The following is a 72,089-nucleotide window of genomic DNA, read 5'->3' as shown; positions in this document are numbered from 1 at the left end:
GATTAGTTAAGAAATTATTATTGTGATGCTTTTTTGTTAGTTCACGGTTCATTTCCATATGATTAACACGTCTTACATTCTCTTTCAGCTTAACACAACACATCGACCATACCCGTTGACTACTCTCCACGGATAGGGTCTACTTCTTGTACGTTAATATTTAGGATTTCCTCGTTCTACAGGATGCTACATTGACATTCTTTCTGCTGTCCGTTATTGAGAGTCACCATTTGGGTGATGTCTGTTATTGAGAGCCACCATTAGTATGATGTCTGATATTGAGTGTCAGCTTTAGGGTGATGTCTGATATATTAGGGTGATTTCTATTTCGGTAACTTTGTTAGGGAGACTCTAGGTGAGTCTATATGTTGATTTATTGTCTGTTTAGTTAGTAGGGTATTTATAAGTTTGGTACACTTTGTCACCTGAAAGCAGTGGAGTAGTTTCTCCTACGTTACAGAATGGGGTCTGATGCAATTGATAAAAAAAATTATGATTTGTATGTTTTTTATTAATGAACTCAATATGTTTCCTTTTACATTGGGACTAGGAATATATGTTTGAGGTGAATGTTTTGGTAATATGAACAAAAAGTTAAATTTCATATGAGCCTGGTACATTTTTTTAAGACCAGGACTTGCCCATGGATTAGAAAAACACACAGGGATAGTTTTATCATTGGACAGAGTTATACACCAAAATTGCACACAAGATAGTTAATGATCCCATTTCCCATGAACTGTATGATGACCCATACTGCAGCTAATCCTCACTAAAGGAATCATGTATAATACAACTGTTGATGTATCACCATCCTCCCTTCCTGGGGCAGCGGGAGGAAGACAGATCCCTGATAAAACTAGGGTTAAAACATGATAAAAATAAAATACATTTAACTTAAGGGTATGAAATTAAGAAGTGGTACAATACTTACTCCCCATTTCAGTAGTTTCATCTTCTTGGGATGGAAGAAGGCTTGCCACTAATATATTTCTGATTTAATGTGTTCTTTTAAATTGTGAAAGTGGAAATAAATTTGTTGAAGGGCATTTGCTGAGGTTTAAATCTCTTGTGACCACAATTGTAGAACGGTAGAATCTACATTTGTATGGCCCTTGGACACTCAACTTGACCGGTCAACCCAAAGGTTTGCCAGACCATTTTACGTCATAGCATAAATATGTTGAATCTCTGAGAGTCCTAAAAAATGCAGATGACACCAGTTCTGTGTCACCTGGTCCAAATATTTTCTCAATGTCTATATGTAGCATCATCTGAGAGAAACAAAATAATTGACAGGGTGCAGACCTTCTGTGGCCAGAACGGCCAGCATATATGCAATTGATAAATAAAAGTTGAAAGTAAAAATCTAAGAAAAAGCACGCTATATAAGTGGACCCCATCTTTCTAAAAACATACTAAGGTGCTTTAAGTGTAATAAGGTGATTAAGAGAATACAAGTAAAAGCAAGTAGAAACTTGGATATAAAATATTGATATAATGGTATACCTTACAATAATATATTATAAATACTATAGCTATTAAAAGTTTATTCTGTGTGGATACCGTGACTATATGTTAATATGTGATTTGGATGCCCATTGCTAACGCAGAAAATATGCATATATAGAGTGTGCAACTTAACTGACAATTAGAACATTTAAATATTCCGGTTACTGTGTTTTTAAAATATTTTTTAATCAGTTTGTCCCAATCTATGGATGTAAATAGAAATTCCTGCCTAATAGCTTATTGAATAACTGTTTTATGGACTGTTGAATACTATAGCCATTGTTGCCGCGCACAGCTTCATTTTATCTGTAATAACACACATTGTGTCAGGGAGTTAAATTTCTCGGTTTCATGCTGTACAGATATGTCATGTTTTGGATTCAGTCCTTATCTGTTTTCTTTAATTGTGCGGAATAAAGAATGCAATTAGAAAATAGTAAGTAGGAGAATATGTTTAAGGCTTGGTTTATAAAAGATTAAGTTTTAAAGTTGCTAGAAGAGAAACTAGATGTTTGAGAAGGTTAAAGTATGTTATTTGGAATAGTTGGTGATGGAATACTATGGTTATTATAGTCTGTTTTAACAGAATCTGCATTGTTGTTTACTAAATGGAAAATTATGTTTTGCAGATTTCCATTGTATGGCATTGAGTAACGTATATTGTAAATTTACTATATAATAATTTGTAGTTGTTAAATTGTTTCTTTTGCTGAGTGATGTTATATCTTAAGTATTGACTGTCTCTGTAAAGGTGAAATAGCTGTTTGTAAATCTTAATATGCATACGCTTGTTCAAAAGGATCTCTGTAAATTGTATAAAAGCATAAATCCCACTAATGACTGTGTTTTGCCCAAGATAGAGAATGGAGTATAATATTTAATTGGAGGTGTAAGAGTTTTCTATATTTAGGGAGGCAAGAGGGGACCAGGGGGGATAGATGGTGGTTTTATAACTATAGGGTCCGGAAAACATGTTTGTGTTCCTGACCCTATAGTGTTCCTTTAACTTATTTTGGATTGGTTATGATTTATCGGCGTGTCCATGAATTTGCTTTTTGTATTTGCACCTCTGCTGGTTATCCATTGTGTGTATCTACTACGTCTTTTGTTTTCTGTTATGTTGGATGACAACATGAATCATATTGCAATGATTGCTGAGTATGATTTATATATTTTGAATTGGTGTGTTATGTGTTCATGTCCATTGTCTATGAGTTTACATAGTAATGTAAGGGAATATTTGCATGTCGTTAACGCAAGCCTTTAGTGTTTTTAAAACATGTCTCATGCTGTACCACTAGCAAGAATGCAACCATTGCATCCTATCACTTCTGGAGGTTCCCCAAACACAGATTAGAGGGATTCCCTGCTCTGGTGTGTTTGTCTATGTTCGGGGAAATTTCCTCGAACATAGACTAGCACACCAGAGCAGGGAATCCCTCAACTCCTCACTTACCGACCAATTCGTTCTACGACCGGGTCGTAAGAACGGAATCTGGTCAGTAAGTAAGGAGTACTTGTATTATATTTATATTGGTAAATTGGAAGCATTTTGCTGGAAGACCTTATTAGAAGATATTTTTTTTTTTTTTTTTTTTTGTCAATCTTTGTTTTTATTGAGGCATATGATGGTTCAGTACAGAAAATAAAATGATGGGTTAATGCGTGTAAAACATACAGTTTGCATAAGTGTACACAATAGTTGCATGTATTCCCAAGAGTAGCAGCCTCTTTTTTCTTTTTTTTTAAAGTTTAACAGTAGAGTTGTCCTTACAGGTTAAACAAATTAAGCAAATAAAACAATGAAGGTGTGCTGAACGAAATTGAGTGTGACCTCGTTGGCGGAACAGTAGCACTATTACTAGCAGCAACACTACCAAAAGTGTCATCATTACAGGATAAGCAAGCTAGACAATGACAGTTCGGTGAACTGGTTGGGCTGTGACCTCGCTGGAAGGACAGTAGTATCATTGCTAGTGGTGTCGTCGCCATTAGTATATTTTATATTTTTAAAACAGGTCTAGGCATACTTTAAATTACGGTCCAACATAACAAGTGGTTGTAGCATTGTGTTACCCGCTGGGCTATACAAGTCTAAAAATTGCCTAATGTAATTGCGTTTACAAGTAAATTAAATGTTACGTCACATCTATGGCATTGCAGTTTTAAGGATGGTTAACGGTAACATTTGTATTTTGTTAGCAACTGTGCGAGTCTGCAGTTTAATAAAGAAGTAAGATGAACCTGACAGGTAACCAGTGGTTTACGGTATGCAATTATATGACATTACTAAACAGGCATGGCACTGAGTAGGCTTGGCTTCGACATGTCTAGCATTAAAATAAAAATTTTGGTCAGATGTATATATCAAAAGCTTTGTACGAATCAAAATAAAAATAAAAATAAAATTGAACTGATTTTAACCTTCTACAGTGTAGCTAATGAACTGTTCGTAGCATTAAGGGCCAAATTGGCTATCGAGTTAATTATAAGTCTATCGAGTTAATTATAAAAGGTTAGGTGTTGCACTGGGGTTTCAGTCCTGTATTGCACGGCTAGCGGCCGCAGCGGTGGGCCTGTTTGCCGTCATCCGATGCCACTATTATGTTTCAGTAGGTAGTCTTTAGCGCTTGCCGACCCATTGTCTCCTCTCACCCTGGTGCTGGTCCCCCACAAGCGTTGGTTCTGAATCTGGGCCAGTGCTGTCAGGTGCGGTGTGGGAAGGTTCTGATATCTCTGCTGGTTAAGACCTTGCTGACGGACGTCTGTACTGGCCTGGTATGCTAAGGCTCTCTCTTCCGTAGCGTGTGCCGATATTCGGACTCTGTTGCTGCGGGCCTTGTGGGTGCCAGTCGTTCGTTGTCTCCCTGGTGTGGATCGTACGTCTGGGTGCTGTCCCGGCTGTGTGTTGCCGCGATGCATCGGGGGCGGGGGACCCCTTCTGCCCCGGGGTTGCATGAGGGCTGGTGCGTGTAGGCCACGGGCCTGGAGACCGGTGTGGTCCAGGCTCGACCCTTTCGGGGTGTTGCAGGGAGTTTTGCCTGGTTGCTTGGGTCTTCGCTTTGCTTTTCCCCCCTTGTGTGGCCGGCACCTCTGGGGCTTGCCCCTTGTTGCTCTCAGCCCGGGAGGGCATGTAACTTGAGTGTCGGGAGCTTGGTTGTTTGCGCTGCCCTGAAGTGGGCCCTCACATACCCTTCCGCCATCGGCTCTGGTAATAGTGTGGGAGATTCGGTGCGGCTTTCCCGCCCGCAGGCGTGCTTCCAGCATGACCCAGAAGCGGTCAAAGATAATAGTAATGGGGTCTTTTGCCTGTTCACCTGTGTGTGAGGCACCAGATTGTTTCCGGAGCTTATTAGGTGGCATTGGCTGATAATGCTCCGCCATTTTGGGTGTCCCTGCCGCTGCGTGTCTTCGAGGGGTCTTTGTACCTGTCGCTTGGTGCAGGGTTCGGGACTCTCCCTTTAATGGGGACCGGGATATCCCCCACCGGTCCATAGGGGGGGGGGTGCATGTTCCACGCTCTGGTGTTGCTTTCAGCATCTGGCGGGAAGGCGGCCGTCCTTCCCCCGTGCTGTTGCTAGGCCTCATACCGTTGCCGCGGTTCCCGGACGAGACTGGTGTCGAGTTTGGTATCGGCACCTACAGGAGAGCTTCCTCTAGCCGGTAGACTGATTTGCGGCAGAATTTCAGCGGGTTTTCTCAGGTTTTTCGTCGAGTTTAGGTCTGCTCGGCGGGAGCTCCTGTAAAGTGCGTCCGGTCAGGATGCTTGTCCGGCTCCGCTATTAGAAGATATTTTAGCAAAATGACCTAGAAGAAGATAGATAAAAATAAATAATATAATAATTAGAGGGATCCTATAGTGCCAGGAAAAAAAAAAAAACGATTTCCTGGGACTGTAGGTTTAATAGGCCCCCCCTTCCTCGCGCCCCCCTTCCGTGGGGCTGAAGGGGTTAAAACCCCTTCAGCCACTTGCCTGAATCCAGCGCTGGTGTCCCTCGGTTCTGGGTCAGGCTCCGCCCTCACTCCTTCCCCGCCGACAACAGCCAGTGGGGGAGACCTAGTGCGCATGCACGGTAATGGCGCAATAGACCTACCCATAGGAAAGCTGTATCCTTTTAGGAATTGTTTATGTTGTATTGATCCTTGTGTTGGTATGATTGTATAGACCATCCTGGAGTGTTTGTGCCGCCAGATTCTTGGGAACTGCTAACCAATCTCTGGCTAATCCTCTACTAACTATTTTGCAGTTGCATCTGTTTGGCCAAAACCCATGCAGGTTGAAGAAACTGAGATGCTTACTTATGAGGACATAAATTTTGCACGCAAGTACCTAGAAAGTGCTATAAACAATATACCAACGAGTGGAGCGCTATAATAAATATAAATAATGTGGGGGTATACTCGCCCCTCCAATACAGTGACAAAATATATCCAAATGTACATACAAAATAAAACAGCAAAAAAAGAAAATATAGTGCAGATGGTTTACAGAAATGAAAATGAATAATAGTAGTAATTTGCTTAAACCACTCACGTGGATTGGAGCCTATAAACTATTGGCTCCGTAAATAGCTCCTTTTTGCTTTTAAGGCAGCAACACACCCCTTTGTCCCAAACGATGTTCTCCCGGCGATATAGAGCAAACAGAGAGAAAGAAACCACATAGGTAGGATTGTACGGAGAGTAAATATAATGTGATAAGGTGGTAATAGTTATGCTCCACTTAAACAGAGCCTTGAATTCCTGGCTCTGAGGTTTGTTGGCAGTATGCTAATTTAACAGGGATAGCATTCCCCACATTAAATTCCTGGAGGCTTAATATCAAGCGAAATGGTAACATTTGAACAATTAGTGATGAGAGATATAAATAAAATTAAAGAACCCAATAAACACCAACAGAACCTCACCAGTAAAGAGTGTATGGCTCTGAAGAAATTCCAGAAAGATAATTCAATAATCATAAAACCAGCGGATAAGGGTGTGTGGGGGGCAGGGGGGGGGGGGGGGTGTAGTCCTGATGACACTAGATGACTATAATAAGGAATCATAGGAGCAGATCCCACTAAAAATTTGAAGGAAAAATTCCATAATTATCTAAATGAAGGATTCATAAATGGGATCTTGAATCAAATAGAGTTCAATTATTTAAAAATTGATTTCCCGGGGGCGGGGCCAGGCCGCCAAGCAAGATGGTCGCATGTTAGACCAGCTCCTGGCACTCACAACAAAATAAACATGAAAACCAGACTTTTGGCATGAAGAGCCGGCCAGTGGCAGTGGACCTTATCGGGTGGAGAGCACCGGACCCAGCGTGAGGCTGGCCGGCCCGGTTTCAGTCCCCTGGAGGAAGAATCCTCACTGGCGCAAACGAGGCCTACTCCGGCGGTGAGTGGGGCAGATGGCCGCTGCCCCACTATCCTGCCCATCGGCGCTCAACCATGGCCAGACCCGTCCGGTACTGTCCCCGTTCCCCCCCCTCTGGACCGGGGGGGTTATCCCGGCCCGCAATGGAGGAAAATACCGCCGTCCACAGGCCACCACCCAACCTACAGTGCACAACGCACGTCGACACCAAAATGGCGGCAACACGACCAATACCGCGCAACACAGCTATACCTGCCCGCAGGCAGAAACAACAGCTCGCTGAGAATGGCCCCTACCTGCGAATCACAAGCAGGAACACAAGAGATGACCCGTATGGGAAGTCCCCGACCACCTACCCACGGCTGAGGCTCAGCTGCCGCGAATGCCTCCCTGGGCCTTAAAATCAGCTTGTACAGGACCCCAACTGATGGCCACGAGGAACCAGCAACATGGTACCCTGAACACACAGCACTGAGGGACTTCTGATCGCCGGCGGAGGGCATGAAAGTACCACACAGCGGATCTGCTTGCAGGGATACCCCAGCGACATCAGGCTGCCAGACCAGCTGACCCATCTTGCAGGGCACCGATGGACTTTGTCGGTAACCTTGGCTTACCTAGAGGACTGTATGTCTAATATTGTGTTGCCACCTATTTTTGATTTAACCCTTATCTGCCATGATAGGCACATGCACCCTGTGACACATTATTTTGATGCCGTCTAAAAGATCTCTACAATGTGATTAGCTAATGATGTGCCCACATCTAAACGCACTCAGCAGATTGTGTTTAAAGCAGTACCCTGCATGAACAAACTTAGTGTTACATAGATGGTCAGTCTAGGGAGCCTACTCCTCTTCCCTGTTCCCTTTTCCTCCTCTAAATCCTGAGTGCTACTCAAAATGTCTAACAAAACACACTACGCTCTGCACCGTTTCTACCAGAGTAGACTCTAGCTTGCATCCTTTAAAACAAAAATGTGTTGTCTAGCTGCATGCAACGACTAAAAGTCACTATATCTTCTTCAGCTACTGTTCCTACACGTTTGTGCAATTCATCTTGAATAGCCAGCATGTACCCAACCTGTTTTATTATTCACTGTATAAAAAAAAAAAATGTGCGCACTTACTAATGCTTAACAACTGTCCGAACTCTTGAATGTTTTTATTACTTAAGAATGCTGTTGTGGCATTACAGTCATGCGATTGTTTATACATGCACATCAAAAATAAAGAATTTTTAAAAAAAAATTGATTTCCCAAAAATTCCAGTACTATACCACCTTCCCAAAGTTCACAAGAACCCAACCCAACCTCCAGGGAGGCCTATAGTCTCAGGCATCGGTTCTGTGTCCTGCAGATTATCTGAGTACATAGACCAATGCTTGTAACCAATTGTTCAACGAATACCCAGCTATCTGAAAGATACTGGAGATATATTAAGTCACATAGATAAATTGGTGTGGAACGAAAAAATTATTGCACCAATTATTGCAAAATTATTACACCATTATTGCACATGATAGGGGCTGTATGGCCACTAGGTGCTTCTTAGAGCAATCAGGTAATTTCTCTCCTGATCATGTAGATTTTATTATGCAAGGGATTCTTTTAATTTTAACTAGCAATTATTTTTGGTATGACATTTCTATTTGCAGGCCTGTGGAACGATGATGGGAGCGAGGTTCGCGCCCAGCTACGCCAATCTTTTCATGGCATATTGGGAGCTCCAGTTTATTCATCATGGGGCTGTCTGGGCGACTGGCCTCGTTACCTATCGCCGTTACATAGATGATCTGTTTTTTATTTGGGAGGGCACAGAAGACTCATTAACCAACTTCATTAACACATTGAACAATAATGATTGGGGTATAGCCCTGACTACGGATTTTAGTAAAACGAGAGTGAACTTCTTAGACCTTGATATTTTTATTGAAGATAATAAAATCAAAACTAGTACTCATTTTAAAAAAGTAGATGTGAATAGTTTCATTCACACTACGAGTTGTCATTTCACACCTTGGCTTAAGGGAATTCCCAAATCCCAATTTATCCGGATAAAAAGAAATTGCACTGAGGAGACTAAATTTATTGAACAGTCGCACAAACTAGAAGATAACTTGTTGGAAAAGGGATGTAAACAAGACGATTTAACCAAACATTTAAACAAGGTAATGGCAATTAAGAGAGAAACTCTATTTACAGATAAAGGGATTAATGAGAATAAAATAAGATTTAATGATAACATACCCATTTTCTGTAACTACAGTCATGGTAACCATCAATTTAAAAGAATTATTAATAAACATTGGTCAATTTTAAAGGAGGACCCAGTTTTTCCCACTATTCTACCAGACAAACCCAAGGTGGTTTTCAGAGGAGCACCCAACATGAAAAAGCTACTAGAAAGGAATCACATCAGAAAACCATGCAGTATAAAACCAATTGACACTAGGAAAGGTTTTTTTGGCTGCGGGATGTGCTTGGCGTGCAGGAGCACTGGATGTAAAAAAAGACATATAGGGAAATTCCAGAAAATGAAGAATTCAATATAAATAACCTTATCACTTGTCATTCAACCAATGTAGTGTATCTGTTGGAATGTCCATGCGGCCTCAAGTATGTGGGCCGCACAAAACGAAATTTGCACACCAGAATAGAAGAACACGTAAGGAACATTAAGAAGGGATATGAAGGACACAGTGTATCTAATCATTTTAAGACTCCACATAACAGCAACCCTCAGGGACGTTTATGGGCATACACAAAATTTTAGGTAATTGGAGAGGTGGTGATTTTAATAAAATTTTAGCTCAAAATGAAATGAGGTGGATTTTTAACCTTGGGACTTTACAACCCAAAGGTATAAATATAGATTTCGAACTCTGCCATTTCCTTTAAATTATTTGTAACATATATTTTCTAAAAAAAAATTTTTTTACAATTTACATTTTATCAATATTATATTATATATATAGAAGGCTTGGCCTGTAATTGTGGGAGGCACAAACTTGCCCTATATAACGTACTTCAATCCAGCTACCTCTCAGCGACGAACCCGGAAGTGCTTCGTCGTTCTACTTCCGGTTCACGTAATCCAGACGCGGCGGCAAGCGAGATAGGGGCTTCTGATCGAGGTCGGGCCGGTAAAAGGAAGCCTTTCCGCTGTACAAGGCTGTTCCTTGGGTTAACAGTAAGTTACTACACGGGCGCATCCAACGCCACGAGTAACATTAAGTAGGGAACCCCTTCGTCCCTCAGGCTCCCCGGCAACGTGCTAGGCTCAAAGGGACCCCCCACGTACTCACAGGGGGCACGGCACATAAAGGGTACTTTCTTGCTTTCATGTAGCATACCGGCTTAGTTTTCCATTCAGACGCTGCAATACATTCCCTCCCTATACCTACGTGCGCTCCTTGTTCGAGGTAACATCTTCCTAGTTGGGGCTGCTTTCGGTGAATCCAAAAGTTGTCTCTGAGAACAATGTTTTGTTTATACAGGAAGGTGAATGTTAAAAAGTCTACATTTTATTGATAAATGTGTTTGTAAATGCTGTGTGAATTATTTGCCTTGTTGGTATGTTCAAACACTGTAAACTGTGTTATAACTAAGGGTAACCAGATAAAGTCCAAATTGCAAAGCATGGACAACTAGTCCGATCAGGGTTTAAGGTGTACGGTAGTACAGTGATATGTCTTATGGTGAATAGAATGATGTAGTCAACCATCTACACAATGATAGATTTTGAAACTATTTTCTTTCTTAGCTTTTCCCGGCGTTAGGCTGGTTTTAACTGTCAGAATGTCATTTACTCAGTATGTGAGGCTAAATATCGCCACCTTGTGGCTATGGTCGATATATTTTGGTTTTATTCATTTATATGTTGTATAACTTTCATGGTACCTTTCAAATTGTACACTGTATCTGTCTTTTCTTTTGTTTCCCGCCTGCTCCATCTCACAAGTAATGCGGTTTACTTCCGGTCACGTATTCCTGACGTCATTTTCCCATATGCCGGCAGTGCATTGTGTTTTCGTTTCAGGGTTAATACAGAGTGAGAAATTCACGACTCAAGTTACTGCTGGTGTCGGGTGCCTAGCGGCTCCACAAGGCCATCTCCCCGAGTAAGCCGTGAGTTGACAGTCGGGTGCTTCGGACTCGCCATGGGTTCCATTAACTGGGGAACCTTACGATTTTCTGGGGTCCCCAGCAATGGGTTACATGCATATGAGCCCCCCACGTACTCACAGGGTATGCGGCGTGTAAAGGTTCCTCTTTTATAATTGCCACCTACCGGCCTCGTTTACCCGATTATACGTTTCTTTAGTTTAACCCCTCTACTTACGTACGGGCCATTCCGTGGTCATCTCCCTATTTCGTGCTGCATTCGGCAAATACATCCATAGCAATGCCCTTCGTCACGCTCTGTATACATTAAAAATTAAGTTTCGTGCTATTCTTATGGTTCTGGGTAAATTTAGTTTTTTTTTTTTTTATGGTTTGGCAATTATTTGCAACTGTATTCCCCTGTTTTATTTAGTTATGGTAATAAAAGCATGCACACACGCTCTCCATACTCTTATGTACATGTATACAGCAGCGGCTGTATGTTTTTGATATTATCTTGTAGTATATAATTGTCAAAGATTCTTCATTTAGCCGTCAAGAAGGTTTTGTACTATTGTCATCTTCTGTGTTTTTCTTAGTACAGTTATATGTATATGCCCTTTAATATATACTAATCTGCCTGGGGAGTATGACTATACAGCCAGCAATCGTACGGCTACACCATTATTTATACTCTGTCTTTCCGCACGTTTCCCTGTACTTATCGTCATTTACATCTTCGTCTAAACTTTCCTTCAATACTATCACACTCATGTTAATCGGTCGTCATGTACCACTACAGATTCATGTGGTCTGGCTTTCGGTTAACTGACCTCAGCAGCAGTACCATTTGTGAATGTTTAGTTGTCAGTTTGCCTAAAATTTCTTTGCTTACTGTTCCGATACATATGTGTCTTTCTTTAAAATCAGCCTTCCATTGTATTTATGTCTACATTTATAACGACCAGCAATATCCTAGTCAGGATGTTTTAGGGTGATTAGGGTCATACATTCACGGTGTATTTTCTAAAATCATTGCTAAGGTGTTTTTGTTTGTGTAAGGTTGTTAAATAAGTTTATTTTACGCCCACTTCTGTCTCCTGCATCTCATGTTCCTGATTACACTAGGCTGTATTCAAATTGGATGTCAATTTAAGTTAATTTTTTTTTTTCCCTCTGGTTGAACTTTATTAGAGGTCTCAGTTTCTTTATTGTACTACATTAAGCGCTCAGTTATAGTCCGCTTCTTTTTAAGCGCTGTAATGATTAGGGTGCCAATTTAGCTTGCCGTATTCCCATTTTTACATTTGCCGGGCAGCCAGTCTATCGTTGGCCTTTATAGCATGTTATACTTTTTCGTGAACATTTCTGACTAAACCCTAATGGGGTTACCCCAGCGCACATTTCTAGTTACAGGGAGTACCGGCAGTTACATTCTTTCAACGTCTAGTGTCCGTCCACTTAAAGTCATATAGTTAACCATTTGTGTGCTTACAGCAGTCGGTAATGGAGACACTCTCATACAGTTTTCATTCATTCTATACAAACTGTCGTTTAATTTTATAGTGTACATTCATCGTTATGTTCTTGTGGTATCATATCAAGTAGTACCACGCTGGTTTCCGCTCTGTCATAGCAGTAGTAGTTAGTTCCGCCTAAACAGCGCTGATATATTCCTTCATCATGTTCTTTTCCTGTTCTTTTGTCCTTGGACATACACATATTTAACCTGTACTAGGACAGGGTAATTTATTTACTAAAGTATTTTTCCTTAAAGCAATTGTGTGTTTGTGTACATAAATGTGTTAAACTGTGGTTATGTCATGCTCAGCTTCTGTCTGGGGCATTATTTGTCGCTAACTAAGCTACGCATATATATTTAAGATAACAATTAATTATGTTTTAATTTCTCCTGTTATAAGATATTCCTTCCTTCTTGGTTAAATGCAGACGCAGCAGGTAAGAGTTCTAGTGATCAGGACAAGTCAATTCTGCTAGACATTAGTCTACATATACGGGTCGTGTAGGTTCATTTACAACTACAGTATACGTTGCTCAGGACAATCAGCAGGTGCGGTAACTAAAAAATTCAGGTGGGATCAGAAGTAAGTTTAAACTCTCGCCAAATATTAGGTATGGTCCCATAGGCCTCTCCGCCTATTAGTCAAAGTGGTCCCGCAAGGCATACAGTCAGCCCTTCCGTTCGGAGGTTCGTGCCCAATCGGCCCAACGCATAGTTATAGCCTTGCATCATGTCATAGTTAGGGCCTCACCCGTCACGGCCAATCGATTTTCATTCTGTTTCGGTCACCGAGAGGCCAACACCCCGCCACCCACCTCAGTGGCACAAAGGCCCCACGAGCCAAATCATAGGTAGAGCCTCTCAAAGCCACTTGGCAAGTAGTTAGGGCGTCACCTGTCACCAACCTTAGCTAGCTAATACAATTTCGCCTGTAGGCACTACGTTAGTAAGCTGGGTGTAAAAAAAAAAAAAAAAAAATACAATACAAACACCGTTTAGGCTCAGTTACACACAGAACTGTTTCGAGCACTTTTCTCGGGTCCATAAAACCCAAAATAACGCTCCTGGTACTCTTTCACGCTTATATTTGCAGGAATTTTTCAAGTATCACCCAACAGCAAACCCGCAACCCAGGGCGTGCCCAAGCGTCCCAGAACTAATTATGTTATTACCTCTCTCTTACAGCATAGTAGTTTTCTCGCTCAGGCAGGCCTGTCGACTAACACGAGGTAAGTCTACCCTAGAGCTTACAAATGGTTAAAGATTTTGTTCGCGATTAGCACATAATAAATGTTTTCTGTTGATACTGTTGTTGCTTTCACTTCTTTGGCCTTATTTCTCTTAAATTAGCATACAAACACTATCAAACTCTACTCAACAGGCATACAACACTACATGTTAACCAGCATCCCAACTATATTCCATTTTCTACGTCTTACAAAATTAAAAGCATATTAAGAGGGTTCACAGATTATCAGCACTCAATCCCATCAAAAGACTTCCAATAGACAGTAACTGTTTAAAAGTATCTACGACATTCTCGACACAACCCCCTTTTGTATACACCACAAATGAGTCCTAAAGTTTTCTGGAATAGCAACCATTCTAAGCTTTGCCTCCAATAGTAACTCCTACATCGCCACTATGTCTTATCCATTTCCCTCTACCCAAACAATCCAAACGGGTCCTCCGGTAGGAATTAAATAATGTTCCTACCTTTACCAAATGGGGTCCCATACCACTTTAGATAGTCTGATGATGTCCAAATTCACTTCCAAACCCGCCAGTTCACTGTTGGCCATTTAAGGGAGCCCTAACAACCAAACAATTTGTGTGTTTCATTCGTATTCTGTTTCTCAGGTTCGGACTCAACCCACACACATTCACTGGTCACTCCTTTTCACATTGGTGCAGCTTCAGCTGCCTCAGGTACCCACATACCGACACACATCATTAAAAACACGGGAAGATTGGACGTCACCTGCATACTATAGGTAATTTCCTGAACCTGGAATTGATGTAAGTATGACTTTCCATATATGTCTAAATAACGTTTGTATGTAAATAGGCTTATGTGGGTTATCAGAAATCGCTTCTAATTCATTTTTGCCCTCTTTTACAGGCCTAACCTCACGTCAGTTTCGGCACACCTCAACTGACTTGCTATTACTAATACTGCTTCTTTTATTATCATAGCCTAACGTCCTCGTAATGTGCCGTACACAAATAGAAGGCTTGGCCTGTAATTGTGGGAGGCACAAACTTGCCCTATATAACGTACTTCAATCCAGCTACCTCTCAGCGACGAACCCGGAAGTGCCCCTCCCACCGCACCCTCAATTTATCATTTCTCCTAGGTGGGCCCTCTTTTACAGGCCTAACCTCACGTCAGTTTCGGCACACCTCAACTGACTTGCTATTACTAATACTGCTTCTTTTATTATCATAGCCTAACGTCCTCGTAATGTGCCGTACACAAATATATATATATGTACCATCTTTAATATCTTATGTCATTTGTTTTTATGCCCATTTTCAAAATGGAGTTTTTAATTTCACTGGGAGGAGCTTGCTTTGATTGCATTTCCACATACATAAAGTTTTTTTATTGATCCCCTTTTCTGTAACACCTCTTTATTCTATACTTGAGGTTTACTCGCCTGTTACTGTATTCATTTTATTTTGTTGAAATTCTGATCATTTAGATCAATATTATTACGACGGCGGGGGGCGGACGTGGTGAACGGATCAGTCCGTTACGTCATTTCCGCCAACCTCCGACCGGATGTTTCAGTACTTTGATGGGGACATCTGTAATATCTCTCCCCCGTCCACACCTTCTCTGAATTAAGGTTCTGTTTAAGCCGGCTTGGTTATGGGGACCTCCTAGGTGGCGCACGACGTTCCGTCTGTGACGTCACTGGAGCCCACTCCCCCTGGCCGGCTCTCGGACCCTTATATGGTAACAACTCTAAGAAGCTGTCCCACTAAGCTAAGTTGAAGCCTATGGTATTTCCCCTCAAATAGTGATATCCCTGATCGCTGATTCTAATCAATTAGGTTGTTCTGGGCGGCGATGGAGGGCGGAAGTGGCGGATGTTTCTTTCTAAAACGTGACTTCCGCCAACCACTGCCCTGATTGGGTGCCTTTTATGATAGCCCCATCCAACCACCAATGAAATTCTCTCTAATCAAGCTCTTCATTTGATTGACAGGCAATTCAGCCAATGTGAGCTTTTTTTCCACAGGTGATTAGAACATATGAACCATATTAAAAATTCTGATCTTATGATTGGATTACACATCTAGTGACCCCAAAGGGAGGATCCATATGAATTTTTGAACACTTATAAAGCAGAAGATTCCTGAGGCTACTTTACAGCTACTGAAGAAGCTCATACAAGAGTGAAACGCGTTTAGCTGGATTTTGGACTTTTACACTTGGACTTTTTTCATTTTGTTTATATGCTTTTGAAAAGTCTAGCATTGTTTTTATTATCTTTTATTTTTACAATAAACCGTTACTTTTTATATTGATTTATATTAGTCCATAAAGTCCTTTCTAACCTCCAGGAATTTCATGTGGGGAATGCTATCCCAGTTAAATTAGCATACTGCCAACAAACCTCAGAGCCAGGAATTCAAGGCTCTGTTTAAGGTGAGCATAACTATTACCACCTTGTCACATTATATTTACTCTCCGTACAATCCTACCTATGTGGTTTCTTTCTCTCTGTTTGCTCTATATCCCCGGGAGAACATCGTTTGGGACAAAGGAGTGTGTTGCTGCCTTAAAAGCAAAAATGAGCTATTTACGGAGCCAATAGTTTATAGGCTCCAATCCACGTGAGTGGTTTAAGCCAATTGCTACTATTATTCATTTTCATTTCTGTAAACCATCTGCACTATATTTATTTTTTTTGCTGTTTTATTTTGTATGTACATTTGGATATATTTTGTCACTGTATTGGAGGGGTGAGTATACCCCCACATTATTTATATTTATTATAGCGCTCCACTCGTTGGTATATTGTTTATACCTCTCTTTTTGTATTTTGCACCTTACTGTGGATTAGGGTATTCCACTTTTTGTGTTGAGCTGCTTTTATAATTCAGGCACTTTAGTATACCACTCACTATCTCCATAAGGAGTTTTTACCTAGAAAGTGCTGTCTAATACTGTAAGTTCTGTAATAACCTTTTCAACAATCAGGGTGTTGCGCAGAGCATTGTGGTGAAAATCCAGCAAGTAAGGAAGTACTAAAAACTATGTGAAAGCTGACATTGTCTTGTTGTCAGCCATCTTGCTACTATTAGCCATTCTTATGGAACAATTTATGGTGTCCAAACTGATTTCCTTATATTCCTTAAAAAGAATTGTTTCTCCTTTTTCTGAACTGCGCTGAACTACTGAAGCTGAAGCTGAACTATTGAACTGTTTTTATTATTATTTTTGAAGAGTTAACTGGAGAAAGGAAGTGTTAGACCCAGGGACAGATGTGGAATGGGCGTTTTTGATGTAAGTTGAATGTGTCCAGGATAGATTCCAAACTTGTAAGTACCCTCTTGCATAAAGAAGTGGATTATATTTTTAACTCCCCTGAGTGTAGAAAGAAAACCTTTAATATGTAGTCTCGATTTTGCTTTACCTCCCATCGGATTGTATCTTTTTGATAATTTGATTAGACATTTAGATTAGCTGGTTAAGTTGGGTGAAATAGCAAAGAAAGTACTATGGGAAATTTTTATTATTGTTCTACTTGTTGCCATTTTTTCCTTTTGTACAAACTATTGAAATCCTGCAAGATATGATATTATGTGGCTAGGCAATATTGACAGAAAAAATGTTGCACACTTGTTGATTGATTTTCACTCTGTATTCATGGTATATGTGATCTTTAGTAGTTAAATGCAACTCTTGAAACTTATATCTACATCTGATGCTGGTATCCTAGGTGCGTTTGGTCGTCTCGGTTGTATCCTGATGACCCTATTCCCACTCACCTACCCATAATTCCCAGATTTTACTATTAACATGACGTAAAGTCATGATTTTATTAATGACACGGAGGCGAGTATTATGCTATCTCTTTCTTACTTTATTCCTCAGCAGCAAAGAGAAATATAACTGAAAGAGAAAATATGTAGAATATGAACAGTATATAACAGATAAAACCATATCTGCCTAGTAACAGGGCAGCCAATCAGTCTCTAGGAACAGTCCATAAGTCTCTATCCTTGTACTTCCACTTCCTCTTCTTTGCCTTCTGAAGCGAAGACCCAAACCGAAACATCCACTTCAGTAACTATTAACCGTCAAACTGGTAACTTCCTCAGAACGAAATCAAGCTGTAAAACAAAGAAATAGGTGGTAAACTCCAAACTTAGGATCTGAGTGTAACATATCGTATACACATGACCTGTACATAAAGAGCATCATAGTTAGAATATTATGAACATATGTCACACCCTACAATAACCATGCACTCAATACAAGTAAACCATGTGTACTTACCGTGAGAGAAGAAGATCCCCCCCGATTGAACCATAATTGTAAACTTGCCCCAGAGCCACGGGTGGGTGGGTGGGAATAATACTCGCCTCCGTGTCATTAATAAAATCATGACTTTACGTCATGTTAATAGTAAAATCTGGGAATTTTATTAATGACACGGAGGCTCCTATTATGCTAGTTTAAAGCTGAGCCACAACCAACGAAGAAACATGTTCAATCGGGCGGAAATAAAAATCACGGAACGTAGATTCCTTAGACCAATCCGCCACTTTCAAGATATCGTTCAGGCGGCATCCTATCGTAGAAGCCTTCGATGCCATGGCACCCCTAACCGAGTGAGCCGAAAAAATCGAAGTATCGATTCCTACAGCGGAAAGGAGATTCTTAACCCAGCGGGCTAACGTAGGCGATGAGACCGGTAGAAACGGTGCTCTCAAGGAAATAAAGAGTGGAGGTAAATCAGTTGATCTCAACAGCCGAGTACGATCCAAATAAACCTGGAGACAAGCCACAGGACACAAAGTAGGTCTGACGGAGCATCTAGGGTAGTCCACCGACTTGGCAAGCCGACTTAGTCCTCCTTGAGATATTAAACAATACACCTTCGGGGGTGAACGAGACCGCGTTCCAATCCAGAGCCCTGACGTCCGATACCCTCTTGCACGAAAGTAGACACAGAAGCATGACCAGCTTCCATGATAACTGCTTGAGAGTCAGGTCCTCATTACAGGGCCAGGAGTCCAAGAAACCAAGGACAACGTTAACATCCCAAAACGATGAGTATCTAGACCTCGGAGGCCTAGCAAAACGGATACCCTTTAACAGGCGGCACACAACAGGATGTTGTCCAATCGGAGATCCATCGATCCCTCGATGTCCGGCCGAAATGGCCGATCTATAAACATTAAGGGTACGATAGGCGAAACCAGAATCGAAACGTTCAGTCAGGAAACTGAGCAGCGCATTTAGAGGGGCAGAAAGTGGATCCAGCAATCTTCCCAAGCACCAGCTAGATCACACGCGCCATGCGGACTTGTAAGCCGTTCTGGTTCCTGGTGCCCAGGCATTCTCCAAGAGTCGCGCAGTCGCCTGCGAAACGTCCGTGACACACCAGGGTCCCCTGAGATCAACCAAGCCGTGAGTTGGAGCAAGTTCTGATCCACCAAGTCGTGCGAGTTCCATCCGGATCCAGAAGCACATCCGGCCTCATTTCGATCATCCATGGGAAGTCTATGGCCATCTCCAGGAGACGGGGGAACCACGGTTGAGATTGCCAGAGGGGAACTACCACTACTAACGTGCAATCCTGTCCGGTCGAGTACGCCAGCGTCCGGGAAATCAGGTTGAACGGTGGGAACGCAAAGTGGCTCCCTTGCGGCCACGTCTGTAAGAACGCGTCCACCGCAGTGGCCGCTGGGTCCGGCCTCCAACTGAAGTACTGGGGCAGTTGGGAGTTCAATCTGGACGCGAACAAATCCAGGTGTAGTGGACCCCATAGCCGATCTATCCTTTGAAAGGTCGAGGATAGCAAATGCCAATCTCCTGAATCTTTCAGGTAGCGCGAATTCCAATCCGCCCACTCGTTGTCCAGTCCCGGAATGTGTTCGGCCGTAACCGACACAGCGTTGTGGAGGCAAAACTGCCAGAAATCCCTTGCCAAGTTTGCCAGCTGCTTCGATTTTGTTCCACCTAGGTGGTTTATGTACCTGACCGCAGACACATTGTCCATGCGTAAGAGTACGCAGCAATTCCCCTGAGTCGGAGATAGACTCCGAATGGCGAACGAACCTGCCAGAAGTTCCAGGCAATTTATGTGCAAAGTCGACTCGACTTCGGACCATCTTCCACCGGTGGAGACACTGCCACAGCGAGCGCCCCAACCATGCAGGCTCGCGTCCGACTCTATTATCATGTCCGGCGCGGAGCCGAAGATGGCCCGGCACATGCGGCCGCGAGGGGAGAGGGAGAGGGAAGGGAACCAGGGAGTACAAAACTCCGGTGTAAATCTCCCCTGCTAGCCGCGAACCCTGTCTGGGTGAATGAAAACGCAACACAGACAGGGGAAGCGGCGGAAAACGCTGGGGAGGCAAACAGCAATAAAATACAAATAAAATCAGATGAAATAAAAAACGCAATTATACAGAAACGAAACCGGATAACAACCAACAATAATAGTCATTAAAAAGAGGGTACATAAACCTGGCAAATAAAAATCAATCACAACTATGTAGGAGAGAAAATAATACTTAGCTGGTCTGAGGACAGCAGCAAAGAAAGAGGAAGTGGAAGTACAAGACTTATGGACTATTCCTAGAAACTGATTGGCTGCCCTGTTACTAGGCAGATATGGTTGTATCTGTTATATACTGTTCATATTCTACATATTTTCTCTTTCAGTTATATTTTTCTTTGCTGCTGAGGAATAAAGTAAGAAAGAGAGAGCATAATAGGAGCCTCCGTGTCATTAATAAAATCCATTTTTGCTTACTTTTCTGTTCACGAGTCTGAACAAAGAGGGGGTTGAAAGCATTAAGGTTGGTAGGTCTGAATAAAATTGATATGCAAGTGTTGATATATTTCACCCCGTTTGACGTGTCCTGTTGACCTGTCTTAAGTTGTAACTTACAGTTTAACCACAGCCTCATGTTTTCTGCTTTAAACTGCCAACTTCTCTACTTCACTTCTTCTACAGAAATATTGCAGTTATTTCTGATTTTATGTACGTGTTCATATTGCTATTGGTTGATAATGCTGTTAATGTATACACCCCTAGACAACTGTGCCCTATATCTGTAATGTACCAGGCAATTATTGAATGCTTATTAATACTGCATCTGTGTGGTGTGATCCTTTAAGAATTCCCGGCTGGAGAGGTAAGGGAAAGCAGAAACATCTTCCTTGTTGGTTCATAAGCCCATGGCAGTTAGTTACCTGGGCTCAGATACCCTGGGGTGGTTTCAGCCGAACACCTGACAATTCTCACTATTAGTAAATAACTCTTCTCATTCGGCTCTTTAGTTTTTTTTTGTTTTTCTTATACCCATTTATATCACTAGAGGGCGCCAGCAAAGCGCGAACAACGTGCACGCTTCCCTGCAGTGGATCACCAAGGTGCACCAACATGGCGGCCCGTGCTTTGCTCAATGCAGCCTAGGAGGTGTATCCATGGGTGTATCAGCGGTAACCGGAAGTTGTAGGCAGAAATAGGAAGTGTTCCAGAAAGATGGCGACCTTTGCTTGCTGGGCTGTGTTATGCTTCTTATTAGCGCTGAGTACCGCAGACGACCCGCAAACAGGTGTGAATAAAGGTATAATACTGCTTGTGTGTCGCACAGCCAGGCACCGAGCCCAGTGCTTGTACACAGTGGGCATTTAAAGGGCGGCTTTCATGACTGTGGCGACAACGTCACGCGTGTTGCCACCTGCCCCATAGATAGATAGAGGGTGCTGAGTATTGCAGCTGATTAGAATGTCCCCCTGCCTGGCAGTGGATTCCTGGGCAGCCATGCCCCTGGGCAGAGAACCCAGGCTGGCTGTGTGAGTGGGTGACTGGGTACAACTCCCATCATGATTCCCAGCAGAAGGAAATTAGGGAGATAGCCCAGGGGTAGGATGGATGATTTGGGGGTTTTAAATATGTGTCAGAGATTATTTTATATTAACATAAAAATATATATATATTAAGTCTAGGCTCTCTTTAATGTTTGATCAGCACTGGAAAGTACGTATATACAGGTCTGCCTGAGAGTGGTGGGATTTACAATCTCAGACAGCAACTTATCTTTGTATATCCTGTCCTGCATTCTCACGCCAAGCAACAGGAGAGGGACTGAAACATTAAATCCAGCTGCAAATAGCTCACTTCCCATAAGTGTAACTCCCATTAATCTCAGGCAGTCTGATCTATGTATGTCCAATGTTGCCCTGAAATTAAGGGCTGTACTCTGCACAGCGTAAATTACAACATGCATAATGTTTTTTTTTTTTTTTTTAAATGCACAGTGTGATGTCTTGTACCATACAACCTTTTGAATTGAAAACCTTGATGGGCTGTTTAATAATGTGGAATAATGGGCAACTTAAACTACCGTAAATTACAAAACAACCATGTACATATCTTAGAAATCTACTGAATATATTTTATATGATCAGACCTTATTTTATAGTAAATAAGCGTGGAGCAGTATATCAAGAGAAGTGACTATTTAGGTGATAGACCCTAAATATCAATTTTGTGAGAGTTGAAGTTAATACTTAATTTTCCAGGTGGAAGTCAGTCACTGAAAATTAAGTATTCACTTCAACTCTCACAAAATTGATATTTAGGGTCTATCACCTAAATAGTCATTTCTCTTGATATACTGCTTGTAGCGGAGAGCTGCTATTACACAGGTTATCGCCACTTTAGATCCCAGTAAGGCTCAGGAACAAGTATTATAAATCCATATGGCAATAATTCCAGCAGGCAAAACAATCCAACAATATCCCAACATCAATCCCAATGACTGGACGACATACAGCATCAGGAGCAGAACTGACTTTTAATTCACACAACTTCCTTATAAAGCATTCTCCCATGCAAGGGAGAGGTTTGCAATAATTATTACAGTAGCCAATCATCCACGAGTTGCCACCCTAAACATAGGGGTACCCCTTTAAATGTTACATCCCCTGGTAGCCCTGATCTGGCTGAGACACATATCCAAAAATCACCCAGATCGGACCAGGGGTTCGGAAAATTTATGGAAGTACTAAAATGACCGAACGCGCTGGGCTTAAAGGGAAACTCCAGTGCCAGAAAAACAATCCGTTTTCCTGGCACTGGAGGGTCCCTCTCCCTCCCACCCCCCAATCCCCAGTTACTGAAGGGGTGAAAACCCCTTCAGTCACTTACCTGAGGCCGCTGTCTCCGCGACGCTCCTCCTCTGTATTGCGTCAGCCAGTGGGCGAGACTGATCCCGCCCACCGGCCGAGGAGAACTAATGCGTGTGCGCGCATTAGCGCTCCCCATAGGAAAGCATTGAAAAATAATTTTAATGCTTTCCTATGGGGAAATGAGCGACGCTGGAGGTAGAGTTAACCCTGCAAGGTAATTATTGCAGTTTATAAAAAACTGCAATAATTACAGTTGCAGGGTTAAGTGTAGTGGGAGTTGGCACCCAGACCACTCCAATGGGAAGAAGTGGTCTGGGTGCCTGGAGTTCCCCTTTAACACCTGAAAAGGGTTCCATGTGTTTTGGCCCTGCGGTCGGTCACAGAAAAGGGAATATAATACACAAATGGCTTATGTTAGGAGAGCTGGGAAGGTTTCAGGTAATTTCCCTTGTTCGTGGGTTTCAAACTACCGAACGGGAAGCCGTTTGGTAGTTTGTATACGAATTGGCGGCAGTATGGAGGTCTCAGCGGTGTTTGTCTAACCGAGTGTCCGATTTGGGTTCCAGACACTCAACGGCAAAACACCGCTGTTCGGGAGTTTAAAATGGCCGTCGCCACGTGTTCGTCTCCCGAGTGGCAGCCACCCAGAGAACAAAGAACCCACTACACGAACCACCAATTACCTTTTGCAACATTGTTGCGAACAGTAATTGGAGGCACACTTACTCCTGGGGTGGTCTGATTGTTCGGTAGTTTCCCTCGCATAGTAACTGGAGTGATTTTTTTACCGAACAATCAATCGAATGCTACATACACTTCACATATACAGGTTACAATTCAACCGAACACATAGACATAAATGCAATTTTTAGGACAGTCCAATGCCATCCGCTACACTGCTCCACTCTTATTTACTAATTTCCTTTGTGCATTTTGTTGTGTGTTTAACCCTTTAAGACCGGAGGGCATACTATTACGCCCTATTTTAAGCGGCTCTAAACGCCACCGGGCGTAATAGTACGCCCTCCGTTTTTTGTTTTTTTTAATTCTTTATTTTTGTGTGCAAGTAATAACAATGCATCTTACACTGCCACAACAGCATATGCAAGCATAGAGTTGACATAGTTGTACATTTGTATGACAGTTTGGTCTCTACACATTTTTAAGATATAAAGATAAACTGTTATAACATGTTTGCTACAGGTCTCGACAATTTCTAGCGTTCAACGTTCACAAAGAAGAGAGGTAATAGATGCGACCTGCATAAAGTAATGATTAGCACTCTATTTAAACATTGCTAAAGCATTGACATTACGGGTTAATAGGTCTGCTCACAGGTCTGGATAAAGTTACTCAGTTTCAAGTTAAAGTATTAGAGACACGGGAGCATTAGTCTGGCGTTTAAGCTTAAAATGCAATGACCTGTTTCTATCATATGAGAGAGGGAGCCAAGTTATACCCAAAAGTTAACATTATTCAGGGTCTGTTCCCCAAGATTATATCAGCAAAAGAATGCCAGGGCTGATTAGCTAAACAGTGATATGTCTTGCGTGTCTGCCCAAGCAGTGAGTGTACAACAGAAGGGTAGGCATTGGTAAGCTCACGATCTGGTAGTTAAGGCATAAAAATACAAATACTTGGAAAACAGGCTAGTGCATTCAGACTGTAATATAACATTCTCTAGAAGAACATTCAAGCTGGGGCAAGTTATATCGCTTCAAGAAAGTTGGCACCCTGTTTGATGCCTGCGCTGCTCTGGTGGAAATGAGCCACCGAGACCGCACTGACAGGGGGGAGTCCCATATCTATCCGATACCTGCTCTGCTATTTCTGGGTAGCAGGGGGCGAGCGTCCATCAGAGCAGGTATCAAAGCATAGTCCTTCCATGGTGTACGCTGGGGTCCTTTAGGCTGCTGCTGTGGGTTGCTGAGCTTGCTGCTGTTGTGCCTCTGGAGGTTGGTATCCGCCCTATAAGGGAGCTTGGTGTCGTCCGCCTGGTTTCACAGCCTCCTGAGTCGTCTTGGCGCAGGCTGGATGGGGGGTGAGTGTGAGGTCTGTCTTCCCGCAGGAATATCTTGCTTGATGGCTTGCTTGGTTATAGCTGGCGGTAGCAGTTTTTGCACAGCTTTCCGTCCCCCAGTGCCGCCGTCTTTGTCCGCTTGCGTAGGCAGCCTGTGTAGCTCGCCGTTGGCTTGGGTTGCCGCGGGTGCAGGTGAGGGTTGTTCCGCCTCTCTGTGTTGTCGGGTCGGACGACCGGAGCCGCGTTATGGTCTGTAAGCGCGGGGAGGGAGCAGGCCACATCCTGGCCCCCCATGCACATGGAGTCCGCCATCTTGGGTGCAGTGCTCGGGCCCCCTGCCTCGCTTGCGATGTCTCGGTCCAGGCTGCAGGGTGAGGACGGGGATCACCCCCCCGGTCCATGGGGGGGGGAACGGAGCTGGGACCGTCTGGGTTTGCGTCTCTTGTCGGGGTCTGTGAAGCAGGATAGTGGGGCAGCGGCCGCCTGCCCCACTCACCGCCGGAGAAGGCCTCAGTCAGGGCCACGAGAGTCTCTCCGCCAGGGGACTGCAGCTCGATGAGCCAGCCTCTCCCTGGATCCAACAGTCCCCTTGCTATAATCATCCTCGCTGTCTGTCTGCTTTTGGGTAATAAAAGGCTTTGTTTTAGGAGTTTATTCCTTGATTTGGAGCAGGAGCTGCTCTTGCCTGCGACCGTTCAGCTCGGCGGTCCGGCCCCGCCCCCCCTCCGTTTTTTTTTTTTTAACTTTCCCGGTCGCCGGCGATCGCGGTTGGGGGGACTCCCAGGGAGCCCCCCACGGCACGTCCTTCCTCCTGGGGGCCCCTGGCCATGTGAGAGTGAGGTCCTTGCGAGGACCTCACAATCACATGGCCGGGTTAGCTGGCTCAGGCATTGCAAGCAGGGGGACTGCCTGCACTCAAACACACACGCTGCACTCAAACACACACGCTGCACTCAAACACACACGCTGCACTCAAACACGCACGCTGCACTCAAACACGCACGCTGCACTCAAACACGCACGCTGCACTCAAACACGCACGCTGCACTCAAACACGCACGCTGCACTCAAACACGCACGCTGCACTCAAACACGCACGCTGCACTCAAACACGCACGCTGCACTCAAACACGCACGCTGCACTCAAACACGCACGCTGCACTCAAACACGCACGCTGCACTCAAACACGCACGCTGCACTCAAACACGCACGCTGCACTCAAACACGCACGCTGCACTCAAACACGCACGCTGCACTCAAACACGCACGCTGCACTCAAACACGCACGCTGCACTCAAACACGCACGCTGCACTCAAACACGCACGCTGCACTCAAACACGCACGCTGCACTCAAACACGCACGCTGCACTCAAACACGCACGCTGCACTCAAACACGCACGCTGCACTCAAACACGCACGCTGCACTCAAACACGCACGCTGCACTCAAACACGCACGCTGCACTCAAACACGCACGCTGCACTCAAACACGCACGCTGCACTCAAACACACACGCTGCACTCAAACACACACGCTGCACTCAAACACACACGCTGCACTCAAACACACACGCTGCACTCAAACACACACGCTGCACTCAAACACACACGCTGCACTCAAACACACACGCTGCACTCAAACACACACGCTGCACTCAAACACACACGCTGCACTCAAACACACACGCTGCACTCAAACACACACGCTGCACTCAAACACACACGCTGCACTCAAACACACACGCTGCACTCAAACACACACGCTGCACTCAAACACACACGCTGCACTCAAACACACACGCTGCACTCAAACACACACGCTGCACTCAAACACACACGCTGCACTCAAACACACACGCTGCACTCAAACACACACGCTGCACTCAAACACACACGCTGCACTCAAACACACACGCTGCACTCAAACACACACGCTGCACTCAAACACACACGCTGCACTCAAACACACACGCTGCACTCAAACACACACGCTGCACTCAAACACACACGCTGCACTCAAACACACACGCTGCACTCAAACACACACGCTGCACTCAAACACACACGCTGCACTCAAACACACACGCTGCACTCAAACACACACGCTGCAAATAAATATTCAATTAATATAAATTTTTTAGGATCTAATTTTATTTAGAAATTTACCAGTAGCTGCTGCATTTCCCACCCTAGGCTTATACTCGAGTCAATACGTTTTCCCAGTTTTTGGGGGTAAAATTAGGGGCCTCGGCTTATATTCCAGTCGGCTTATACTCGAGTATATACGGTGTGTGTATGTATATGTATATGTATATATATATATATATATATATATACACACATATACATACACACACATACACTGTCTAGGTGTATTTTACTATTAATATATATATATATATATATATATCAAATTACACGTAGACTGATACTGATTAAATATATATATAATTATTGTTATATATACCGTATTTATCGGCGTATAACACACACTTTTTCTCCCTGAAAATAGGGGGAAAATCGTGGGTGCGTGTTATACGCCGATATCACATAATTACTTACCTGTCTTGGAGCGTGGGCCGGTGTTCAGCGCGCACCGCGGTACTGGAACTTCAATTTCGGGTTCCGGTTTCCGGCGGGACTGAAGGAAGTGTGCACACTTCCTTTCAGTCCCGCCGGAAACCGGAACCTGAAATTGAAGTTCCTTTACCGCGGTGCGCGCTGTGAAGCCGGCCCACGCTTCAAGACAGGTAAGTAATTATGGGACAAGGGAAAGTGCACTAGGGGACACTATGGGGGGGGGGGGGGGGAGAATACTATGGGATGAGGGGGGAGTATACTATGGAAAGGGGGGGGGACACTATGGGATGAAGGGGGGGAATACTATGGGAGGGGGGGAAATTCCCTTCTTAAAATGAGGTGCGTGTTATACGCCGATAAATACGGTATATTTATATATAATATCAAAAAAATATGTAAATACGTAAAAAAATAATAAAAAATAAATAAATATATAGATACCGTATATACTCGAGTATAAGCCGACCCAAATATAAGCCGAGGCCCCTAATTTTACCCAAACAAACTGGGAAAACTTATTGACTTATCGAGTATAAGACTAAACTTATCGAGTATAAGACTAGGGTGGGAAATGCAGCAGCTACTGGTAAATTTCTAAATAAAATTAGATCCTAAAAAAAATATATTGAATATTTATTTACAGTGAGTGTATGAATGCAGTGTGAGTGTATGAGTGCAGTGTGAGTGTATGAGTGCAGCGTGTGTGTTGCAGAGCCCTGGTGGGGGGTGGGCAATTTTTAAAAAAAACATTTTTTTTATTCTTTTAATTTTTTTATTATTATTATTTTATTTAATTTAATTATTATTATTTTTATTATTATTATTTAATTTAATTATTATTATTTTTATTATTATTATTACTATATATTTTTTTTTCGTCCCCCCTCCCTGCTTGATACATGGCAGGGAGGGGGGCTCTCCTTCCCTGGTGGTCCAGTGGCATTGGCAGTTCAGTGGGGGGGTGAGGGGGGGCTGGCAGAGCTGTAACTTACCTGTCCTGCAGCTCCTGTCAGCTCTCTCCTCCTCCGCGCCGTCCGTTCAGCTCTTCTGTCAGCTCACACTGTAAGTCTTACACTGGGAGCTGACGTGGTGCTGAACGGACGGTGCGGAGGAGGAGAGAGCTGACAGGAGCTGCAGGACAGGTAAGTTACAGCTCTGCCAGCCCCCACAGCCCCCTGTCTGTATTATGGCAATGCAAATTGCCATAATACAGACTATTGACTCGAGTATAAGCCGAGTTGGGGTTTTTCAGCACAAAAAATGTGCTGAAAAACTCTGCTTATACTCGAGTATATACGGTATGTGTATATATGTCTATATATATATATCTATATATAAATAAAAATATTTTAAAAAATTATATATATATATATATATATATATATATATATATATATATATATATATATATATATATATATATATATATACACACACACATATATTTATGTAATATTTTTACATAATTAGGTATCTTAATTAATTACAATTAGCGGGACCTGCCTGACAACCCATGCCGAAAGTATAGGGAATTTAATTTGCTAGCACTATATTTAACCCTATAACTTTCCAAGACACCATAAAATCTGTACATGGGGGGTACTGTTTTACTCGGGAGACTTCGCTGAACACAAATATTAGTGTTTCAAAACAGTAAAATGTATTACAACGATGATATCGCCAGTAAAAGTAATGTTTTTTTGCATTTTTCACGCAAAAACAGCACTTACACGGACGATATTATTGCTGTGATACTTTTTACTGTTTTGAAACACAAATATTTGTGTTCAGCGAAGTCTCCCGAGTACAGGTTTTATGGTGTTTTCAAAAGTTACAACGTCAAATATAAGCTTGTTTCATTTTTTTTCACATTAAAATTCGCCAGATTGCTTAAGTTGCCTTTGTGACCCTATGGTAGCCCAAGAATGAAAATTACCCCTTTGATGGCATACCATTTGCAATAGTAGACAACCCAAGGTATTGCAAATGGGGTATGTCCAGTCTTTTTTAGTTGCCACTTAGTCACAAACAGTGGCCAAAATTGGCGTTTTTTTGCATTTTTCACACACAAAAATCACTGTCTCCTTAGACCTTATTTTATGTTAAGTAAAAAATGAAATATAAATTGTATAATTTAGACATATTTTTAACAACCCTGAAAATCAAACATGCAGTGTTATTCCTTGATTAAAAAAAAGCCAATATATTGTCATTTACAGACACATGTAAATAGTTTTGCCTTTTCACTCAGCATCTGTCTAACATTAATAAGGAAGTAGTTTATGAAATGTGGAATACAGGTGAGGGTGTGTAAGGTAGTTTTATTCTGTTTTAGATTTATACAGTAATGGCTCAGGCAAGGATGAATCTGATAGGTGGATGCCAGGATGTTCCCATGCTTCGTCCGTGCAGCTTTGCAATACACGGTCAGTGGACCAAGCCTGTGTTTGAAAACCCTTCACATGTGACTTTGGTAGAGTGTTCCTGACTGCTAAATGTCAATTCTGTGCAAAATGTATGTTTGTCAGGGCACACTGCATGCTCAGACATCATGCCTGCAATGTGAAACTTGCTGTTCCATCATTTCCTCCCTGCGGCACGAATAGGATTGGAGTTTCATTCATTCGAATGAAATTCCGATCCGAGCAAAGTCCTGAATTGCGTTCTAACACGAATTCTGTTAGGATGCAATTCGGCAGTTTTGCTGGCGTTCTGTCTAAATGACAGGATGTTCGGGAATACTGACAGGAAGCATTGCAGGAACAGGGAGGAAAGCTAAGAATTGTGGGAAAATTTCTCTGACCACCGGAAATGAAGCACACTTTGCTCCTTCGCTGGTCAGAGATGGTCAGGCGTAGGAAACCTCCATAAGACAAGTAGTCCCTACTTTGTCTTATGTTTTAAAGAAAACTAGAGCAGACAGGAAGAAATGAAGAACAGATCCTGAGAGAGGGAGAAAAGAGGAAGCGATTAAAGAAATTCGGCATGACAGTGCCGCTTTAAGGACTGAGCCAAATGTACTAGTTGTGATCAAAACAAAACGCAAACAAAACATTTGTTGTTCCTATATTTAACCCCTTAACGCCGTTACGACGTACCATGCCGTCCCGCTTTAAAGCCGTTGCGGCGGCATGGTACGCCGTAACGGCTTTCTATCCCTGGAGGTGAGATTTACTTACCACCGCCGCGATCCTCTTCTGGGGGGCTGCCTGACAGCCCAGGCAGCCCCCCTCCGGCAAATGAGGCCCCCGGGGGCCATGTGATCGCTCTCAAAGAGCGTTCACAAGGCCCCCTATAGCTGGCTATGGATCTGCCAGCAGGGGGACTGTTTGAAATATCAGACAGTCCCCCTGCTGGTAGGAAAGTAAAAAAATATATATTAAACATGTGTAAAAATAAATGTAAAATATTTTTATATATAATATATATACATATTATATATATGTAACGTCATACAAAGTGTATTTTAATATTAATATAAGTATATATATATATTAGTATTAAAATACACTTAGAGTGACGTTACATATATATAATATGTATATATATTATATATATATATATATATAATGTACATATATATAATTAAAATAATAAATAAATAAAATATTGAAACAAAATTTAATATCAATTATATATGCATATGTAATTTCATTCTAACTGTATTTTGTTATTAATATATATATATATCGGTAACAAAATACACTTAGAATGACATTCTATATATATATATATATATATATATATATATATATATATATATATATATATTATTAAATACAATTAACCACAAATATATATATATATATAGATAAATACATATAATTACATAAAAGATTACATTAGTATACACGTAGAATTTAAATACCTATAAATGCATATATATTAAAATTCTACGTGTATATTTAAATAATCTTTTAACGTAATTATGTGATTTGATTAATTAAAATTTGATTGACATGCCTGACAACACAGGGAGAAAGTGCAGAGAATTTTATTCGCAAGCACTATATTTGACCCTGTAACTCTCCAAGACACCATAAAACCTGTACATAGGGGGTACTGTTTTACTCGGGAGACTTCGCTGAACTAAAATATTAGTGTTTCAAACTGGTAAATTGTATTACAACGACGATATTTTAAGTAAAAGTGACGTTTTTCGCATTTTTTTTACAAGCGAACGCCACTTTTATGGTCTATATTATTGTTGTAATATGTTTTACTGTTTTTTTTTTTTTTTTTTAAAGATTCTTTATTTTTCATTTTCAAGGTACACGAAAACAGTTGTACAGAAGGAAGAAAAACAATTGGGTTAGTGCGGGGGTAATAACATAGTGGTAATGTAACAGTTTGGTTAGGTTGGGTTGTGGCATCATAGCAAATGGGGTTGTTTCTTTTGGTTATGCCTTCTGTTTGTGGACCGTGTTTGGTGGAGGTCTTGTGGCTCTGTTAGGTGTTGTGAACGTGGTAGGTTGGGTCTCCCTCCAGGTGGATGGGTCAGGTTGGGGTGTTGTGCCCCATGTAAGGTGTGCGGTCAGCTTGGCTAATTTGTTAGTTTATGGTTGTGGCATAGTTGGCGGGTTTTGTGTGCCAGTGGGGGGGTATGAGGTGGTTTGGTGCTGTTAATTGTTTATAGTGGGTGTGGTGGATTGGGGGATGAGGTTTTCGGGGGGGTTCTTGCTGTCCTCCCGGGGTCTCCCCCGGGTCCCGGTTGGGTGATTTGGGTGGGTGGTGGGGTTCGTGTTGGTTATCTTAACGGTGTTTGCTGATCAGTGGAGAGAGTGTGAATTGTAATGGTTTTTACCATGGTGGGGCGGTGGGGTGATCAAGCCATGGGTCCCAGATTTTGTGGAAGGATTTCGGGGTATCGTGTATTTGTGATGTTAGTTTGTCCATGTCTATGTTGTCCGTTATTTTATGGAGTATTTGGTTGTGGGTAGGTACGTGTGGGGTGGACCATGTTTCCGCTATTGCTCTGCGGGTGGCTAAGGCTATTCTAGCTATTAATTTGTTTTAGTTGCGGGTGAAGGCTTCGATGGGTTTAGAGAGCAAGAGCGCCCATGGATCCAGGGGTACAGGTCTGCAGAGGAGTTTGGTTAGGAGGTTTGTAATGGACGTCCATAGGGGGATGAGCTTGGGGCAGGTCCACCAGCAGTGGAGGAAGGTGCCTGTGTCCCCGCATAGTTTCCAGCAGAGGTTTGAGGGGGATCGTTTCATAGCCTTCAGGCGGTGGGGTGTGAGGTACCACCTGAAGAGCATTTTAGAAGCCTGCTCCTTGTGGGTGACGCAAATTGAAATGGATTTGGTGGTCGCCCATATGTCAGCCCAATCTGTGGGTTCCTCTGGGGGTCCGAAGTCTTTTTCCCATGCAGAGATGTATGGGAGTGTGACCTGGGTGTGGTGAGTTGTTAGTGTTGGGTATAGTTCGGATATTTGGCTTTTACGAGATGGTGTGCGGAGGCTTGTTTTTTCGAATTGCGTGAGGGTCGATGTGGCTGCCCAGTCTGACTTCGTTTGTTGATGCAAAGCTGCGGAGCTGTAGGTAGTGAAAGTAGTCGAATGTCGTCAGGGAGTCGGGGTTGGGTATGTCTGTGAATTGTAGGAGTTTGCCGTCTGGGTAGAGGTGTTTTAGTCTGCTGATGGTCCTCTCTTCAAAATGGGCATAGTGTTGTGGTGTTAGGCCAGGTGGGAACATTTTGTTGCGTAATATAGGGGTGAGGGGGTATATGCCAGTGGATAGATCGAATTTGTCGCTGAGGTGGTCCCAGAGGTCTAATGAGTGGGTGATTGTTGGGGATGTGTGGGGTGGTATTTGTCTATGTTGTCTTGGTAGCCACATGTATTGGGATGGGTGGTCGCGTCCGAAGATGAGGTGTTCGAGGTCTACCCATCGCTTGTGAGTTGGGGGGAGGTGCCAGTGTTGGATTTGCGTTAAATGCGCTGCATGAAGGTAATGTGTGACGTTGGGGAGACCTAGTCCACCTGATGGTGTAGGAACATATAGGGTGGATCGGCGGATCCGAGGTTTCTTTCCGTTCCATATAAAGTGATCTATTGCCGTTTGTAGTTGTTTGAGGTCTGTCTTTTTACATGGGATGGGTAGTGCTTGGAAGGCGTAGAGAAACTTGGGTAGTAGGTTCATCTTTACAGATGTTATTCTACCTAGCCATGAGATGTTCATGGGTTTCCAGCGTTGGAGGTCCGCATGTGCTTTGCGGAAGAGTGGATGGTAGTTAGTGTTGTACAGGGTGGCGGTGTCGTTGGTGATTTGTATGCCTAAGTAGGTTATCGCCGTTGGGCGGATGCGGAAGGGAAATGTATGTTTTAAAGTGTGGAGAGTGTCTGCTGAGAGGTTGAGTGGGAGGATTTCCGATTTGGCGGCATTAAGTTGGTATCCAGAGATTGTGGAATAAGTTTGTAGTGTTGACAGGAGTGCAGCGAGGGACGGGGTGGGGTTGGACAATGTCAGGAGAATGTCATCTGCGTATGCTGCAATGGTGAATGTCTCGTCTCTTATGCGTATTCCCTCGATTTGCTGGTTGTTTCTTATGGTTTCTAGGAGGGGTTCAAGGGATAGGGCAAAAAGGAGGGGGGATAGTGGGCAGCCTTGGCGCGTGCCGTTGAAGATGGGGAAGGAGGGGGGGGGGGGCTATGTTCGGGATCAGGAGTTGTGCCGTTGGGTTGTGGTATATGGCTTGTAGGAATCGAGCAAGCTCGGGTCGGAATCCGAACTTGCTCAAGACCTTGTATAGGTAGGGCCATAAAAGGCGGTTGAAAGCTTTTTCCGCATCCAGTGAGAGTATTGCTGTTGGGATGTGTCTGTGGTTGGCTACCCATATTAGGTCGATGACTCTCCTTGTGTTGTCTTGTGCTTGTCTCTGTGGGATGATGCTGACCTGGTCTGGGTTGATCAGTTTGTTTAAGAGGGGGTTTATCCTGTTTGTCATTACTTTGGTCAGCAGTTTTAGGTCCTGGTTCAGGAGGGAGATGGGGCGGTAGTGACCTGGTTCCTCATGTGGCTTTCCTGGCTTTGGTATTAGGGTGATATTTGCTTGTGTCATGTCTTGAGGTAAGTGTTCACCTGAAAGCATTGCATTGTAGACTTTGCATAGTCTGGGGGTGAGGATGTCTCCGTAGGTCTTATAGTATAGGGCTGTTAGGCCGTCTGGGCCTGGGCTTTTGTTAGGTTTTAATGTTTTTATTGCTGCCGTGAGTTAATCGGGTGTGATTTCCGCTGCTATGGAGGTTCTGGCTTCGTTGGTGAGGGATGGGAGGGAGAGTTTTTGAAGAAAGGTGTCGGTCTGGGAAAGAATTAAGTCGGATGGGGGTGTCCGGGGAGTGGTTGTATAGGGTTGCGAAGTATTTTTGAAAGGTTTCGCCTATCTTGTGTGGGATGTCGGTGGGTATTCCGTCTGGGGTGCGTATTTTGGTGATTCACTTTGTTTCTGTGAGAGTTCTGAGTCTTTTGGCTAGCATAGAGTCTGCCTTGTTTCCCTTCTCATAGAATTTTTGCTTCGTCCAGGCCAGTGCTTTAGTGGTGGCTGTTAGGGAGAGGCTTCTGAGTAGGGCTCTGGCTGCTGTAAGTTGCTCAAGGGTGGAGGGGTTCGGGTCTTGTTTGTGTTGCGTTTCTAGGTGGCCGATCTCTGCCAGGGTATCGACTAATTGTCTATTGTGTTGTTTTTTGCGTGCCGTTGCTATAGCGATCAGTTTGCCTCTTATGACAGGTTTGTGGGCTGCCCAGAGTGTGATCGGGGATGCAACTGAGTGGTCATTTAGTGTGAAGTATTCTGTTATTTCTTTGGCTAGGGTAGTAGTGACCATTTTGTCGTGGAGAAGTTGTGGGTTTAGTTTCCATGTCCATGGTCTGGTCATGTTGGGGATTGTGAATGTGAGTGAGATGCCTGCATGATCAGACCATGTGATGTTGCCAATGGAGGTTTGTGTGATTCGTGGTGTGAGGCCTGGGGAGGTTAGAAAGTAGTCTATACGGGAGTAGGTGTCATGGGGGTGGGAGTAAAATGTGTAGTCATGGGCCGAGGGGTGTTGGGCTCTCCATATGTCAAGGAGGTTGCTTTTGTTCAGGAAATATGAGAAGAGTGCGTCGTTAGGTGATGGGCGCGTTCCACTGGGGTGTTTGGTAGTCCGGTCTAAGATCGGTGTGTGGGCTGCATTACAGTCTCCTCCTATTATTGTGAAGGTGGCATTGTGCATTGCTAAGTGTGCTGAGAACGTAGGCCAGAACGTCGGGTCAGGAGATGTGGGGGCATATAGGGATGAGATGGCGTAGGTTGTAGGGCCGATTTTGCCTGTTATCGTTGCGTATCTGCCTTGCTTGTCTGGGAAGGCTTGTATGTCTGAGAGGGGGCAGGAGGTTTTGAGAACAATTGCTGTGCCCTTGGATTTTGCATCCGGCGAGTTGGCTGTGAAGGATCGGTTGTAGTGTTTGTTTTTGAGGGGGAAGTTTTTGTGAGGGGTGAAGTGGGTTTCTTGGATTAGCAGGATATCTGCATGCTGTGTGTGGGCCCATCGTAGTAGTGAATGTCGTTTTTGGGGATTATTAAGACCTTTAGCGTTAATGGAGATGCATTTTAGTTTGAGGGGCATCACTAAGCGCGGTGTTTCAGTAGGATGTTATTGTGTTTGGGTGGTATTGTTAAGTTCAAGGATTAGGGTCGTAGCTCCGGGAGGAGTCGGGAGGACAGCAAGGGGATGTATCAGGGTTGGTGTGAGGGGTGGTTGCTGGGCTTATCCCTAGTGCCAGCAGGGGTGTTCTGTATTGCCAACGAGCTCTCTTGCTTGAGGTGCCAAGAGAGGGTGGCAAGGGTCAGAGTGTGTGGGGGAAGTGACCTGTGTCTCGAGAGAGGGCGGCAGGCGTGTGGCCTATTTTGGCGTGGTGGGACGCATCCGGTCCCATGGTGGGTGGGGGTTTGTGAGGTGGAGGGGGGGTTGGCCTTCTTTTCCTTTATATCTTAGCTCTTAGGTTAGGATAGTGGGGAAGGCAATTTCAACCTAGGTCCTGGAGGGGTGTTTAAAGTGGGATTGCTGGGATAGTCAACTTATGTATATATGTAGTGGCGTGGCAGGCTGCTTCGAGCTACGGGCTACTCTGGTGGGTTAGATCCCCTGTATATGGTGTGGGTAACTGTGGTTATGGGTGGGGGCGGGGGAGACCATGCCATCCTCGGCTCCGCAGCAGTGGTCGGGTCGGTGCGGTATGCAGTACAAAGCATTCCAGTGTATCACATTATAGTATATTACATTTCAATTCCCATGACGACCCCTGCCCCCCCTCCACATCTAAGCCTGTCGCTCTCCACCGTCCCCCCGACCCCGTCAGGGGGGGGGGAGCGCGAGGGGTCCGCTTCCTGTTCCTTTTTGTCATGAGAATGACAGCCCCGGGGCTGAACATATGTGTGTGCTGTGCTTTGTGCACCTCGTCCGGGGCCGTCATGGCCCCCCAACCCCCGAGTACCCCGATGAGGGGGAGGAGGAGTGCCGCAAGAACCCCGGAACGTCATCCTCCGTCCAATGGACCTTAGGAGCAATGTCGGAGCAGCTGTTCTGTATGGGGTAGTTCCCAATTGTCATATTGTTATCTTTCTCGTCATTCTTCGGTCGGGACAGCGGGGAGTGTAGCTGCGACCCGGGGTTTGGTGGGGTGTCTTAAGCGGGATTGCCAGGACAGTCCACCCACGCACATATACGGTGGTGTGTCAGGCAACGTCGTGCTCCAAGTCATTTTGACGGGTTGGGTCCCCTGCATATGGCGTGGGTGCCCGTGGTCGCGGGCAGGGGGGGAGAGGTCGTGTTGTCCTGGGCCCTGCATCGGTTGTCGGGTCAGTGTGGCGTGTGGAACATGGCATTTTAGTACATTACATTGTAATACATGACATTTCATGTCCAGTGTTGACTTTCGCCCTCCCCTCCAAATTTTGGTCTGTCGCGGTCCGCCGCCCCTCCGGACCCGTTAAGGGGGGGGGGGGGGGAGGGAGCGCAAGGGCACCGCTTCCCGTTCCCTCTTTCGTGATGATGACAGCCCCGGAGCAGGGCATACACCTGTGCCGTACCCAGCACTCCTCCGGGGCCGGTACAGCCCCCCGCCCCCCGAGCCCCTCCATGAGAGGGGGGGGAGGGTTGCGAGGGCCCCGGATTGTCACCCCCCCCACGGGCCCCCGACAGCAATGTTAGGATAGTTATCCTATATGGTGTAGTTCATAAGTGTCTTACTATGAGCTTTTTGGTAGAGCAGTCTCTGTTTGTGGGCCGGAGCCCCCCATCAATGCACTGGTGGTTCTGTCCGTAGGGGATCGGGAAACTGCCCGTCTGTCTGGGGTTTTGCGTGGGTGTTCTCGGGGTTCTGCTCGGGTCTCGTGGCACGGTGTTGTGTGGCGATGGGCCAGCAGCGGTACTTGTGTCTGGTGTCGGTGGGTGAGCCGGGGGTCTGTGCTTCGGGTGTGCTCACAGCGTGCTTGTTCACCTTGTAGGATGGGACGGCTTCAGTTGGACTGTCGGGTCTGCTCTGTGGGCTTTTGGTACAGTCTCTCTTCATTTGGTCCGGGGAGCTGAGGGAGGCTCGAGCCCGGGCAGCCTGGTTGTTTAGTCTTTAGGGGTTGTGTAGCGTGGGTGTCTTTATGGGTCGGGATCGGAGGGTCTCCCGGCCCGACTGTCCTGTTCGATTAGTGCTGTGGGGACTGGGCTGGACGCAGTCCGCGTCTGGGATCTCGGTTTCTCTGGGGCAGTTGGTTTTCGGGTCTTCTTGAGGGTGTAGGTTGATGATCGGCTGTAGCGAGGTCTTGACTGAGATCCCGAAGGCCCAGTTGTTCTGCCAGATTCCGGGCCTCTGATGGTTTGTGCAATAGGTAGGTATGATTTTCATGCCGCACCATTAGTTTGAATGGGTGGCCCCAAGAGTAGCGGATGCGTCTGGCTTGCAGGGCTTGTGTTAAAGGCCTCAATCTGCGCCGTTTGCGGAGGGTGGTCGGTGCGAGATCCTGGAACAGTTGGACCGTGTGGCCTTCAATTTGTAGCGGTGTTTCTCTCGTCGCCCTCATGATTGCTTCTTTTACATGGAAGTAGTGACAGCGAATGATTATATCTCATGGTTGTGTGGGATTCGCTGATGGTGGGCGGAGGGCTCTATGGGCCCTGTCCAGGAGAAGGTCGGATGGCGGGGCGTCAGGGAGTAGGCTGCTGAACGCTTCGTGGAGGATAGTGGTGAGTGCCTCCGGGTTAGATGATTCAGGCAGACCTCTTATGCGTATATTGTTTCGTCTGGACCTGTTGTTTAGGTCCTCTTGTGCGTCTTCCAGATCAGCTATTTGTGCTTTAAGTTCTTTGAGCGCCATTTCTTGAGAGGATGTAGTGGCTGTTATGTCGTCCATTTTGTCTTCTAGCTCACATGTGCGTTTGTTAAGGTCTGATAGGCCTTCTTTGAGTGGGGCCAGTTGTTTGGTGAGCTCAGATGCTACTAGAGATTTCATCTCTAGTAAAAGGTCTTGTAGATCTTTTTTAGTGAGGGGAGCAGGGCCTTTCTTGTGGCTGGTGGTGCTGGCGTCTGATTCTGTGTCAGAGGCCTGCTGCTCCCCTGCAGCTGATGTGTCTCTGTCCGCCCTTATTTTAAAGATCGGGGCCACGGCCGCGCCGGACTTAGATTTTCGTCCCCCTCCCATTCCGGTTGAGTGTTGTGGGGTTCGGGAGTATAGTGCGGGGTTCGTGGTGCTGTGGGTGGGTGTTTGTTTCGCCGCTAGTGTAGGCTGTTATTTTGCCTGCCGCCTCGGAGCCTCTCTAGATCGCGACCATCTTCTTCAGCTGTCAGGCCCAATGGATTCTTTTAAGTTTAAGCTTCATATTTCCACATGAAGCAGCTGTGTGGCAGCCTGGAGTCTTGGTGGGGGCCAATTAGGTATTTGAGACAGTGGTAAGGTGTTCGAGTAAGCAGGGGGAACTAGGTGTGCCTGATGTCCTATGCAGGATTGGGACTCTGCTGTGGTTGTGGGGTTCTGTACCTGGCGCGGTATACACGGCGGGTATCCTTCCACCGCTGATGTCGGGAGCCCTCAGGGGGTCTCTTCTCCGTGCTGGGAGAGAAATCCAGCTGCTGCTGCTCATGTTTTACTGTTTTAAAACACTAATATTTGTGTTTAGTGAAGTCTCCCGAGAATAACAGTACCCCCCCGTGTACAGGTTTTATGGTGTTTTGGAAAGTTAGAGAGTCACATATAAGGCTTGCATTTCATTTTTTTTCACATTGAAATTTGCCAGATTGGTTATGTTGCCTTTGAGAGCGTATGGTAGCCCAGGAATGAGAATTACCCCCATGATGGCATTCCATTTGCAAAAGTAGACAACCCGAGGTATTGCAAGTGGGGTATGTCCAGTCTTTCTTAGTAGCCACTTAGTCACAAACACTGGCCAAATATTAGTTTTTTGCTTTTTTCACACAAAAACAAATTTGAACGCTAACTTTGGCCAGTGTTTGTGACTAAGTGGCTACTAAAAAAGACTAAACATACCCCACTTTCAATACCTTGGCTTGTCTACTTTTTCAAATGCTATGCCATTATGGGGGTAATTCTCATTCCTGGGCTACCACACTGTCTCAAAGGTAACATTACTAATCTGGAAAATTTCAATTTGAAAATGGAATGTTCTATATTTGACCCTGTAACTTTCAAAAACAACATAAAAGGGGGCGGGGCCTGACCGCGGACAGGAGCAGACGCACACTACAGCAGCTCCTGCATATCCACGCTAAATGCACCCAAATTACAGATCACAGAACCAGCAAACCGGTAAAATCGGACCTAATCATCGAAGGGGACTCTCTACGCTCCAAGTAGATACCAAACATGTGGACTTCCGAGCCGGTTCCGAGCACACAAATTCTGCGGCCTAGTAGCATGGTAGGCCCGGGAGAGACGGCCGCTCTCCCGCCGCCACCACAACTCAAGGCTGATCCCGGATTGGGTTCCTGTTCCCCCCCCCCCTATGGACCGGCGGGGGTTATCCCGGTCCCCACCGACCCGGCAAGTATGCCATCAGCGTCTCTCAATCCATACCGCAACGCGGGATCCGACTACACCGGGCCCGGCGTAATGGTGGACACATGCCGTCTATCAGAGCCCACACCTCACCAGCCTATACTCACTCAGCTGGATGCAATATTCACCCGATTTTGGGAGAGACTGCAGCAGCGCTCTACTACCCAATTACCTCAAACACAGAGAGGGAAAGCAGTGGAACCTGAGGCCGTGGAGCGGAGTGGGCCTGTCCCGGGCTCAGCACCCTGCTCAATCCACGCACCACGCGTCCAACGCCCACCCGGGCTGAGAGTCATCCGGAGTTCCCCTCCGAGGCAACACCCGCACCGCCGGAGGGCCACCCGCCGCAGGCGGCGGAGGAGTAAGATCAGGGCCTTTCATGGCGCCCGCACAGGGAGAGACCCGGACCTACGGAATTCCCGGGTCTGCGACCCCACACCAGGCCTGGGGCTGGGGAGAGGCCACGTTCTGCCTGCGGATCACCACTGCTCCCAGAGCACTTCCAGCACCGGTTTCCAGCTCGCCAAGCACCGGGATCGGCTGAAAATGAGGTCGGAAGATGGAGTCCAGCCTCACATTTAAAGAGGATCTCACAGCAGAAGGACTTATCTTACACAAGCGGACTCTGACTCTCAATTATTGCAGCATGTATCCATCACACACATAAGGCATACACCACCTACCACTCCACCTCACTACGACACCATATTACACCACCTTGTTAACATGCTAGGAATGGGGCTGCTCCTCGAAGGCATGGCTCTACACTCACACTAACAGAACCCACTACGTACAAGACGGCACAATCACCACACTAACAACACGGGATGCCGGCAGCACCGATACCTACAACGCGTGCTAAGTCCCAGGCTGCCTCATCTTTCAGCTAACCTGGATAGGAGACACACTACACCCCACGCTTGCCGGTCAGGTGGCTCTAAGCGCCACCAAGAGAGCCTAAACATACTATCACCCCACTTACTACATCTCAGCTTAGGCTTGGCTAATTGCTCAACAACAGTCTCGTTTTACATGTTCTATTACATGCTATTATGCACGCAGCCTACTCATATGTTATTTTTGTTTTGCATGTTCAATCTATCAGAAAGCCTAATATGCGATCGACTCACCTGTATACCTAGCCTATAAGCATGTCTACTAGAATAAGCTGGTATCACATTTAGCATGTAACTTTGCCCGCATTGGCACTCTAATAAGCGTAGTTTAAGTAATATTTTTCTGTTTCAAAGACATAATTAAGCCTAACTCAATGGAATAAGCACCATTTATTTACTTTAATTTACACCACTTTATTTTGACTCTTTTAACTATGCCTAGATCACTATGTTTATTCATGTTTCAAAAAGAAAAATATGGCAGTTTCTCTTGGGAGAGTAATACAAACCATCTTGTTATCATAATCGCATGTTTTCCCGTAATACCTCCCTTTTATATTCTGTACCCCATGACGCATATGCCATAATAAAAGAAAGATTTACAAAAAAAAAAAACAACATAAAACCTGTTAATGGGGGGTACTGTTGTACTTGTGACACATCGCAGATTGCAAATATGTGCATTTTTTTTGCAGTAAAACCTAGCAGTATTATGACATTCACAGTTAAAATGTCAGTCGGAAATGCAAATTTTAAAAACAATCTTATTTTCTCACTTTTTTTTTATTTTATTCATAATAAATTATGTTCCATATATGAACATAATTTTTTGGGACCACTTCTATTTAACATATTTATAAATGATCTTGAAATGGGCATTGAAAGCCATGTATCAGTGTTTGCAGATGACACAAACCTTTGTAAAGTAATAAAATGTGAGCAGGATATTGCTTTGCTGCAGAGGGATTTGGATAAATTGGGGGACTGGGCACTAAAATGGCAGATGAAATTGAACGTAGAGAAATGCAAAGTTATGCACAAGCAATTTACACCCTAAATGGTAGTGAACTAGGGATAACCACACACGAGAAGGATTGTGGAATTGTTATAGACAACAAATTAGGCAACAATATGCAATGTCAATCTGCCGTTGCTAAGGCCAGTAAGGTTTTGACATGTATAAATAGGTGCATAAATTCTCGGGATGAAAATATAATTATTACTATCTGATAATGTAACACTGTAGACCAGATTCAGGAATAGGAGGGACGCTAAACACATTACGCCAACAACCTGATAAGGCAGTAGAGAAACTATCGATAATGTCTTACTGTATGTATGTGTGTTATATGCAATACGACATGTGAATTGACGACCATGGAGGAAGCTCAGCGACGTCCCCCCCCCCCCCCCCCACACACCCCCACCCCACCCCGCACGACAACCCACAGACAGGGTCCACTCTCAGAGAAAAGTCGACTTTACAGACCGAAACGGACTGGCATGGAGGGAGCACAGGATGGGCCAGACGTGAATGGCTTAAGCTCCACACCTATGGAGTCAACAGGAAATAATATCCCCCCCAGTAAGAAAAATCATAAAGGGCAAGACTCGTCTCACCTGCCCACAGATACCTACACCTATGCATAGCAATGGGAGTCCAACAGGGCAGAACGCCCCTCTCTACCCTCACCCTCCCCTCACCTCGTAGTATGCACCAGGATGCTAAGAAAAGACACGACTCAAGGGACCCCACACCCCTTACGCAAATGCCCATAGTGGCTTAGAACACTAGCACCAGCGACAGGAAGGGCAACCAACACATGTGACTTGTTTCAGTTGGAAGCAGCAATTAACACACGACAGTTTAATGGTATAGGGGCCGCCCCCGGAGATTTGGTTCACTACCTGGATCCCCCCGATGGGAGACAACCTGACGGAGGCTAGGGCCCAAGTACCCCCCCACGGTCTGGCAAGGCATAAGACACTTTAAGCCAGATCACTTGGCTATAAAAATATCCTCACTCAATGTTAAGGGCCTCAATGCCCCACGCAAGAGGCGAACGCTCTTCTGTGAGCTGAAACGACTAAACCCAGACATTGCGTTCCTCCAGGAGACCCACCTACCAAAATCCGCCCAGGTATCTCTCCGCGACCATACCTACCGAGTTGCAGTGGAGGCACGAGCCTTCCGAAAACGGAACGGGGTGACCATCCTCATCCATAAAAGATGCCCCTTACACATCACCAGTGTATTAACCAATCCGGACGGCAGATATATCATAGCGACAGGCCAAATCTACTCACAAACCATACATTTGATCAATTTACGCCCCAACACCCCCTCCCCACAGTTCTGGAACCAACTGTCAGACTCAGTCCTAGCCTTGCCTAATGGAGCTATCATACTTGGGGGGGACCTAAATGCAACTCCCTCCCCACCAGTTGACAGAAGCTCACGACCAGGTCAAATTAGATCCCACGGCATGGGCGCCCAGGATAAACAATTACATAATTTTATTCGCACAACGGGTCTCATAAACGCGTGGAGAGCCCAACACCCTAGCCAAAAAGACTACACCTACTACTCCCCCCCCCCCCATATGACACCTACTCCCGCATCGACATCTTTCTGACTAACCAAATAGGATTCACGAAAACCCAGAAAACGGAAATAGGTTCCATTGCCTGGTCCGACCATGCGGACATTGCAATATACTTAGACGGCCTATATCACCCCACCCCATGGACATGGAGGCTCAACACCTCCCTACTAAACGACCCACTCGTTGTTGCAGATATACAAAAACAACTACACATACTTTACAGAAAACCTGACACCAGCTGTACCAATGACAGTAGTATGGGCAGCCCACAAAGCAGTAATTCGCGGCCACCTCATTAAAATAGCGACACACAAGAAGAAAATCAAAACCCAAAAACTCAACCAACTGTTAAATGCCCTCCGCACAGCGGAACAGCGCCACAAAACAGACCCAAACCCACAAACACTACAACACCTACAAGACTCCCGCCTGTCCCTCAGGCAACTGCTGCTGGACGACACAGCACGCGCACTGACATGGACTAAACGGACATATTACGACAAATCAAATAAGATGGACACCTTACTAGCCCGCACCTTACGCCCCAGAACACAACGCCCCCACATTACATCCATACGAGGCCCAGACGGCTCCCTGAAGTCCACACCGACAGAGATAGCACAGCTCTTCACCTCCTTCTATGAAAATCTATACAACCACACCCCTCTAGGCGGCACGCCACATAGGACCACCTGCCAGAAAACATCAGAATTCCTAACGCACCTTAACCTCCCCAAACTTCACACTGCAGTCATAGAGGAACTCTCCCCCCCAATAAACAAGGACAAAATCAAGCAGGCCATCTCCTCTCTGAAAAGCCACAAAGCCCTGGGCCCAGATGGCTACGAAGGTAGCTATTACAAAACCTTCCGAGAGGAATTGATCCCACACATGGAAACTCTGTTTCGTGAGTTAATGGAGGGGACACCACCCACTCAAGACATGACCCAAGCACACATCATACTGCTACCAAAGCCAGACAAAGACCACTCCCAACCTGAGGCATACCGACCTATCTCACTCATAAACCATGACAGTAAAATTCTAGCCAAAATATTAGCGACACGACTTAACCCACACCTCACCCGCCTCGTTCACGCTGACCAAGTGGGGTTCGTGCCCGGCAGACCGCTTTTTGAAAATACGCGACGAAACATTTACATAATCTGGACGCTCACTACAACCAAAACACCAGCAGTAGCCCTATCCCTCGACGCGGAGAAAGCGTTCGACAGGGTGAACTGGCCTTACATGTTTACGCTATTGGAACACTTACACATCCCTCCCCCCTACATCACAGCAGTACATGCACTATACACGGACGTGACAGCGCAAATAAAATTGACAGGGTCGAACAGCCCACGATTCCGTATACATAACGGTACTCGACAAGGATGCCCTCTCTCCCCTTTGCTCTTTGTCTTAACTCTTGAACCCCTCCTACAGGCAATCAGGGAACACCCCGACATAACAGGGGCGAGAATAGCAGATCAGGAATTCCTTGTTTCCGGGTATGCGGACAACGTCCTCCTCACCTTGACCGACCCCCTCAACTCCTTACATGCGCTAATGCCCCTCTTGCAGAACTACAGCACTATTTCGGGCTACAAGGTCAACGTGGAGAAATCCAGTGCCCTCCCAATCCTCCTCACACAACGCGAGATCACCCGAATTACCTCGGAGTACCACATACGAGTATCCCAATCCTCTCTCGCCTATCTCGGCATTAAACTATCAGCAGATCCTGCAGCACTTCACAACTTAAATTATACCCCCCTAATCACGAAACTTATAGCGGACATGGAGACCTGGGCGGACAAACCAATCTCATGGATTGGGAGGATCCATTCGGTCAAAATTAATGTCCTACCCCGCAGCCTTGCCCCTCCCCATTACAAAGCATGACCTAAAGCCGTTACAGCGGACTATTGACCGCTTAATTTGGCACAACAAGAGACATAGGGTAGCCTGCAACATCCTATACCGCCCCAAAGCGAGAGGCGGCCTGGGCCTTCCACATTTACATTTCTATTACCTAGCGGCCCACCTGACGCAAATTGCAATGTGGCACACACCCCCTGAGACCAGGAGATGGGTAGACCTGGAATCTCTGATTATGCAATCGGACCTTCCACAGTTCTACATTTGGACCCCAAAAGAGCATAGAGCACTCCTGCGGACCGACTGCCCAGCCATAACAAACTCAATCCACATTTGGGACAAGTACGCAATAAAATATGACCTAACAGCAACATCATTCCCCCTCACCCCCATATATCGAAATAGGGCATTCACCCCAGGCATGAGGCCTAAAGATTTTAAAGGCCTAGAAAGGGCGGACCTACAACAAATCCACCAACTATACATAGGGAACGAAATCGTCCCGTTCTCGGAACTGCAAACGAGAACGACATTAACCCCGGCAGATTTTTTCAGATACTTACAAAATCGAAATTACTTTAACCAAGAGTCGGTCAAATCAGCGGCTAAAACCAAACCAACTTTCTTTGAAAATATATGTTTAGCCGAGCGCTACCGCAGGGGCATGATATCCCTCCTCTACTCCCACCTCTGCTCCACCACACGGGAATGGGGTACCCTTCATTACACTGACAAGTGGGAAGCCGATCTAGGGGAAACCTCAGAGAGCATAGACTGGCAGGACATATGGGAGGCAAATACCAAAACTTCTATCTGCGTCACGATGCAGGAGCAGTCATTCAAAACAATGTTCAGGTGGTATACCACCCCGGTTCAGTTATACCACATTAAAAAAACACCCACAGACCTCTGCTGGCGTAACTGCGGAGAGACGGGGACGTATGCCCACATGTGGTGGCACTGCCCCAAAATCCAATCCTACTGGAAAACCATCCAAACCCTATCCAACCAAGTCTTGGCCAGACCTATCGCCCTCAACCCATGGACCTTCCTACTGGCCAGACCCCAAGAAGATTGGCCTAAACCAAGCCAACAATTAATTAACAAAATAGCATTAGCAGCCAGGAGAGCAGTGGCCCAAACATGGCTACAACCCGACACCCCGTCGGTCACGACAGTGATAAATAAGATCAAAGAAAGCTATCTCATGGACAAACTAACAGCCCAAGTGCGGGGTACCACCAAAGCCTTCACTAGGACCTGGGAGCCATGGGAAACGTATAGTGACCATTAAGAACAGGGAAATTGGAGAGAAGAGTAGTTACTCACGACAGACTACGTTACTACCCCTCCCCCAGCCCCACAACGACCACCATAGTTGGGTCGAGACGACCGGTGTCCCGGACCGTGTATTTACTCTATTGTTATTGTGTTTATGTTCTTTTCTTAATTTTTCTTTTTCAATATAAAAGACAATGGTTAACCGTAGCAATGCCATGCCTCATTTGAATAACCAAACCATGTACTGTAACAAGAATGTAAATGGATACTATCTACTGAAGCTCAATAGGCTCTTGCACGAGCCACAACACTACGCATTGTCTACCCTATACCATTGCAAGAATAAAAAATAAAAATAAATAAACTGCAATTGGATAAATATTGCAAAAACATAACATACAAGGATATAATTTCTAATTAGTGGGGTAATAGCTGCTTGATCCAAGGAGACATCTGACTGCTATTTTGGAGTCAAGAAGGAATTTTTCCTAGTTTGTTGCAAAATTGGAAGCGCTTCATACTAGATTTTTTGCCTTCTTTTGGATCAACAGCAAAAACATATGTGAGGAAGGCTGAACTTGATGGACGCAAGTCTCTTTTCAGCTATGTAACTATATAAAACCTTCAATTCGCGCTATATGTCCAGGCATAATTCATCTCTTTCATATTATGTGCACCCACACTTCTTATATATAATTTTATTCAGGGGAAACAGGGCTTTCATTTAACATCAGATATTTAGGTGTGAAACATAATTTAATATTAATAAAATATAAAAAAATCTGAGAAAATAAGAATTTTTTTACATTTATTTTAGTTCTACGTGACATTTTAACTATGAATGTCATAATACTGTTTGCTTTTACTGCAATAGAATACACATATTTGTATTCTGCGATGTCTCACATGTAAAACAGTACCCCCTATGTACAGGTTTTATGGTGTTTTTTTATGCGTCAAATAATTCTACATATATATTTATGTAATAATTTTACATAATTACATAATTTTATTAATTACAATTTGCAGGATCTGCCTGACAACCGAGGCAAAAAGTATTTACACCTGTAACTTTCCATGACACCATAAAACCTGTACATGGGGGTTACTGTTTTACTTGGAAGACTTCGCTGAACACAAATATTAGTGTTTCAAAACAGTAAAATTTATTACAACGATGATATCATCAGTGAAAGTGAATTTTTTTGCATTTATCACACACAAATGGCAATTACACGGATGAAACTAATATTTGTGTTCAGTGAAGTTTTCAGAGTATAACAGTACCCCTCATGTACAGGTTTTATGGTCTTTTCAAAAGTTAGAGTCAAATATAAGGCTTGCGTTTCAGTTTTTCACATTGAAATTCGCCAGATTGGTTACATTGCCTTTGAGACCGTATGGTAGCCCAGGAATGAAAATTACCCCCATGATGGCATACTATTTTGCAATAGTAGACAACCCAAGGTATTGCAAATGGGGTATGTTCAGTCTTTTTTAGTAGCCACTTAGTCACAAACACTGGCCAAAATTGGCGTTCAAATTAGTTTTTTGCAATTTTTCACACACAAACAAATATTAACACTAACTGCACCGCCGAAATGTTGTCCACGCGGAGCAGAATGCAGCAGTTCGACATGTCTTTGGCCAGGCTGCAGATGGCGAAAGACTATGCAACCAATACCAGACAGTTGATGTGAAGGTCGGTCTCTTCGCCCTGCCAAGGTCCCCCTGTGGAGGAGTGTGCGCCCCAAAGCCAGAGGCTGGCGTACGACTCTACGATGAAGTCCAGGGATGAGCCAAAAATCGCTTTGCCATTACAGGCTTGCATGTGCAGAAGCCACCAGCAAAGTTCCGTCCGAACGTCCTCTGAGAGCTGGATCCAGTGAGCGTATGAGTGTCCCGAGCGCAGGCATCTCGCTTTTAGGCGTTGCATGGCTCTGTAGTGTAGAGGTCCTGGAAATATTGCTTGGATGAAGGACGAGAGGAGTCCAACAATCCGATCGAGCATACTGAGGGGAATTGTATCCATCCGGAGGACACGTTTGATTTCTTTCCGTATGGAGGCTACCTTTGCAGTTGGAAGGCGCAATATGCAGTTCTCTGAATCGATCTCGAATATGAGGAACTGGACCGACTGGGAAGGAGAGAGAGACGATTTCTGTCTGTTCACCACGAAACACAAGGATTCTAGAAAGTGAACGACAAACTTTGTCTGCAATTGTAGTCTGGATGTGGGTTTTCAGAAAATCAGCAAATCGTCCAGATAAACGAGACATCGCACGCCTGTGGTTCGGATGTGAGCCATCACTGGTTTCAACAGCTTCATGAAGCACCGCGGAGCTGAGACCGAAAGGCAGACATGTGAACTGGTATGTACGTCCTCTCCAACTGAACAGAAGGAACCAACGACAATCTAGGGCGATGGGGACTGACAGGTACGCGTCTTTTAGGTCCAGGCGCATGAACCAGTCATTCCCGATGAGAAGGTCTTGTAGGAGATGAATACCATCCATCTTAAAAATGTCTGTATACCACGTAGTAATTCAGGTGTCGCAGATTGACAACCGGTTGGTAATCCCCCGTCGTCTTCTTGACTAGGAAGATATTGCTGAAGAAACCGCCGTCTTCCGACGTGTATTGCACTGCGCCCTTCTGGATGAAGGTGCAGATTTCTTTGTCTACCTGTTGGTCTTGTTCCGTAGACATACGTATCGGGGGCGGAGGAGATGTCTGGACGGGTAGCGAATAAAATTCTATGACGTAACCTTGTACCGTCTAGAGTATCCAGGCGTCGTTGGTGATCGCCTCCCAATTCTGTAAGAAAAGAGACGGGTTGCCAACGGTAAAGTTGGGAACAGGTGGACTGGTATGGACACTTACCCGTTGTGAAGAAACCACGTCCTCTGGAGCCTCTGGCTCTATCCATGCCTCTGTAGGAGGAGGATCTTTGTGCCATGGTAGGGAAGAAATTGGATGATTGTGGGTATGTTCTGGAGCCCGTCAACCAGAAGCAGCTGGTGGCTCGGCTCCGTTGCCGACAGGCCCGCCCAAAAACACCTCGTCCAGGTGGGGCGCGGAAGATCTGTTTCAAGGATGCTTGTGCCTTGTTTAAAGTGGTGAACAGGCTTACGTGCCTCTTGAGTTTGGTTATGAAGGCTTCACCGAACAATAGTCCATAGTCCTCTTCGTTGGAGGAAGGAGGGGTAGTGGGCTTCCGTTGTTCCACCCGTTTGGGCCATTTAACCAGCGCTTTGCCCTTCCAATGTCGTTTGGATTTCGACCATTCCAAGCCCGAGGCCTCCGCCAGATCAGATGGGCCTGTGCTGCCCTGGGGCTGGGGTAGTGCTCGTAGCAGAGCCTTCCCTACCGAGGCCGCCACCACGGCATTGATCATCGCTTGGAAGTCTTGGGTCAGTTGCGGTGTGTTTTCCATGTCTGAAACTGTCCTGTATGTGAAACAGTGACAGTCAGTGAGTTGTAATGGTGGCAGGGCAATCGCATAGCGGTATCACCTCCTGGTACAATAGGGGCTCGCCCAGGGTATAGTGACCCAAAATATTATTGCCCGTGTGTATATTATTTTGTGTGACAATGCGGGAGGGCCCTCTCACCTGATAAAACAGGGGGATACCCTTGAATAATAGCTGAGACCTGTGCGTCTCTTAGGAGCGGGTGACCCAGGACTCCCTAGTGTACTGGGTGTGCCACAGTTGTACGCGGATTTTAACCACGTTCACATCAGACTAATGCATCACATTGGAACATTCAGTGCATACATTTTCTGCCGTAGCACACCCGCATATAATTAGCTGGGGTTCGCCCCAGGTGGTGTGCCGTGACAATCAGAGGACACCCACGTTAATAATAGGCGCAATATCGGTTAGACATGGAAAGCTGGGTGATCACCCCAGGTGGCATGCCATGAAAAAAGCCAGAAGACAGCCACAGTACTGTTTGTACCCTCGGTACAGTATATATGTAAATAACCCTGTGAAGGGTGACAGTATATGCACTCAAGGCAGTATAATATATGCTACTGTTAAAGTGAGAAATCAGTTCATGTGCACATTACCTAGTAAATCTGCAGATTTACTGATTTGCCCCGTTAAACTGCGGAATCAAGAGTTTTCCGCACTTTACCTAGGTAATGTGCACATTAACTGCTTCTGTATAGTTAAAGTGCAAAATGTTTGTTTCTTTCCCTCGGTAAAAGAGGAATTATTTATTACAAAAAACACCCTTGCAGAACCTGTTTCACCCTTTCAGTGCAGTCTCTGCAGTCGTCTGAAGGCAGAAAGATTCTGTGTGAACCTGTATAGATTCTTTTGTGAGCGAGTTCCTATCAATGCCCTCCACCATCAAATTCTCAAAGCATAGACGCATGGCTTGTTGCTTCTCAGAGGGGACTGGCTACTAACAATGCTGCTCCGTAAGTCCGAGAAATACTTTTCTCATTGAGGAGAATGAGACCAAGGAGAGGTCTGCTCATGGACCACTGATTCCGACAGTCTTCAAATATATGATGATATTGAGAACAGTGGAGAGCATCTGCTGGGATCATTTCAGGGTGTGCAGGAAGCGTTCGCTCTCTTGTGGTGGTGGGGGCTCCTCGTTTCTTACCAGTTCGGGATAGCTGTTTGAAGAGGTATGTGACTATGTGGTCCAGACAAGAACAGAACAGCAGCCTGTGCACACCATGGTGTCCTCCAGAGCTGTGTGCCCCTCAGAGATGGAGGACGGAATATTTTTTTTGCACTTTAACGAGTGCCTAGTAGGTAATGTGCAGATTACCTAGGTAATGTGAGAAATATTGGAGAAATTAAATCATTTTCTGCACTTTAGCTGATTGCCCTAGTTAATCTGCAGATTAACTAGGTAAGGTGCACATTAACTGATTTCTGTACTTTAACTGTAACATATACACTCCGTTTCCTTTGAGAAAAAGCCACCTATAAATTGAGACCAGCGAGTGAATCCTAAATCAGATGTTTTAGTTTGACAGAATAATGCAGTAATCCTTAGAATTAAAGAGGTACCTCTTCAGTTGAAGTCAAACGAGCTGAGCAAACCAGTCCAGTAGGTCCTTTAAAAACCAGATTGTATTCCGATCTGGAGTAAAGACAGAAGATGGACGCCATGAATCTCGTGGTACCTGCAAGATCCAAGATGTCCGCCGCTATCGCGCAACTGTAAGCAAGTCCACCAAAAAAAACGCTGCAAGCGCCCCAGTCTACACCCCCAGCCCGAAACCCAAGCCTACTGGCCCCACAGTAGTATCTCCCCACTGATCCGCGGCATGAGCGCAGTACTGGCAGCCGCGCACCAAGAGGGGCTGGGAAGCACAAGTAACAGCAGAGGGCTAAGGCTGGCAACACAGTGAAGAGAATAAATATCTAAGACATAAAAATACAGGTATGGGGGAATAGTAGATAAAAATAGTAAATTAAAGGAGAAAAAAACAGCAACAGAAATTATCATTAAGAATAATAAACCATAGGAGAAATACATACTCTGACCTGTGCCAGGCTGGAGCAGCAAAGAAAAAGGAAGTGATGTAACTGTCAGGGCCTTTTATGTATCATTTGACTTTTTTCTGATTGGTTGTTTTTGTTTCTGTGCTGCTGGAGATTCAGTAAATAGTTATGTAAATATGAAACCTCCTGTCATGTGGTAAAATTCTTATTTTCTCCCCCCCACAGGGATTACCTTAATCCAGCGCCAGGCTCCTTCGCGGCTGGTTACCTCTCCTCCCCCAGCCAACGTCAGCTCCCAAGTGGAGCCGAATGCGCATGCACATTCGAACCGCCCATAGGAAAGCATTGAGTTCAATGCGATTTTCTATGTGCTGGGTGAATTCAGTGCAATTTTCTGAGAATTGCGGAAGCGGCCTCAAGTGGCTTTTAGGGAGACACAAGTGCGCGTGCTGGCAGGCATACGCTGGCAGATGCGCGTGCACACACACTCACTCGCGCACACAATCTCTATCAAGTTATTTTTGGTTTTATTTCAGTTTATTTCCACACAGCTTTCCACATTATAATAATATTTTAAATACATCTGTCCTTAGAGCCCATCCATAAGTTCCTTTAACTAAGTAGCTGGAAACTGTGATATCCTTGAGCTGTGCTTCCAAATACATCTGAGATTTGAGTGCACATATGTATGCATATGACTGTCTGGCTTACCCTGAATTAAAGGGACTCATACAGTTATGGGGAAGCATTAGATTGGCTGAGATTATTTGTAGAGATGACCTCAGCCAATGGATGGGGCGGATGCATGAAGACTGGCAGACCGTGGGAAATAAATCTAATAGTTAGTAGAACGCTATAGCAGCATGTATTCCTACCATTATAGTGTTCCTTTAAGGTATACTATTGCTTTGTTAATTACATGCATGTTTTCTTTGTCAAGATTTTAAGTAACAAAATTAAATCTCTCTCAATCAGGGGAAAAAGATAGTCCGGCACAGAAGGCCTCAGACGACAAGGAGCAGCAGCAGCCCCTGGTGGCTGGCAAGGAGCAGCTGCAGCCCCCGGTTGCTGGCAAGCAGCAGCAGCTGCAGCCCCCGGTTGCTAGCAAGGAGCACCAGCAGCAGCCCCCGGTTGCTGGCAAGGAGGAGAAGCAGCCCTCGGTTGCTGGCAAGGAGGAGAAGCAGCCCTCGGTTGCTGGCAAGGAGGAGAAGCAGCCCTCGGTTGCTGGCAAGGAGGAGAAGCAGCCCTCGGTTGCTGGCAAGGAGGGGGAGCAGCCCCCGGTTGCTGGCAAGGAGGAGAAGCAGCCCCCGGTTGCTGGCAAGGAGGAGAAGCAGCCCCCGGTTGCTGGCAAGGAGGAGAAGCAGCCCTCGGTTGCTGGCAAGGAGGAGAAGCAACCCTCGGTTGCTGGCGAGGAGAAGCAGCCCTCGGTTGCTGGCGAGGAAGAGAAGCAGCCCCCGGTTGCTGGCGAGGAGGAGAAGCAGCCCCCGGTTGCTGGCGAGGAGGAGAAGCAGCCCCCGGTTGCTGGCGAGGAGGAGAAGCAGCCCCCGGTTGCTGGCGAGGAGGAGAAGCAGCCCCCGGTTGCTGGCGAGGAGGAGAAGCAGCCCCCGGTTGCTGGCGAGGAGGAGAAGCAGCCCCCGGTTGCTGGCCAGGAGGAGAAGCAGCCCCCGGTTGCTGGCCAGGAGGAGAAGCAGCCCCCGGTTGCTGGCCAGGAGGAGAAGCAGCCCCCGGTTGCTGGCAAGGAGGAGAAGCAGCCCTCGGTTGCTGGCAAGGAGGAGAAGCAGCAGTCCCAGGGCAGCCTGCCAGAGAGCAAGAAGATAGAGAACACTTTAGACCAAGATGAAGAGGACAATGCCCAAGAGAACAATCAGAATTCTAATAATGAAGACTATGAAGAAAATGCTGGAGTAATTGATCCAGGCGATCCTGGGAAGTCTCCAAATTTAGAGGATGACACAGATCATAATAATGAGCGAAAGGATGAAGAAGATATAGACAATGATGACCTAGATGAGCCAAATAACTCAGACACAGATCTGAAGAGCATAAAGAAAAATGATGTGGTTCTAAATGAAGTACCCCTTAATGAATCGGAAAGCAGCCATTTCTTTACCTACCTTGTTACTTCCGCCATCCTAGTGGCTGTACTGTACATCGCTTATCACAATAAACGCAAGGTAACGTTCTTTATTAAATGCCATTTAGCTAAGACTTATTCTCCTGAAGATTTTTTTTTTTATTTTCAGAAATGTTATTTTATTTATTTTAAGTTTAATTTACTAAGTGCTAACATTCACAAGTTAGAACTTTAAAACTAGTGAAGAGTGTTGCGAAATCAGTACTCACAAGGCAGATTTCAATATGCCAAGTCAAGTTTCTAATGACAATATTTGCTGGTGATTGCTAAAGGGGCACTGTAAGCACCAAAACAACTATATCTTAAAGGGACACGATAGGCACTATAGCCATTTCAACTGATTTAAGTGGCTATATTGTGTGGAGTCTACTGGTGATATCTCATATCTCTGTTACACCTTTATCGCACCATTATGCAGGGACCCTCAACACTCCCATCCTGGGCCCAAGTGACTGTATTTTCATAGACAGAGTAGCTATGCTCGCTAGGCAGTAATAAGCTGAGTGTGTCAATTGACATTCTCAATCTATCTTGGCATGCTATCACTCTTAGGTCCTTAGTCTATCATTGTCTATTATGACTTAGTTAGCTGACGTACTCTTTCTTTGCCTAATAGTCTTTGGAGGCTGGGCTTCGAGCACTGTGGTTCCCGGGAATCCTAGTTAATTGGTATGATAGCGGTTTGAAAGGGTAGTGGTGCACAGTGTACGCAGACTCCATGCACCATTTACATTTCAATGATTTGCAGTGGTTATGGTGCCCACAGTATTACTTTAATGTGGTAGTTTAGGGGCCTAGCAGTGTTAATTTTGGCAGCAAATTTCAATTTAATTTTAGTTATTTAGTCTTTTGACTAAAAAGCCATTTTAGTTTTAGTCGTATTTTTGTCGTCTGAATTGTTTGTCTCAAAATAATTAGTTGACTAAAATTGGGGCATTCCTCTATTGGCTGTTTGGCGCCAGCATGCTGTCTGCTGCCAGTTTTGCACATAATTCACGTTAGCCATCCCGTAACTTTATTCTGGGCTGACTTACGACGCTGTCGGATGGGAAGTTACACCTCTGGCATTTAAGGTGTATGTGCAGCATTTTAAAGCGAAACGCTGGATATACAGACTCCATGCAGCATGAGCACTGCAAATCACAGAAGTCATCATGTTGCTTTGAGTAACCCTTTAATGTAGCAGAGGGGAATGAGGACATCAAAATGGTATAAGAAGGGGTTGTCACACTTGTGTGAATGGATGTACCCAAGTGTAAATATAATGGTTTTAAAGGATTTGTTGATGGAGATTAGTAGGTGTTACATGTCAAGATGATGAAGAAAAACAGATTGAGGATATATTGCTAATCATGCAGAGTATCTGTAACCACCTATTCACATATGAAAAGGCATAGTAGCTAATGATTATGGAAAGTAAAAACCAACGATTAGCGACAGTACTTATTTTTTTTTGTTTGTTTTCTGCTCCCCAAGATCATTGCATTTGCATTAGAAGGAAAACGCTCAAGAGGAGGCAGACGACCAAATTCTGGAGAATACCAGCGCCTGGAACACAAAGTGAGCTTTCATGTAAAAATAATGGTGATAGGTGATAAAGAAAGTGAGCTGAGTCACACGACAACTTTGGCATGTCTGATATTAGCAAAGTAGGAATGGTTCTGGGGGTGAACCAGTTTCTTCACATTGATATGGAGTTTTATCCTGGCATAAACGCATATATTCTTGAATGCATTTCAACAATGCTGTTAAAAATATATTCATTTACTAGTTTTTAAAAATGTCTTTCTCTTCCTAAAGTCCTACCATTTCTTGGCAAAATAACTTCTGTAACTAGGCCAATATTGCACCCTGTTTTACCCAGTAACAGCTTTCTTGGTTGCACTGGATAGTGAAGTATACTGAATGTGGGGAACATAATGCAATATATTATAGATACTTAAACAAATAACTGTTTGGTATAAAGCTGCCCCTAACATATTGGTAAGCTATAAAGCCATAATTAAAAATTGATGTTGGAAAAAAGAATCGTAAATACTAGATCTGGATACAACATTATAACACTTGTGCTGTAAATATGTAATATAGGAAGATACAAGTGAAAAAATATAACGTTAAAATAAAACTTAACTTTTATTAATATGAATATAGTTTAAAAGATCACCACATATATAAATACCATTAGCTAGGAAAAGATCAAATAGATCACACTAGATAGAACAAAGTGTAAACAGATTCGAAAAAAAACTCAATCTTTAGAGTGATAATCGATGGGGTAAATAGATGCACTCCCTATCTAATAAATAGCTCGTAAAACGTACTGAACACAATGTATCAATAGTGTTCAACGTTCCAAATAGCAAAAGAAAATAGGGTGCAAAGTATCTAAAATTTATCAGTATAATTGCTATAGAAACACTATATGCAATGCTTAGAATAGCTGGTTAAAGAACTGCCCAGATAGACCAACCAAAATATTGCCTTGAAAGAAAACGTCCAAAAATAGAGGTATACACCAGAACCCAAAAAAAGGGGGAGGGGGCTGCGTGATTATCTAAACTGTCACAATAACACACGGCTAAAACATAGAATCTAAGCAAAAATAGTAGAGATAAGGAAGTGAGCTACTATTAGCCAAGTAAATAGCTATAAAATGCTATGTTAGATATCAAAGCTACAGGAAACCCAAGATCTAAGCTGTGCCTTCGAGGGCACCTGTGCTAAAAAAAATTATCAATCGATCTAGCTAGCTATTTATAATACATGAATGTGAATCAAGAAGGCCTGGAAAAAATATAGTAAGTAAATCCTAAATAAGTTATAGTTCGGTATATTCAGAATCGGTAAGGATGACTGTCCAGCAAGTCTAACTTGATTCAGAGCCGCGACACGCGTTTCACCGGTCACGCAGCCCCTTGAAATGTAGGAGTACAATTGCTATAGAAACACTATTAAGTTGTATGAGCTATTCATCGACTGAGTTTTTAGAATCTATTTACACTTTATTCTATCTAGTGGGATCTATTTGATTTTTTCCTAGCTTATAGTATTTATATATGTTGTGATCGTTTAAACTAAATTAATAAAAGTTACGTTTTATTTTATTATCTATTTTTCACTACTCCTTTTTTGGGCATAGTAATTGTCTCTTCCTACATGACATTTTTGTCTTTTAGGGATACCCCCTACTACTATCCAGTGATTCAAATGATAAGGCTCCTCACTCTTATTATTCATTGTGCTGTAAATAGTTTCAAGTTTGCTTGCTTCAAATAATTATTTTTTCTTGGGACCATATTTGTTATCACACACAGAAGGCTACTCACAGCATATAATTGCAATAGCCAGCAAATAGGAGTTGTGAACACTTCACGGCTTAAAAAATGATATAAGAAGGTTTTCTGAGTACTAAAATAAACATTCGACATGTTGAATATAACATTGGAAATATATTTTAATATCTTTTCAGTCAGTGTGTAGGAAAGTTGTGTGATTGACAGCCAGATTGGTGTGAATAGGTCTGCAGAAATAGCCATTTAAAACTCACTAGCGAATTGAGCAGTGAGACTGCAGAGCCATGATCAAGACACGAAAACTACATAATTGACCTAAAATGTTTTTCGTGGTAAGATTAACCCTTTAAATGTTATTTTAACCACCATGACCGCTTTAGGCATCTAAACAGAAGTTATTTAAGCAGTTGATGTCGCTCCAAATTGATTGCATGAATTTAAAGATTTACCTTTTTTTGATTGACATTACTTTTATTCCTCCTGTTTTTCAGATTTAAAAGCACCTGTCTCTCGTACCTAAAGTAGGCCCCAAGACAACCAGGACCATCCCCTCAGAGAGATCGTTCCATGGGTCACAAGCACTCCATATTTGCACTATTTTCTTAGAAATGCATGTAACATTAATTGTATCCATTTCTATAATCTGTTGGTTACACCTGTGAAAATTTCCAATTCGTATTTCCTTCAAGGTAGCACCTCCCTTGCCTCTTCTCTGTATTATTTATCACACAGCTCCATCTCCATCTTTTGGTTGCTCTTGTAGATGTAGGTAGACATAAAGCTACAATCAAGTGGAACATGTATAGATAAGAATTCTGTTTTAATTCACTACTGGGTTTGAAGTTCTATATTCTGTCTGTCTATATGTTTGTACTGTTAGCAGTGATATGGTGCTACAGTTCTGTACTGGTACTAAAAATGCTTAAAGTACCACTATAGGCACCCAGACCACTTCAGCTCAATGAAGTGGTCTGGGTGCCAGGTCCCTCTAGTTTTAACCCTGCAGCTGAGGATTGACAGCCACTAGAGGCCGCTTCCACGATTCTCACTGTGAAAATCAGAGTGAGAAGACGCTGACGTCCATAGGAAAGCATTGAGTAATGCTTTCCTATGGGCGGTTTGAATGTGCGCACTGTTCTTGCCGCACATGCGCATTTGGTGCTGACGTCGGCAGGAGGAGGAGAGTTCCCCAGCGCCGATGGAGCCAGGAGCTGGAGAAAGGTAAGTGGCTGAAGGGGTTTTAACCATGAGGGTGGGGGGGACCTAATGACCCTATAGTGCCAGGAAAACACATTTTTCCTGGCTCTATAGTGGTCCTTTAAGGTTCCAACTAATATTGCTTTCACTCGTATATCTGTAAAAGGTAGCTTGTCATCCAGGCTAGTTAAGTGACCCAATCTAGTTTTCCTAGTGCTCAGTTTGAATTACTCCTAATATTGGTTTCTAAACATTTTTTTCCCCAGTATAGAAATTCCAGTATATAATGATGCTTATAAAACAAAATGCACTGCACATTGATTCTCTAAGAAAAATAAACAAACAAAAATGCCTTTATTTTTGCCTAGATTAGGTGTTTTTAAAAAATAATTAGAAAACCTTTAAAGTTGCTGTTTAGTGGATGAGTGAGTGCGCTGGATATTGTGTGTTATTGTAACCTCTCCTTATACACTGTTAAATGTATAATTAATCCCTACATTGTCTTTGTATATCTTTTGACTGTTTTCCTGTGAGTTGCAATTGATTGATGATCGAGTTTTAAACAGTCATTGCAGCGGAAACGCCTCTAGCGGGTTAGTATGACAGCCACAGGAGGTGTGTGTAACCCTTCAAGTTAACATTGTTGTTTCTTCAAAACGGCAATGTTTTAACTTAATGACTGGACCACTTCATCCAGGCCACTTAATTAATATGGGTACTGCACCAAATTGTCCTTTTTTTTTTTTTCCCTTTTTTTCTTTCAGTGACTGGATTGGAATCCAGTGCTTACCTACTTGGGCACTCCTGTAACCGCAATATAGGACTTGATCACAGATCTAGACCACTGGTTCTAGGTCCAGATTACACATTCATTGTCCTGTATATAGACGATAATGCACTATATGAATTTTGACTTGATTATCCTATAGCATTGCTGTTAGGATCCCTTATATGGCAACCTGATTACAATATATTATTGTATTTCTTTGTGCTCTGTGCCAGTTTTTATTTGATTTCACATTATTAACATTGGTATTGGTTGTTATATACAAGTTCTGCATAGTTTGTAATATGGAAATAGTCACTACGTGGAAGTGTCTTATCACCTTGGTTTTGCATCTTAGATGCAAATTAGATCAAGTGCAGAAAACAATGCTTCCATTTGGGGGGGGGGGGGGGGGAGACAGTGTTAATGGTCCTTTAAAGTTAGATTTTTCACATTGTTATATCCTCACTGAACTCTTCTGTCGTTTGATTTGTATCTACAATCACCTGATTTTCTCCAACAAGCGGGTTGATTTAGTTAACCTGTGATGTTGGGAGGAAGACAAAAGGCAGATGTGCAAGTGGGCATTTTATGAGAATTGTTTCATAGGACTCAGATGTGGCTGGTGAAAACTATTTGATGTTTCAGTTACTCTTAGCTCTTGAACTTACCATTTTCTCACATAATCAACTTTTCTTTAGATGTTTCTATTTAGTTTATACAACTTTGGGAGTATTGGATAAATAGAAGGAAAAACAAAATGCATGTGTTTTCAAAGTGAATGGAATATCTGGTAGTGTGCTTGGAGTAATGTCTCTGGGTTATTACTGTTAACTTTAGTAAAATTCGATTTGTAACTGCACGGTGCAAACAGGACTACATAAGGATAAGTTACCATTATTATAATAGGATTTATATAGCGCCAACTTATTCCGTAGAGCTTTACAATATTATAAAAGGGGGACATTTTAACAATAAATGTACAAAATGTTACAGGAATAAAAGGTTGATGAGGACCCTGCTCAGACAAGTTTACAATCTAGAGCAGGCCTGCACAAACTGCGGCCCCCGAGATGTTTTTGAACTACAACTCCCATGATCCTTTGAATAAAACAAAAAGCCGACGCACATGATTCATTTAATGAAACAGCCAGGGGATCACAGGAGTTGCTGTTCAAAACATCTAGGAAGCCGCAGGTTGTGCAGGCCTGGTCTAGAGGAACCATTTATTGGTATACATTCTCGGTTACGTAGTATCCAGTAAAAGAAGACGGAACTGCACTCTGTATGTCACAGATCAGTTAAGACTAAAATTTTAAAAAGTAGTTTACAATGGGATTATATACTGACAGTGATCTAATGCAGCAAATAATAGTGGCAGTATGTGGGAATAGGGTTTGAACCCTTACAAGTTAGTGTAGAACTAAAGTTAACAGGAACGTCCTGACATTAAACAAGTATGCTACAAGATATGTTAAGATTACATGCCTTTTATTTGATTTAATTTTTTTCAGTCCAGTCTAATGAGATTATCCTTTAGTTCCATTAGTATAGTTCAAAAGACAGGTTGTAAACAGTGACGTAATAGAGGTTTATCTCTTAGTATCGACTTTTAGGTACAAGTAAAGACCTAAAATTGGGAATAATTGGGTTTAAATAATTAATTTTATAAGGAAAACTGGATTTTGCAAAAGTGCAAAAAGTTTAAGGCTTCCTTGTTGGTCATTAGTCTGAATTTGTGGGACTGGTGATATTTGCTCTACGTATTTCCTGTTTGGCTTATAACATCCCCTGTTCTCCATCATAGAAAGGGGAAGAAAAACGAAAAACAATATGGGGGGGGGGGGGGGGGATTCTCTTTTAGAAAACGTCTTCCTTTTCTAAATAAAGCAAGGCACATGTCCACATAGCAGCTTTCCCCCATACACTGACCCTATTGTTGGAATAGTCTGTTTTGTTATTTTTAAAACTATGGAGCTGCAGACCCAGCAGGAAATAATCCAGGTATGGTTTATTGGGGCCATTTATCATTAGAGAAGTATAAATCAATGTAGATATCTTTTTATATGGCTGTACAGTGCTGCAGAATGTGTTTGCACTTTGTAAAGACAATAATTGTGTTAGTAATGTCGCTATCCATAAAGTGGGAATTTAGGAAACTTGTAAAATAAAGCTTCTGTGATTGAAGCCAACGGTGCACATAGAGAGAGGGCTGTGTAGGAATATTGAGAACAGGTTTGGGAATCTTTTTCAATTAACTGTATAGCTGTAATGTACTGTAAATGCTATGTGTTTCTGTATTTCTATTACTTTTTTTTATGATTTAGTGTCAAATGAGCCTGAGTGTGTCCCTTCTTTGGCCCCAACATTTCCAATAACTAAATTATGTGTTTTTTATAGTTGTCCATAATATATATAACAGATAAATAATATATAGACTAAATTGTATGGTATGGTTGATGGTTAATGTTGCAGCTTGTTTCCACCCTTAGGTATCCATGCTAGGGTGTGACAGTATGTTTATAGGATATTACAAACCAAGGAACTACTCAGGGATTGATTGAGCATCCAGATAAAAGCAAAATCTGGCATTGAGTGGGTTAAAGAGGCTGTACGCATTGGTGCTTTAATAGGATGCTCTCATAAATGATGCTTCATGCATGAAAAGCGAGTACTAAATTATTAACTATTTTATACCATTTAAAGATGATTCCAAAATGAAACAATAAAACACTCCATGATAGTAGAACAGAAGAAGAGAAAAGAAAGCACCTAATTATAGGACGATACATTAATTATGGGGGTAACCCCTGGTGAAGAACAAATGAAACAAAAAAGGGTAGTGTACCTCAAAAAAGGAACTAGGAAACAAAAAGTATACTATAGACAGCTCTGAAGCCAGGTTTCTCAGCAGCAATTCAGGGGTTAACTCAAGCCTTAACAGCAAGTTGTATGTTTCCAGATTTAGACGGCGGATCTAGTTTTTCAATGTAGCGACTATACCTCCTGTACCTATAAGCAACTCAGGGGTTAACTGGAGCTTTTGACAGCAAGCTGTAACAAAATTAGACTAGACAGCAGATCTATGTCAACATACTATACTTACTACTACCCTGTGACTATAGCACATTATCTGTGATAACAGCATACAGACGTGTAAGCAACTTACAGATACTTTTTACCCGGTACACACTCTATCCCTCTGCAAGTATCTGTGGACAGTCATTGATTTGCCATTCTCTGTTTACTTGGCAATACATAGACACGAACTATTGTCTTTTTTTCTGTTCATAAAATTTGTAGTTTCTTGTTTCTTGTTGCCAAGTCTGCATTTGGTATTTCTGGCATCCTATTAGGAATATTGTATATTCTGTATGTAGTGTACTTTTTTTTTCCTAGTTTCCTTTTTTTGAGGCGCACTGCCCTTTTTTTTTTTTTCCTTCTTTTTGTTCACTCCATGATAGTGGTCCATTTAGCCATCTTGCAAATTTACATCTGCAGATTCTAGTGTGCCAGACATATGTATAAGTGTCCACATGCCTGCCAACTTGTCACTGAAATTAACCAGTGTAACTGGTTAATAAGTTAGTCACTCCAGCTATTGTGGCGTTCATTTTTTGAGTGGCTGTCTGAGCATAATCCACAACAGCGGTGCCAACAGTTACCCATCACTGCCTTGAACATTACACTGTTTCATGGTCAGAAATGGAAATGCGTGAACGTGTAGTTTCCCTCTTAAGGTACTCTTGGTGCTAATGAAAGGTAGCAAATGACTGACCATACATGAAGTAAAATGCTACGTACTCAATACTATTAAAATAGTTTTCAAGGTCGCTCATGCCTAATGAAAAAAATACAGTAAAAAATATTTCACTCCAACTCTGATCCTTCACCAACCCCTGATTTGCAGATGCTGGCATTGTATGTTTGTCATGGCTGGTATACATTCTACTTTTGGAAATTTACCCTGTAAACGTAATCCTTCAGATTCTGAAAACCAGTGGTTAGTGTTGTGCTAGCCATGGGTAGGTGAATGTTTGAGGCATTCTCACTATATACTATAATGTATGTAACTCGTGTATTGTTTTCAAATAGCGAGGTATACATTTGTGTATTTTGCAAGAAGGATTCAGAGCATTCTACCCCTTCATGTGGTGGTTTTGTAATAGACATAACATCCTGTGGATTTATTGAAATGTGACATGGTGAAATTGTATTTTTTGTTCACTTCAAATAAAATTATTGAATTTGCACCTTTCACTATCTGGCTCAGTATTCTTTTCAATCTCATCACCAGTGGCAGAGTAGGGCATTTGCTGATCAATCACAACATTAAAACCAATGACAGGTGAAGTGAATAACATTGATGATATAGCTACAATGGCACCTGTATAAAAGTCTAATATATTATGCAGGATGTGAACAGCCCTTGAATTTCATGTGTGTGAACCAGAAAAAATGGGCAAGCAAAAAGATGATCTGAGTGACTTTAACAAGGTCAGATAGTGATAGCTAGATGACGGAGTCAGAGCACCTTCAAAATGGCACATCTTGTGGTGTTTCCAAGTATGCAGTGGTTAATACCAACCAAAAGTGATGCAAGGAAGGACAACTGGTGAACCAGGGTGATGTGCGCCTTTGGGGAGTGAAGAGCTACTGTAGCAAAAACATGAATGCTACATACAGTGCATCACAGATTGTTCCATATGGGGCTTTGTAGCTGAGGACTGGTCAGAGTGCCCATGATGACCTTTTTCCACCGCCAAAAAGTGCCTTCAATGGGGAGGTGAGCATCATAATTGTACCATGGAGCAATAGAAGAAGGTTGCCTTGACTGATCCAGTTTCCTTTTAGATCAGGTGGATTGTCGAGTGCGTGTGCGTAGTTTACCTTGGCAAGGGGTGGCAGCATGGTGTACTATGGGAAGAACGCAGGCCGATGGAGGCACTGTAATGCTGTGGGCATTGTTCTGCGGGGAAACCTTGGGTCCTATCACATGGATGTTACTTTGATACATACCATTAACTGAAAGTAGTGAACCCTAAAATGGGGTAACACTCCCACCAAATAAAATAAATTGCTTAATAAATAATAATAAAGTCCCTTTTATTAAATCATCATGTAAACATTAATAAATGACATCAACATTAATATTGTTGGTGAAAAAAAGTGTGAGAGCAAAAATCTAACTTTTATACATAAATAAGTTGTGGCGGTCAAGTCTCATATAATAGATACTATCATAAATAAATACATATCAATAAGGGGGCGGGGCCGGACCGCCAAGCTGGACGGTCGCAAGTCAAAGCGGCTCCTGCAAAACGCTACTGAAAACCCTCTAAAATCATACATTGCCAGCTAAAACTGAGCCGACCGCACAGATGCCCAGTGCCAGGGGACTGTTGGACCCGGGGAGAGGCTGGCTCGCTGAGCTTCAGTCCCCCAGAGGAGAAAATCCTGATGACCCAACTCGGGCCTTCTGCGGTGAGTGGGGCAGACGGCTGCTGCCACACTATCCTGTACCACAGAGCCTGGCCAAAGGTGCAGACTGATGCGGATCCGGCTCCGTTCGGACAGGGGGGGGGGTGATCCCGGTCCTCACCCGGTGGCCATGAGCGTGGCTCCATGGTCGGGGATGGGGAGCCTGACCGCTACCTCCAAAATGGCGGGCGCCATGTGCACGGACAGCAAGGAGAAGGGTCCCTCCCCCCTGGCGCTCACTGCTGCTCTAACAGCCCCTGACACCCGAACTCGCCAAACAGGGAAGCGGGAAAAAAACGTGCCAACCCTCCCAACTGCTCCAGCCAACAACACGAAAAACAAGCAGCATGAGAGGGCAAATGTCAGCGGCAGCGCCGAGGGGACAGATCGCGGCGCACCAACCGCCCAGCGAGACAAACCCACCAACGGACTGATCCTGTGCTCGCCTAACACTCAGCCTGCAACAGACCAGCCTGGAAAGCGGTGGATCTCCGGGAATAATGTCCAGCTCCTAAACAAAGAGGACACACACCCGCGGAAGACCGAAGGTATCAAGCCTAACACACCAAGCCAGCAACCCAGAGGAACCCTACGAAAACTGCAGAACAAAACAGGGACAAAACAAGCCCTGATACCTGCTCTGAAGGCCGCTTGCACCCTACCGCACAAACACAACAGAGCAGGTATCGGATAAAATCGGGACTGCCCCCATATGAAAAGGCCTTGGTCCACTAGAATGCCGACCCCTTCCCACGGAGGAGGCACAGAGAACCCAGGCGCACCAGGGTGACAGCTTTGCTAATTGTCCCAATCTTTCTACCCTCTCTAAAACGACACGCATAGATCTCGCCTAATGGTTAACTTATAGCTTGTACAAAGCGATGACGGCAGGTTAAATGCAAAATATATGACACTCATAACCAACGTTATATTCCTGCACCACAAGTGTCATTACAAGCATAGACCCACACTACTCAAACCTACTAATCTAGCTATGTCAATATTTACTATATCTTAAAATAGGCATTAAGTTTAAGCTTGTATTTGAATTCTCGCACAATAAAATAAAGAATTTTAAAAAAAATACATATCAATAAGGGAAACTTGTATAGAAGTGCAGTAATATAAACTACTAATTAATCTTGTGTAAGAGCAGCCTGCCTAGATTTACTAAGTAAAACCGAACTGTAAAGATATTATACTGACAAACGAGCTGTAAAGAATGACAACAATTTTATGAATCAAAAAAGACTTTTTAAAATGTAATATGTGTAAATCTACCTGGAGCCATCTTTAAAAAAAAAAACAAGAGTTCTACTTCCTGGTAAAAAATGTTTTTATAATATATTCAAATTCATTACTTGTAACTCCATTAACTGTAACTATGCTGGGGAGATAGCTCAGTTGGTTAATGCATCATCAGTAGAATCTGTTCAACCCTTGGGTCGCAGGTTCATAATCCCAGCAGGGTTGACTTAGCCCTTCATCCTTCTGAGGTAGATAAAATGAGTACCATTAAATTGGGTAATAGCCCAACATCCAGGGATTGTTACTAAGGTGCTTGAAAACAAGAGTGATCTAAATGTACCTTTCCTGGTTAAATACTTTGTTGTTAATGTTGTTCTTAACTCCAAAAAATGTAATCTATCTACTTGAATGTCCCTGTGGATTACAATACACGGGAATGACAACTAAAATTTGATTAGTTTGAAAATTCAAATGTTTGAACATTGCAGAAATATATCTAAGGGCTTCCAAAGCACTTTTTAAAACATAAATAAATACATTTGTATTTCTGTGCAATTACCGAAATACATGTTAAATGGTGTGGGGGTGATTCAGTAAAATTATTAGTTAAAAAAAGAAATGTTCTGGATATACAACTTAAAATCATTAACACCAAATGGATTCAACTGGACTTTTTTCTTTTTTTTTTTTTATTCTCTTTTTTTTTTTCCCAACTAAATTCAAAATGTTGAAAATACAGAAAAGAGTAAATCCGTACACATGTTCTAAGTACTCCACAAAAATTGTAAAATGACAATTACAAATATAGTGGTAAATTTTTAGTCCAACAATAAAGAAAAGAGAGGGGGGAAAAAAGGAAGAATACACAGCAGGGCTAAAAGGATAAAATAACTACCTGCTTAGTGCCCCAAACTGCATGTCCCGGGCGTCGGGCCATATGAATTCCTGTTTATTACATGTGAGTGCATAAACTACATACTTGCATTTTTAGTCAAAACCTGCCATATATATTACACAATTTTTTGTTCCTGTACTCTGCTCTATGGTTCACATCTTGGTGAGGACCAACATACAGTACAAGAAGATATCCCCTTGACTATCCTTAGGCGGGATTGTCCCGCCCAGGCCCAATATCTCAGAGCTGGTGTGAAGGTCCACATAATGTAAGTGGCACTCCACTTATTCCTGTCCTGAAAGATAGATATACTCCACCATTGGACCTTTTTTTGTTCTTCTTCTCTTACATATACATCTTGAAGCGCAACCATCCACCTACTCTGAGTTATTGCCACGATATACTACCCTGATCTAGATTGTATAACATTGCCTTTATATTTGAGAGTACCTTGTTAAAAAAAAAAAAAAAATCCTATTTCCCAAAAGAGGGCAACAAGCCCTGTGCACCAAAAGGCTTACAGAGAGGAATTATACAGATTATTTTACAAAATTATAAAATATGATGAAAAAATTAAAACAAACCCACGTTTTCAAACTTTGACCCCCAAAATTTGTTACGCATCAAAACACCCGTGCTAAATAGTTTCTAAATGTTGTCCTGAGTTTAAAAATACCCAATATTAACATGTTCCTAGCTTTTTTTGGAAAGTTATAGGGCAATAAGTACAAGTAGAACTTTGCTATTTCCAAACCATTTGTTTTCAAAATTTGTTACATTGTAACACTAATATCTGTCAGGAATCCCTGAATAACCCTTCACATGTATATATTTTTTGAAAAGAAGACAACCTAAGGTATTAAACTTGGGGTATTTTGACTATTTCATGCAACCATTTTTGCCAAATGAAAAAAAATAATTGGTGATTTTTTTTCACACACATAGCAATTTTAGAATACATGTACGGAGAACTTTAACCCCTTAAGGACCAAACTTCTGGAATAAAAGGGAATCATGACATGTCACACACGTCATGTGTCCTTAAGGGGTTAAGGGTTACTGCCAAAGAACACCCCAATATGTGTTCAGCATCTCCTGAGTACAGTGATACCACCCATGTACAGGTGTGTCGGGTTCTCTGGTGGCTAAATGACCTTATTTTGAGGGTGCACATTCCAGTTTTTCAACTTGGAATTTTCACAGCTGGTCATCATGCACCCATGTCCTATTTGGGACATTTCTAAGTCGGACAATGTAATTTACCCCCATCAAACCATATATTTTTGAAACCTATACACCCTAGGGTATTTCAAATGGTGGTATTTAACACTTTCCATGCACTAATTCTATCACCAGTCTTTATCAAACTTGTGGGTAGTATTTTTTTTGTGTTATTGTGTTATTTGTTTCACGTTGTATTTAGGCATGGATTCTCAGTTGCTGCTATGTGTTAATGACAAAGAACAACCCAATATGTGTTCAGCAATATCTCCTGAGTACAACTGTGTCCCCAATGTACATGGTTTATGGGTTTTTGCAAACTTACAGGGGTCAAATGTAGGGCTTTCCCCTTTTCCATGTTTGCACGTTCAAATTTGCCAGTTTGGTTTGCTGGGCCTATGTTGCCTTTGAGAACATATAGCAGCACAGGAATGAAAATTAACCGCATCATGGCATACCATTTGTAAAATGACAAACTCCCCTTTTTACCTGAGTTTGCCACGAGCTCCTGGAGGAACCTGCTTGTCAGCCTCCTGCCCACAGACTATGGACCATGTGAAAAAATAATGTAAAAGTCTCTGTTCGTGCAATTGGGATTATATGGTTCGTTTACCGAACAACCGCACGAACCAGAGACCACGCTGGAGCTTGTTAACACCTATTAACAACTTGGAACGTTTCTCACTGCAGTGTTCGAATTGTTCGTCTGGGTGGCCGCAATTCCTATAGACAACAACAAGGTGGTTGCCATCTTGTTCGCATGAACGCAGGCATAGGTGTTTGGGCATGAATCTCCAGGAACTAAAATCGGATACAGAAACTCCCGAACACCGCTGGACTTCCATCATTGCCTGTGTTTGTTTCTATTCAGCTTAGAAGGGCACTGTTCCGTGAGATTATTCGTCTGGATGAAGGGAACAGGCTCCAGGGTAAGACTATTGACTCTGTTCGGTAGTTTGTTCATTTTCACACTACCGAACTAGACCGACCGCAAGCCCTGATTCTCTGGAACTGTTTTGGGCTTTGGGCCATGCCTGTGGTCGGTCAAATAAATGACTTCCATAGAATTTCTGAACCCCTGAACTGATCTGGGTGATTTTTTGGATATGTTGGTCACCCAGATCAGGGCTATCAGGGGATGTGACATGTGGGGATATCATGTGTTCTTTGGGACTTTTAAAAAATGTGTATTTTCTGCCTGGAGATAATTGGGTTAATGCAGTATCTGATCCAATTATCTCCCAGGCAGAGGGGAGGGATTGTTTGCCTTGTGTGGGAGTGCCTTACATTGTAAATGTGTTGTTATTGGTTTGGAAGTTTGTGTCCCTGTCCCCAACAAGCTCCATGTGGGCATACCTTTGGCTTGGAGACTTGCATAAAAGGCCAAGTGTGGCACCAATAAAACCTATTCCAGCTCACACTCCAAAACTGTGTCGTCCTGTTATTGGAGGGGAAGAAGATTTACTCCTGTGTCTGTTGTTCCAGCTTGCAGGGTATTCAACAGGGAAAGTCCTTGTAAGGACTAGAGCTCCCAGGACTGAGTGTCGTCCAGAGCCTGGGGGTGTCTAGAGCTAATTCCCCATTCGGTTCCAGGAGGGAGCGGTTCCAGGACCCCAGTCAAGCCATGGCAACTGAGGGCAAGAGTGCTGAGGTTTGTACCCTGTTCCAGCTAGGAAGCGATCCTTGGTAGAGGTACCCAGCCAGGGGTACAGGGAGCTCCGTTACAGCAACCCACAGTATTCAAAATGGGGTATGTCCAGTCTTTTTTAGTAGCCATTTAGCAACAAATGCTGGCCTTTTTATTTGTTTTTTTTGCATTTTTTTACACAAAAACTGCACTTTTACTGGTGATTTCATCGTCGTGATAGGTTTTACTGTTTGTGTTCATATTTGTGTTCAGCAAAGTCTCCTGAGTATAACAATACCCCCCATGCACAGGTTTTATGGTGTTTTTGAAAGTTAAAGGGTCAATATAGCGCTTGCCCAATTCAGTTTGCCAGACTGGTTTGCTGGGTCTGTGTTGCCTTTGGGGACCATATGGTAGCCCAGGAATGTGAAATAACCCCATCATGGCATACCATTTTCAAATGTAGACAACCCAGGGTATTCAAAATGAGGTATGTCCAGTCTTTTATAGTAGCCACTTAGTCACAAACGCTGGCCACATTAAGTGTGTTTTTTTTTTTTTCTTTATTATTTTTTTACTTACTACATTTAAAAATTTACTTTTTGCTAATTTTACATGAAGTATGTTACAAACAAGTACACAGTTCAAGAATAGTCATGTACATCGATTACCAGAAGAGAAATATATGAACTGTTGAATATACACTGCTCAAAAAAATAAAGGGAACGTTTAAACAACACAATGTAACTCCAAGTCAATCACACGTCTGTGAAATCAAACTGTCCACTTAGGAAGCAACAGTGAGTGACAATCAATTTCACATGCTGTTGTGCAAATGGGATAGACAACAGGTGGAAATTATAGGCAATTAGCAAGATACTCCCCCAATAAAGGAGTGGTTCTGCAGGTGGTGACCACAGACCACTTATCAGTTCCTATGCTTCCTGGCTGATGTTTTGGTCACTTTTGAATGCTGGCGGTGCTTTCACTCTAGTGGTAGCATGAGACGGAGTCTACAACCCACACAAGTGGCTCAGGTAGTGCAGCTCATCCAGGATGGCACATCAAGGCGAGCTGTGGCAAGAAGATTTGCTGTGTCTGTCAGCATAGTGTCCATAACATGGAGGCGCTACCAGGAGACAGGCCAGTACATCAGGAGACGTGGAGGAGTCAGAAGGAGGGCAACAACCCAGCAGCAGGACCGCTCTCTCCGCCTTTGTGCAAGGAGGAACAGGAGGAGCACTGCCAGAGCCTGCAAAATGACCTCCAGCAGGCCACAAATGTGCATGTGTCTGCTCAAACGGTCAGAAACAGACTCCATGAGGGTGGTATGAGGGCCAGACGTCCACAGGTGGGGGTTGTGCTTACAGCCCAACACCGTGCAGGACGTTTGGCATTTGCCAGAGAACACCAAGATTGGCAAATTCGCCACTGGTGCCCTGTGCTCTTCACAGATGAAAGCAGGTTCACACTGAGCACATGTGACAGATGTGGCAGAGTCTGGAGACGCCATGGAGAACGTTCTGCTGCCTGCAACATCCTCCAGCATGA

General features: G+C 43.7%; 1 protein-coding gene across 2 annotated transcripts; it reads left to right on the top strand.

Moving 5' to 3' along the window:
* The first annotated feature begins 21,192 nt into the window (after window positions 1-21,192).
* TGOLN2 (trans-golgi network protein 2) lies at window positions 21,193-58,856 on the top strand. Of its 2 annotated transcripts, none has more exons than XM_063445542.1 (4): window positions 21,193-21,315; window positions 53,652-54,850; window positions 56,287-56,370; window positions 58,595-58,856. In XM_063445542.1, the coding sequence occupies exons 1-4, from the start codon at window positions 21,243-21,245 to the stop codon at window positions 58,598-58,600; spliced, it is 1,362 nt and encodes a 453-aa protein (XP_063301612.1). In that variant the 5' UTR covers window positions 21,193-21,242; the 3' UTR covers window positions 58,601-58,856. The 2 variants fall into 2 exon arrangements, with proteins under 2 accessions (XP_063301612.1, XP_063301611.1); XM_063445541.1 differs by having other exon boundaries at window positions 21,196-21,327.
* Window positions 58,857-72,089: the final 13,233 nt, after the last annotated feature.

The sequence above is a fragment of the Pelobates fuscus genome, chromosome 3 (genome assembly GCF_036172605.1).
Source record: "Pelobates fuscus isolate aPelFus1 chromosome 3, aPelFus1.pri, whole genome shotgun sequence".
NCBI lineage: Eukaryota > Metazoa > Chordata > Amphibia > Anura > Pelobatidae > Pelobates > Pelobates fuscus.
The sequence above is the reverse complement of the archived record's forward strand: the minus strand, read 5'-3'. Positions and strand labels throughout refer to the sequence as shown.

Coding starts and splice junctions, on each gene's coding strand:
- TGOLN2 (XM_063445541.1), top strand. CDS start 21,243: ATGGCGACCTTTGCTTGCTGGGCTGTGTTATGCTTCTTATTAGCGCTG. Junction 21,328..53,651: donor GCAAACAGGTGTGAATAAAG/GTATAATACTGC, acceptor TCTCTCAATCAG/GGGAAAAAGATAGTCCGGCA. Junction 54,851..56,286: donor CTTATCACAATAAACGCAAG/GTAACGTTCTTT, acceptor CTGCTCCCCAAG/ATCATTGCATTTGCATTAGA.